Below are 71236 nucleotides of genomic sequence, written 5' to 3' on the forward strand. Positions count from 1 at the left end.
AAACTTTAAACTATTGTCATTGTAGTACGTATTTAATGTGGCGCTGCACTCTGATGTTGTAGGAGAAAACATTTATCAAAAAGTCAATTTAATGAAGTAGAACGTGTTGTCTATATTTATTTAAAGTTGCGCATTTTGATGTGACGTCACATTTCTCAACCCCCCCCCCCCTCTCGTCACACATCGTCACAAATGTCTGACCCCCCCCCCCCCCCCCAGGTGCGTGACGTCATTTATGGACGGCCCCTTAGAGTGTGTGGCTGCGATACATTTACACGCGAAAAGCCACTTGGTTGAGCTTTCGTTTGTGTTCATATTCTTAGGTTGTTTTTTTTCCGGTAAAGTCACGTAGGTAAAACAAAATTAATAAAAGTAAAATAAAATAAAAATTTTAATCACGACGTTTCGAAGGCAACACAAGACTCCGTCTTCAGGTGGAACCGTCACAGCACGATAGCTGTATCAAGTGACGGTTCCACCTGAAGACGGAGGCTTGTGTTGCCTCCGAAACGTCGTGATTTCTATTTATTTAATTATTATTTTTATGTTACTTTTTTTTTACCTACGTGACTTTACCGAAAAAAACCCCTAAGAATATGAATCCTTGAAGTCACAAACGCTTCAAATCTAGACTTTCGTTTGTGGCCAGGTCGCTTCTGACAACAGAGCATTGTAGCTCAGTGAACCTGACCTGGTAAAATAAAATAGTTCATAGTTTAGTTTAAATTACGCCAACGACACATAACTACACTCTAACCACGATTAACCACGCGGCCTTCTTGCACCACAACCACCCAACCACAACTGCACCTCCACCTTGCACCACCTCCCACCAACTTCCATCATCAACTGGCATCGACAGGAGTGGTGAAGTATGGTCAAAACACCCCCACTCTCTTCTCCCCCTCCTCCATACCGCGACGGCAATGTTGGGGAGGGCTTCGCTGCCAGATCTGCCCATGTACGTCCACGTGCAGTGGTCATCGCCTTCCGGTTGGCGAACACAAACCATATGAGGTCACTCTCGTCACACGCGCCGTGCGCTTGCCGCAGATGAACCCACCAGAGCTCGCCGATCTCGTACAAGGAGCTCAAAGCATCACCACCGCCATCATCACCATAATCACCATGATCATCACCATCATCACCACCACCATCATCACCATAATCACCATGATCATCAAAATCATCACCACCGCCATCATCACCATAATCACCATGATCATCATCACCACCATCATCATCACCACCATCATCACCACCACCATCATCACCACCACCATCACCATCATCACCACCACCATCATCACCATAATCACCATGATCATCACCATCATCACCACCACCATCATCACCATCACCACCACCATCACCATCATCACCATCATCACCACCACCATCATCATCACCATTATCACCACCATCATCACCATCATCGCCACCACCATCACCACCACCGCCATCATCACCACCATCATCACCACCACCATCACCACCACCATCATCACCATCATCATCACCATCATCATCATCACCACCACCATCATCATCACTATCATCACCACCATCATCATCACCACCACCATCATCACCACCACCATCATCAACACCATCATCACCACCACTGCCATCATCACCACCATCATCACCACCACCATCACCACCACCATCATCACCATCATTATCACCATCATCATCATCACCACCACCATCATCATCATCACCACCATCATCACCATCATCACCACCATCATCACCATCATCACCACTATCATCCTCACCACCACCACCACCACCATCACGCGAACTGCGGTGGTCATCCTCGTAGCAGCAGCGGCGGCTTCTGGCTGCTCGACATCGAACAAAGGCGGCGGTCACCGCATCGCGCGGCGCTTTCAGATGCGCTCCTGCGGCCGTCTGGAACGCTCTTCCCACCGATATTAGAAAGCCGCTGGGAGCTATTTCACTTGAACATCATCATCTAGATTGACAAACTGATTTCTTCAGAACTGTTTGTTTGTGGTTTGGTGTATTGTCCTTCCCCGAATAGCGCAGTGGGCTACGTACGGTGCGAAAGAAGTGCAATGTACATACAGCGGTGGATTGACAGAAGAGTCTGTGAGATAATGAAGAGTATTTTTTTAAAGACCGGGCATGCAATTAATCTTCCGTGGAGCCATGCCCCGTAGTGAACGCAGTTTGAATAGCATCCGCACCCTCTAATCGAACCGCCTTTGTCTTCCTGGCCTCGCGAGACGGAGCCGCGGAGAGCCACTCGCCTGACATTGAGATTCCACACCTCATTAGCGAGGAGGAGGAGGAGATGGGGGAGGGGGGAGGGGGGCAGTGATGGAGGACGCGGAATAGACGAGGCCAGGGAGGATTGGGCGGGCATCGAAGTGGGATGAGGGTCGAGGGGGAGGAGGGGTGGAGGAGTGGGAGGTTGGATCGGGAAATAGGAGATGTATAAGAGTTTGGAGGATGAGGGTAGAGATGAGGAGGAGGAGGGGTGGGTGAGTGGGAGGAGGATGGGAAGAAGAGGAGATGCGGTATAGAGGAGGAGGATAGAGGAGGATGGAGCCCGAGTCGCGTGCCCGCGTCTGTAAGCGAAGAGCGGGTTAGGAATATTGTTGTTGTTATTATACTTGTGTGTGTGTGTAGGTCGACTCGGCCGTAAATGAGTAAGTTCCTAGTGCGATGTGTAAGTACAAGCACTCGGGAGACGGGCGGCCGAGCGTGATATTGGCCACCCACCCCCTCGTGTGTTGTTCCGGCCTTTGTAGGTGCCACTTTATAGGTGCCACTTTATAGGTGCTACTCTGTAGGTGCTACTCCATAGGTGTTACTTTAATAGGTGCTACTCGCTAACAGCACTTGCCCCAGCAGTAGGTGAAAGGTTATACGGGAGGGGGGGGGTCTATGGCTTTGTATTCGTCGCCTGATGAAGCTAGTTGTAATTACTGGCGAAACGTCGTACTCAGATTGTAAATGTTGTGGCTTGGCTCTCCAACACACCGGTGTGCTGTACCAGTATACTACACTACACTATACACTACACTATACACTACACACTAATGCTGTACTACTGACGAATTGGCCACGTTCTGTTTACGTGACAACCCTTACTAGTTGGCTGTGTCGGGTGGTGGCGGGTTTAACGACACATTTCTATTTTCGCGATCTAAATCCAAAAAAAACCTATATTATGGATGTGTATTCGTGTTTAAGTGCTTATGTGTGGATAGTGTGAGGAGCTCACAGATCATTGAAAGATATGGACATAATTCTCATCGGTGAGCGCCTCCGGCAGGCGAAGCTGCGTTGGCTGGGTCATGTAGCCCGCATGCCCAGCCACCGCATGCCCAGACAGCTTCTGTTTTGCCGGATCGAGGGGGCTAAACGGGCGCGGCACGGGCTAGAGAAGAGATGGAGTGATGTGGTACAGGAGGATGTGGAGCTGAGTGGACTTGCCGATGACTGGTACCAGCGGTGACAAGATCGGCCTCTGTGCAGGAGGCTCGTGAAGGACGCTACTGGGCAGTTGGAGGCAGTCGCCCTCCAGCAACAACGGAGGGCGGAAGAGCGACGCTCACAACAACGAGCGGAGCGCCGGGTGATTAAATCTCAACAAGTTTGTACTATAGGGAACACGGGTGGTGCATCTACCAGTCATCTCACTCAGTCAACCCACGGCACCTGAGTCTGTCCCGTGACCTACCAGCAAGCCGTCGGCCTGTTCACGTGACCTCAAGGTGCACCGAGCGGTGGTGCAGTGGTTAGTGCATTGCGCTACTAATCCGGCGATCCGAATTCGAGTCCCGCTCACGGCCAACACCAGTGACGATTATCTATGAACCGGTCCTGGGCGTCCCCTAGGTCTACTCAGCCTCAAATGAATAGCTGGGGCTTTGTGTGAACATCGCCACTGGGGAGACAAAGGCGTCCTGGCGTGGTGCTGGCCACCCACCCCGCTGTGTGCGGTGACGTCATTCATAGGTGCTCGCTAACAGCACTTGCCCCAAAAAGTATGTGAAGGCTACACAGGGGATCTTTGTCTTTGTGAGTGTGCGGCGTGTGTGTGCGATGTGTGTGTGTGCGCCATGTGTGTGTGTGCCATGTGTGTGTGCGGTGTGTGTGTGTGCGATGTGTGTGTGCGATATGTGTGTGTGCGATGTGTGTGTGTGTGCGATGTGTGTGTGTGTGCCATGTGTGTGTGTGCGCAGCGCTGCTGTGAATGTAAATCACGGGTCTTTGTGTGGCCGCGCATCACAGAGACGACAGAGAGAGAGAGAGAGACGGGAGACAGAAGAGACGGGGGAGAGAGACGGGGCACGGGAGAGGGAGAAGGGAGAGACGAGAGGAAGACGGGGCACGGGACAGGGGAAGCGTGAGTAGGAGGGGGAGAGGAGGAGGAGGAGAGACCTCGAGAAAGGGAGTCGGAGACGGTGATCGCGAGCCGAGTCTGAGGAGGAGGAGGAGGGGGAGGAGGAGGAGACCGCAAGGACGAGGTGGGAGCGAGAGACGACGGGCCGAGGCAGCGGAACGAGAGACGGGAGCAAGGGAGAGGGAGAAGAGGAGGAGGGGGTGGAGGAGGAGGGAGGAGAGGGTGGGGACAAGGAAGACGAGGGAGAGGCGGAAGGGAGAAAGGGAATAGCTGCGAGTCGGAATCGAGAGCAGCAGAGAGAGAGAGAAGGGGGAGAGGGGGAGGAGAGCGAGCGGGAGACGCGAAATCTCCGGCATGGAGCCCACGTCCTCCCTCACATCCTCCTTCTCCTCGCGGGATGAATGAGTGACGTCCATGCACGAGCCACCACCTCGCCTGCTCCGCCTTGCTCTATCCGCTGCTGCTGCTGCTAACGACGACGCCGCCATCGCCGCCTTCCTTCTGCCAGGAGCGGCCACCAGCCTCTCGCGCCCAGCCGGTGGTGGCGCTTCGCCCCGGCACCCGGCATGGCGTGCTGTACCGGTCGCTGCGCGCTCATCTTCATCTGCTGCCTGCAGATGGTGAGACACGGAGCTATAACGACGGTTACGAGTCGGCGTGAGAGTCAGCGTGAGACTCAGAGTGAGAGTCAGAGTGAGAGTCAGCGTTAGACTCAGAGTGAGACTCAGAGTGAGAGTCAGCGTGAGACTCAGAGTGAGAGTCAGCGTCAGACTCAGCGTGAGTCCACATCACGTACCCTGCTGTATATTTGGAGTTTGCGTGTCTCTCTCTCTCTCTGCTCCCTGTGAGACGGCGTTAAGAGTAATTTAGCAGCTGCTCTACATTTCCACATGACCATGGGCCACTTGGTTGAGCGAGGTGACCATTTGCGATGCTACACAACTCAGCGGTGCCTTAACCTGGCTACTAATTGTGTTTTTTAACAGCAGCAGCAACAGAGATGCGGGTCTGGGCGTGAGTCTCGGCTTGAGACGGCATCGCGAGCGGGTAGCCGATTGTGTCTTCGAGTTGCGCTGTCCCTTTGTGTGCGCCCGTGTGTCTATGATCGTGCTCGCGTGCGTGCTGTGTGTGGGGTGGAGCGGGAGTGTCGTGTGGTGAGCGCGCTGCGCTACGACCCCGACCCCACCGCGACCCCAGTTCGATCCCCACTCACGGCCAGCAACATTGACGATTGTCTGAAGCAGTGCCCGGGCCTCCCTGAGGTCGACTCAGCCTCAAATGAGTACCTGGCGCGGTGTGTAAACGTCACCGCTGGGGAGACAAAGGCGTGGTGATGGCCACCTATCCCATCGTGGGCCGTGCCGGCCTTCATTGGTGCTACTCGCTAACAGCACTTGCCTCGACAATCTGTAACAGGGTATATAGGGGGATCTTCGTCTGTGTGTATTCTGGATTGATGGATGATCGTAAAATCATGGTGTAGCTTTTCGTGGAGCTTCGTTCACGCAAATGGAATCTCTCGCAATCGCTCAGGAACCACACAGCTGGAAGGCAGCAGCAGCCGGCGCTACCAACACAATTGCCCAAGGTCTGCTGTCCTCGACATACTAAGATGCTCTCAGCCAATTGTACGCGTGCGAGGAGACCGGGGCGGCCCGGAGAAAACCCACGCGTGCGAGGGGGCAACACTCTATCCCATACCGCAGGGACAGATGGAGATTAGTTCGCACTTTGCCGTGACGCCGACAATGGTGTGTGTGTCTGTGGCTGTGTGGCTGTGTGTGTGTGTGTCTGTCTGTGTGTGTGTCTGTCTGTGTCTGTCTGTTTGTGTCTGTCTGTGTGTGTCTGTCTGTGTGTGTGTCTGTATGTGTGTGTCTGCCTGTGTATGTGTGTCTGTGTGTGTCTGTGTGTGTGTCTGTTTTGGTGTATGTGTCCGTGTTGGTATATGTGTCTGTGTGTGTGTCTGTGTGTGTCTGTGCGCGTGTGTGTCTGTGTGGCTGTGTGTGTCTGTGTGTGTCTCTGTGTGTCTGTGTGTTATGTATGAATGTTGTATTGTGCCTGGTGGGGAGCGGTGGCGCAGTGGTTAGCACACGACGCTGACGAACCCCGTGAGGCCTGGGTTCTATTCTCTCTCACGGCCAACATCGGTGACGCAAATCCACTCCCTAAGGTCGCCTCAGCCTCAAATGAGTACCAGGTGCAGTGCACGAGCATCAGAACTGGGGGAGACAAAGGCGACCTGGCGTGATGCTGTGTCCACCCACACTCTCGTTTGCACTACTATCGGCCTTCAGATATTCTCGCGAACAGCACTTTGCCCTACGAGGGCTCTTTGTCCCGTGCGTTGTGCTTAACACGCCGCGTGGTGTCTTTGTCCTTTGCGTTGTGCGGGTGTGTGGGGAGCGGTGGCGCAGTGATTATCGACGCGGCCGATTCGATCGACCGCGTGTCGCCGTGGTCGAATTCGCTCGCGTCCCTTTAAAAATGGCGACACCCCTGTCTCTCGAAGGCGGGAAACCCCAACAAGCCGCGCCCCGTCGTGACGAGTGTGTTGATGCCAGTTACGTCACCAAGTCTCCGGGGTAGTAAGAGGACGGTGGGGGGGGGTAATTTGGATGGTGGGGGAGGTGGGGAATTGCGGTGGGGGCGGAAAGGAGTGGGGGGGGGGACGTAAGGGGGGGGGGGGGTGCGGGGATGAGAGGAGCAGAGGAGAAGCTTCGAGGTGGATGAGAGGGGGTGCGACCTTCGAAGTGGGGGGGGGGAGAAGAGTGATGAGAAGGAGGGGGGGTGAAGATTTTGGGTGGGGGGGGGGCGTGCAATAGGTGGGGGTGGGGCGAGACGCAGAGCGGGGGGGGGGGCGCAGAGGTGGGGGTTGAGAGGGGAGGGGTGTGGGTAATTTTTTGGAAAGCTCCCCGCTTTAATTGTGGGGGCTTATTCATTGATGCTGCCCGTGCCAGGTGTGGTGTTTTACAGTGGCTACTGACAGCGCCCGTGGGTTGATATTGAGAGGGAGTGGAGCTGACGCAGAAGGGCAAATGTTCTATTAGCAGGCTGGCTCACGTGTGTGTGCGATTGTGAGCCCAGCGCAGCGAGGTTGAGAGTTTCACCCATCTCTGTGTGATCCACCAACCCTTGTGAAGCTAACAGAGGGCCAGGTACCAGGAATGGAACCTTCGTCTGGATGTGTGGTTGGTAATCTGACAGTAAGGCCACCGGGCCGATCATGAACTCACGTATCACGCACCCAACACTCACACATCACTCACCCTCCACTCACCCACCACTCACCCATCACTCACCCTCCACTCACCCACCACTCAACAACCACTCACTCACCACTCACCCATCACTCACTCACTCACCACTCACCCATCACTCACCCATCACTCACTCACCCATCACTTACCCATCACTCACTCACCCACCACTCACTCACCACTCACCCATCACTCACTCACCTACCACTCACCCACCACTCACCCACCACTCACCCAAGCCACGATGCACGCGGCATTTAGCGAGGTGATGCCACCAACTATCTGAGAGTGTGGTCGAGTGTGCCTTTGTGTCTTCATGATGGTGGGAAGACAAAGGTGGCCGGGCGTGGTGTTGGTTGGCCACCCATCCCGTCGCGTGCCACGAGGGTGTTGAATGTGTGGAGTTTGTATTCTCTCCTCCTGTTCTGCATGGATTTCCTCCGGGGTTATCCCGCACACAGACAAACAATGTAACATCCAAATTACCTGAAAATTATCAATGTTGGCCGTGAGTTGGAATCGCACTCGGGTGGCTATGAGGTCTGCAACCTTCCCAGTACGCTAACCACTACACAGCGAGACAGGATGGTACAGACGAGGCAGAACACTTCAAACGAGTCAGAACAATACAAACGAGACGGAACAATTCAAACGAGACAAACAATACAAACGAGACGGAACAATACGAACGAGACGGAACAATACAAACGGGACAGAACAATACAAACGAGACAGAACACTTCAAACGAGACAGAACAATACAACCGAGACAGAACAATACAAACATGACAGAACAATACAACCGAGACAGAACAATACAAACGAGACAGAACAATACAACCGAGACAGAACAATACAAACGAGACGGAACAATACAAACGAGACAGAACAATACAAACGAGACAGAACAATACAAACGAGACAGAACAATACAAACGAGACTGAACAATACAAACGATACAGAACAATACAAACGAGACAGAACAATACAAACGAGACAGAACAATACAAACGAGACGTAACAAAACAAACGCTGTAGATAATGATTATGTAGGAGTAACGATGATGACGGTGAAGATGATAATGATTCCTTCCGAACAAGCAGTGCAGAGGAGCGAGATGTTAACTCCCTCGCCTGGTGTGCAGGAGGTCGTGGGTTCGATCCCGACCCTTGACGCCTGCTGCTGTATATTTGGAGTTTGTGTGTCTCTCTCTCATCATCATCACGGTGGCTAGGAGATGTTAACTCCCTCGCCTGGTGTGCAGGAAGTCGTGGGTGCGATCCCGACCCTGACGCCTGCTGCTGTATATTTGGAGTTTGCGTGTCTCTCTCTCTCAGCATCATCACGGTGGCTAGGAGATGTTAACTCCCTCGCCTGGTGTGCAGGAGGTCGTGGGTTCGATCCCGAACCTGACGCCTGCTGCTGTGTATTTGGAGTTTGCGTGTCTCTCTCATCATCATAACGGTGGCTAGGAGATGTTAACTCCCTCGCCTGGTGTGCAGGAAGTCGTGGGGTTCGATCCCGACCCTGACGCCTGCTGCTGTATATTTGGAGTTTGCGTGTCTCTCTCATCATCATAACGGTGGCTAGGAGATGTTAACTACCTCGCCTGGTGTGCAGGAGGTCGTGGGTGCGATCCCGACCCTGACGCCTGCTGCTGTATATTTGGAGTTTGCGTGTCTCTCTCTCTCAGCATCATCACGGTGGCTAGGAGATGTTAACTCCCTCGCCTGGTGTGCAGGAGGTCGTGGGTTCGATCCCGAACCTGACGCCTGCTGCTGTGTATTTGGAGTTTGCGTGTCTCTCTCATCATCATAACGGTGGCTAGGAGATGTTAACTCCCTCGCCTGGTGTGCAGGAAGTCGTGGGGTTCGATCCCGACCCTGACGCCTGCTGCTGTATATTTGGAGTTTGCGTGTCTCTCTCATCATCATAACGGTGGCTAGGAGATGTTAACTACCTCGCCTGGTGTGCAGGAGGTCGTGGGTGCGATCCCGACCCTGACGCCTGCTGCTGTATATTTGGAGTTTGCGTGTCTCTCTCTCTCTCAGCATCATCACGGTGGCTAGGAGATGTTAACTCCCTCGCCTGGTGTACAGGAGGTCGTGGGTTCGATCCCGACCCTGACGCCTGCTGCTGCTGTATATTCGGAGTTTGCGTCTCTCTGCCCGTGATCGCGTGGATTTTTTTTCTCTTGGGGCCCTCCGATTTGTTTTCCTCTCCATATTAAAAAAAACACCACAACACATCACGCTTGTAGAGTATCTGGCTACTGCTATGAATGACCCACGTGACGATGAGTCCACGTGCTTGAGCCCTCATCTGTGGTAGCCAGGGTCGCTCCTGATAAAAAGAAAAGAGAGCTCCATGGCTCAGTGGGGGCCTTCCTTACCTGGGTAAAATAAAAAACAAATAGTTGATAGCTTTTGTAAAAATGCTCCGAGTCTTTGGGTGGCGACTCCCCAAGCAGATGTTGGGACCCCCCCCCCCCCCCTAGGGAGGAGGAGGAGGAGGGCCGCTCTGTTTATTTTTCCTGGGCGAAAAATTCGTCTCAAAACAGCACGGGGCCGACTTTCCTCCCTCCCTCCCTCTCCACACAGCCTTCTCCTCTTACCCCCCTCTCTTTCTCTCTCGCTTCAAAGACAAAGATCCCCCGTGTAGCCTTAACACACTGTTGGGGCAAGTGCTGTTAGCGAGTAGCAGCGCCTATACGGGCCGGGACGGTACACGAGGGGGTGGGCGGCCAGCACCACGCCCGGCCGCCTTTGTCTCCCTCGTCGAGATGTCTATTTTTTTACACACCGCAGCAGGTACGCATTTGAGGCTGATTCGACCTAGGGAAGGCCCAGGACCGGTTCGGATATTCGTCACTGGTGTTGGCCGTGAGAGGGAATCGAACTCGGGTCGTCGGGTTTGGAGCATAGCGCGCTAACCGCTGCACCACCACTCTCTTCTACTTATCCACACATCTCCCTCTCTACCCTCTCCATCTCTCTCCTCACATCTCCCCATCATATCTCCCCCCCCCCCTTCTCTGCGGCTCTCTCTCTATACATCTCCCCACATATCTACTACTTCTTAAACACTCTCTCTCCTTCTCTCTCCATACCCTCTTCTCTTAAACACCAACTCTCTCAGTCTCGAAATCTCTCCGGGTGTCTGCTCACATCCCTGTCCCTATGATTCACACTCTCCCTGTTCTTCCCTTTATATCCATGATCATCTCCACGTTTCTCTCTGATCATCTCCTCCCAACGTATACTTTTTAATAGTATTTAATAAACATCTCTCTCCATCTCTCTCCATCCCACTCGACATAATTCTCTCCTTCTCAGTCCCTCTCCCTTCTCTCCCCCCTCCCCACACACCCCACCTCCCCCTCCCCCTCTTCTTCCGTAGACTAATTCCCATAATTTGTTTCAGACGCAATTCAAGTCGCACTGTGCCTCTGAGGACACAGACCATTTTTCGACTTCCGTACCCTGCTGATCAACGGAATAGCACGGTTGGCTTCTCACGGTGCGAAAGAAGTTCAACATGCTTACATACACGACAAAACTAGTTAGACCATTGGAAAATGAATGTTCTAGTTGTATACACGTGTGTCGATGTAGAGCGGCGTTCATGCGAATTGCATCTCTCACAAGGCAGCAGCACCAGCCGAGCGGCAACCAGCCGGCGCTACCAACAATTGCTCGAGCTCTGCGCTCCTCTATATAGTAAGATGTTTTCCAGTCAATACACGAGCGTCTGTACACGTGGACAACCCACACGTGCGAGGGAGCAACACTGTATCCCCATGGCAACGGGACAGATGGATATTCGTCTGCGCTTCGCTGCACCGACCTCTGCTGGCACGCCAGGGTATGGCACATCCTCGATAAAGTCACCTAGAAGGGAAGTAATAAAATAATAAAAAATAAAACATAATAAAATAATTCTCACGACGTTTCGGCCACAACGCAAGCAGCCGTCCTCAGGTGGCTGCTTGCGTTGTGGCCGAAACGTCGTGAGAATTATTTTACTATGTTTTATTTGTATTATTTTATTACTTCCCTTCTACGCGACTTTACCGAAAGAACCAAGAAGATGAATCCCTGCAGCAGTCACGAAAGCTTCAAATCGAAACATCCTCGATAGTTAAGAAACATTAGGATCAGTGTTGAGTGTTCTTACATGTATTGTACGCCTGTACGTTGAGCCTGTTTCGCACCGTACGTAATCAACCGTGCTCATCGGAGGTGCGGGAAACGTCACGTAGAAAGGGGGGGGGGGGTGTGTACATGCAACGCGCTATGAACCCGGCCACCCGAGTTCAATTCACATTCACGGCTAACATCAGTAGCGAGTGGGCATTTTGGATCCGATTCTGAGCCTGCCGCTACGTCGACTCGGCCTTAACTGAGCGCCATGCGCGGTGTGTACACAGCTGGTGCGTGTGTGTGTGTAGCCCCTGCTCCGTAGGTGCACAATGCTTGCTAACAAACGGCACTTGCCCGAACAGCATGGACGGCTATACGAGGTGGGGGGGGGGGGCTTTGTCTTTGTTTGCGGCGTCATCGCTGTCAGCCTCAATGACTGGTGGGTGATGTGAGCGCGCGCGGGCAAGGGGAGAGCGAGCGCCGTCGTCGTTAGAAGCTCAACAGCTGCGACCCACAGAGACGAAGAGAGAGAGAGGGGGGGGAGAGCGTGAGTCTCCGCAGTGGAGAGAGAGGGAGAGGAGAGTGTACGTTGACTGTTCCTCCCAAAGGGAGATGCTCTTCCGGAGTGGCTGCCTAACGCAGAGAGAGTTTCGTGATGGCCGTGGCAACGGGAGGGAGGGAGGAGGGGTGTTGTTCTTTGCAATTGTAACGGAGACGTTTTAGCCCACTGGCCTTGTTCAGGGCATGTGGGAACGGCGGTGAGGGGGGGGGGGGGGTGGACGAGTGATAGAAGAGAGATGAGAAATGTAGATGGGGAGAGAGAGGCGGGAAGATAAGAGGGGATGTGTAGGTACAGTCGACACGAGCCAATGCTGTTTAGTTTGCGAGTGCCTATTAGGCGGCATGGCCCGGGGCACGTCACGGGCAGAAGGGATTGACGGTCGATGGACGAGAGGCCAGCCAGAGGTAGCCAACGAGAAATTGGAATCGGCCAATAACTCCCACGGTGATAGCAGCATGGACCCTGCACGCTGCGAATCTTGTGCGTTGTGGGGAACGGTGGCGCAGTGGTTAGCGCCGCCGGTCCCCGCCGCCGGGCACCAATACGACAGTGGCGATGATCTCAACCGCTCCTGGGTCTCCCTTAGGTCGACTCAACCTCAAGTGAATACCCGCTGCGCGTGCGTGCGTGTGAAGGTCAGCACTGGGAGGCGAGAGACAAAGCCGATCGGGCGTGGTGCTGGCCACCCACCCCTTCCTCGTGTGCCGTGCCGGCCTTCATAGGAGCTGCTACTCGCTGACGGCACTTGCCCCAACAGTCTGTGAAGGCTATACGGGCCATCTGTGTGTGTTGTGTTGCTCGTCTCTTCTCATTGAGATGCAAATGAGGCAGCGGAGAGTTCACGACAGAATGCAAATGCGCGCGACACGAAATAAACACGCGACAATTAGCCTCCTCCACATGCCTGTCCATTCCACATGACGCATTATTTTTTGATAAAAACATTAAAAACAAAAAATCTTTCACGGAGAGGGCCCTTGCCTACGAACATCTGGCAGCTCGCTCGCATTGATCCAAGCGAGCTTGACTCTTGCCGATGAGACACGGCACGTCAATGCCGGTCCAGAAGTTTAGGTCGTCTTGAAATCAGTGCTGCTCAAAGGTTGCACCCCTTCCTGTACGTTCAGTGCGCCTGATGGGATGTGTAAGAAAGACTTTTGTTGTTGTTGTATATATCTATGTTTTACTTGAGCTTGCTAGTGCTGAACCAATGGCAGCTTGAGAGTAGTCACTGCGGCCGATGGGATGTGGTGTCTCGTGGTCGGTGCAGTTTAGTTTGCGATTGCCTATTGAGGCCCAGAAGTGACCACGGCCGACGGTCGAGACTAATTACGGAGCAACAGACGCAAGGGGGGAAAGAAAACGCTCCGGAGAATACGTCCACCAGGGAGACGGAGCGATTAAATCAGCCTCGTGTGAAAGTGCTGGGTGGTTTGTTATGCGTATTCGCTGGATCGTGAGAGGTGGTGACGGCGTGCTTGGGGCTTTCATCCAGCGGTGGATAGAGAATGGACCATGGTGGCGATGTTAATGGAGAGTCCTTTATCTAGCAGTGGATAGATAATGTACAATGATGATGATATTGTGGTGGCCTCCATCCACCAGTGGATAGAGAATGGACCATGGTGGCGATGTTAATGGAGAGTCCTTTATCTAGCAGTGGATAGAGAATGTACAATGATGATGATATTGTGGTGGCCTCCATCCACCAGTGGATAGAGAATGGACCGTGATGGTGATGATGATGGGCAGGCTTTCATTCAGCGGTGGATAGAGTGCGGACCACGATGATGACGGGCAGACCTTCGTCCAGCAGTAGATAGACACTGGATGACTGCGATGGAGCAGCAACTAAAGAGATATCTATATCTATGTATCTATGTAACTGATCGATATATATATCTATGTAACTGATCGATACAAAAAGTAGAGACATCGCATCTCCTCCACCTCTTTCACGCATCTCCTAACCCCTCCCCCTCCCCTCCCTATTGTACCCCCCCCCCACACACACACAGCGGCATATGCTGCATTGTGTAGGCCCGAACGAGTTATTCGTGCCGTGGAGGCTCTGGCAGATGTTAACCCGGGTCCCTGGTGAACGCCGTCGCTTCGCCAACCGCGGCTGAATGCGGTTCCGCGTTATATAGCCTGGGCCCGTCTGTCCGTCCAACAACTCGGGGGGTGGGAGGGAGGGGTGGGGGGGGGGCAGCTGGGCATGAGAACTCTGGTGAAGATAGATGATTCCCACACGAGCGAAAACGTTGGGGTGCCACGGTGGCTAGGAGATGTTAACTACCTCGCCTGGTACGCAGGAGGTCGTGGGTTCGATCCCGACTCTGACGCCTGCTATGAATTTGGAGTTTGCGTGTCTCTCTCTCATCATCATCACGGTGGCTAGGAGATGTTAACTACCTCGCCTGGCACGCAGGAGGTCGTCGTGGGTTCGATCCCGACCCTGACGCCTGCTATGAATTTGGAGTTTGCGTGTCTCTCTCTCATCATCACGGTGGCTAGGAGATGTTAACTACCTCGCCTGGCACGCAGGAGGTCGTCGTGGGTTCGATCCCGACCCTGACGCCTGCTGTGAGTTTGGAGTTTGCGTGTCTCTCTCTCATCATCACGGTGGCTAGGAGATGTTAACTACCTCTCCTGGTACGCAGGAGGTCGTGGGTTCGATCGCGACCCTGACGCCTGCTGTATATTTGGAGTTTGCGTGTCTCTCTCTCCCCCCCCCCCCCCCCGTGGTCGCGTGGATTTTCCTCCGGGTCCTCCAGTTTTTCCCTTCCACATTGAGAGACGTGGCGCGTTTCGAGAGTGTATAGCTGCAATAAATGTCCACGTGATAAGCCCACTTCGTTGAGCTATAATTTGTGATGGCCAGTTGGCTTCTGAAAAAGAGCTGCGTATCTCAGTGGAGCTGGTAAAGTGAAAAAGAACGAGTTTAATGGTTTGGTTGGTATCAAGTTGTGGTTGCTACAATGAATTGCACCGCAGAGGACACAGGGCAAATTATTCATCAATGGGGCTGATAATCCCTCCCTCGCTGCTGGAATGCGCCCCATTATAACGCGGAGCGTGCCTCGTTATAACGTGGAACGTGCCTCGTTATAACGCAGTTTTTGAGCGGTCGACGACAAACCGCTTGTGTTGCCTCCGAAACGCCGTGATTTATTATTTTATTTCTATTATTACTTTTATTCATTTGAATTATATTTTTTTAACCTACGTGACTTCACCGAAAAAACCTAAGACCACGACCTCCTGTATACCAGGCGAGGTAGTTAACATCTCACCACCGTGGTGTCCCTATCACTTTTGCCTGTGTGCAGATATTGTGATTTAAATCGCGGCGACTCAACGTCAGGGATTTCCGCTTGCACTCGAGACTCGTTAACCGACGTGAGCTGTTGCCAGGAGACTGAACTCGGAGGTGGCTGTGTTCATAGCGCGGTGCGCTAACCACTGCACCACCGCTCCCTCCTATCGCTCCGACAATTATTCATATGGCTATCGCATTTAATATGCGTTCACATTGTGGCGAAAGGTCTGCCTCTCTGAGATCTCACAGCCAGACGATAAAAAAACCCAGACGTGATCATTCTTCGTTGTTAATTCTCCGTGGAACAAACGTAGCATAATCTCAACTTTATATGGATATCATCTCATATAAAGGGTTTAATTTATAATAAAGGTAATATGTATAGAGATGAGTTTATGTTTAATGCACTGAATGTGGTCGCGGTTTTTCTTTTTAATTACAGAACGACCTTCAGATGGTCACCAAAGACGCGTGGGCGAGAGGTCTGAGTGTGTGTGCGCGTGATTTGGGGGGAGCGGTGGCGCAGTGGTTAGCGCACTCCCCTCCCAAACCCGAACCAACATCAGTGACGAACATCTGAACCGGTCCCCTGATCCTGGGCCTCCCCTAGATCGACTCAGCCTCAAGTTAGTACTACACCTGCTGCGCTGCGTCAAATACTCGGCACTTGGGGAGAGAGACAAAGGCGGCCGAGCGCTGTGTTCCCCATGCAGGCCACCCACTCGCGTGCCGTCCGAGGTGCTGCTACACACCGACAGAGCACTTGCCCCAACAGCCCGTTACGGCTGGACGGCGCAGTGCCGGATGATCCTAGTAGCACAAGTAGCTACAGGTGTAGTAGCTGCACGTGTAGTAGCTACTGCACGTGTAGTAGCTGCACGTGTAGCAGCTACTACACGTGTAGTAGCTGCACGTGTAGCAGCTACTACACGTGTAGTAGCTACTACACGTGTAGTAGCTGCACGTGTAGTAGCTACTGCACGTGTAGTAGCTGCACGTGTAGTAGCTACTACACGTGTAGTAGCTGCACGTGTAGTAGCTACTACACGTGTAGTAGCTGCACGTGTAGTAGCTACTACACGTGTAGTAGCTGCACGTGTAGTAGCTACTACACGTGTAGTAGCTGCACGTGTAGCAGCTACACGTGTAGCAGCTACTACACGTGTAGTAGCTACTACACGTGTAGTAGCTGCACGTGTAGCAGCTACACGTGTAGCAGCTACTACACGTGTAGTAGCTGCACGTGTAGCAGCTACTACACGTGTAGTAGCTAACTGTGTAGTAGCTAACTGTGTAGTAGCTACACGTGTAGCAGCTACTACACGTGTAGTAGCTAACTGTGTAGTAGCTACACGTGTAGCAGCTACTACACGTGTAGTAGCTAACTGTGTAGTAGCTAACTGTGTAGTAGCTACACGTGTAGTAGCTACGTGTGTAGTAGGAGGGGGGCTTTGTATTTTGTCTTCCCTCTGTTATGATTTTTCAAACGGACAAAATTCTCAGAAAGACAGACAGAGAGCAGTGGCGGTGATGCTGCTGCTGCTACCACTGCCCGCGTCTCCCCCGCCCTGCACCCCCCCCCCGCCACGGGAAGGGGTAAAACAACATTCTGAATAAAACATTTTGCTGGGAATATAACGACGACGACAACAACAATGCCACAAAGCGAGACAAAAGCACAATATTTCATCTCTCAAATCCCTCGGCCCAAGAAGTTGCGCGTCTCTGTAAGACTTCGCTCCTCCACAAGGAAACACCTCGTACGAGATCAGAACACAACGTTTTGCTGGCTGGATAGCAGGCTGGCTGACTGACTGGCTGACTGACTGACTGGCTGGCTGACTGACTGGCTGACTGGCTGACTGGTTGACTGACTGGCTGACTGGCTGACTGGCTTGCTGGCTGACTGGCTGACTGACTGACTGACTGACTGGCTGACTGGCTTGCTGGCTGGCTGGCTGGCTGACTGACTGGCTGACTGACTGACTGGCTGGCTGACTGACTGGCTGACTGGCTGACTGGCTGACTGGCTGACTGGCTGACTGGCTTGCTGCCTGACTGGCTGACTGACTGACTGACTGACTGGCTGACTGGCTTGCTGGCTGGCTGGCTGGCTGACTGACTGACTGGCTGACTGGCTGACTGACTGGCTGACTGACTGGCTGACTGGCTGACTGGCTGACTGGCTGGCTGACTGGTTGGCTGACTGACTTGCTGGCTGACTGGCTGACTGACTGGCTGACTGGCTGACTGACTGGCTGGCTGACTGACTGACTGACTGGCTGGCTGACTGACTGGCTGACTGGCTGACTGGTTGACTGACTGGCTGACTGGCTGACTGGCTTGCTGGCTGACTGGCTGACTGACTGACTGACTGACTGGCTGACTGGCTTGCTGGCTGGCTGGCTGGCTGACTGACTGGCTGACTGACTGACTGGCTGGCTGACTGACTGGCTGACTGGCTGACTGGCTGACTGGCTGACTGGCTTGCTGGCTGACTGGCTGACTGACTGACTGACTGACTGGCTGACTGGCTTGCTGGCTGGCTGGCTGGCTGGCTGGCTGACTGACTGACTGGCTGACTGGCTGACTGACTGACTGGCTGACTGGCTGACTGGCTGACTGGCTGGCTGACTGGTTGGCTGACTGACTTGCTGGCTGACTGGCTGACTGACTGGCTGACTGGCTGACTGGCTGACTGACTGGCTGGCTGACTGACTGACTGACTGACTGGCTGACTGGCTTGCTGGCTGACTGGCTGACTGACTGACTGACTGGCTGACTGGCTTGCTGGCTGGCTGGCTGGCTGGCTGACTGACTGACTGGCTGACTGGCTGACTGACTGGCTGACTGACTGGCTGACTGGCTGACTGGCTGACTGGCTGGCTGACTGGTTGGCTGACTGACTTGCTGGCTGACTGGCTGACTGACTGGCTGACTGGCTGACTGGCTGACTGGCTGACTGACTGGATGGCTGACTGACTGGCTGACTGACTGGCTGGCTGACTGGCTGGCTGACTGACTGGCTGGCTGACTGGCTGACTGGCTGACTGACTGGCTTGCTGGCTTGGCTGGCAGGTTGACTGACAGGCTGGCTTGGTTCGCTGGCTAGGTTGGCTAGCTGGCTGGGACGGACGGTCACGTTCAGAGGACTTTCGCGTTGCTGGCAGCGTGTTAATAAAAACGAAAATTAAAGTTCAACACATTCTGTTTGGAACCGGTCACCGCTTCTGGTGGAACTTGAGTCTCGGGAGGAGGTGGTTGTACCCACACTTTACCCCACCAGCACGCGACATGCCGGTCGACTCACTGTGCTGTGACTGTGGGGCGCACAGAGGCCGTGACGGTGGATGGCGTGGGGCGTGGGGGAGGCGGTGTAGGAGCTTGCACCAATGTGTCGGCTGCCGCGTCGGGAGGTCGAGTCGGCGACCTCTGGGTTGCATGTCCAGCGCGCGCTGACCAGCGCCTGGCGGCAGCGGCCAAAGGGTCACGTGTACGAACACCTGATTGTTGAAAGATATTCGAAAATGATTCCGTGGTCCACCAACCCTTCGTTCTAAATGTACACGTGTGTACGTTGAACTTCTTTCGCGCCGTACGTAGCCAACCGTGCTAATCGGGGGTTCGCGGGGGGGGAAGACAAAGGCGGCCGGGTGATGTGTTTCCCACACCACCCCTCTCGTGTGTCGGTACAGCCTTCGTAGGCGCGCCCGAACGAACACCATTTGCCCCAACAGTCTAAAGGCTCTGTGGGTGCGGTGGGGGGGGGGGGCTGATACAGCGTGTGTGTGTTGAATTTCTTTCCCACCGTACGTAAGCCAAACCGTGCTAACGCGTTTGCGTGTGTGCGATATGAACGGCCTGCATAGGTGCTCCGATAACATTTCTGAATAGGCAGGGCGTTGAAGGGAGGTGGTGGCGGCGGGGGGGGGGGACGTAGCCTTGCACGCGCACGTGTGCGAGTCGCCGTGTCCGTGCAAGGTGCAGGACGCGCGCGGTGTCACTGCGTGCTCTGCCTTGCGTGGATCAGGGTCACCGAGGTGCTGCTGTCTGTCTGTCTGTCGATATGATGATGTGCGTTGTGCTGCTGCTGCTGTGTGGGGTGGGAGGGTCGCAGGGCGGACTTTGTCGAGAGGTGTGTTCCCCTTCTGCTTTCATGTGTATGGCCGGCATTGTGCGCGTATCTGTGTGTGTGTGTGCGTATCTTTGTGTGTGTGTGCGTATCTTTGTGTGTGCGTGTGCGTATCTCTGTGTGTGTGTGCGTATCTTTGTGTGTGTGTATCTTTGTGTGTGTGTGTGTGCGTATCTTTGTGTGTGCGTGTGCGTATCTTTGTGTGTGTGTGTGTGTATCTTTGTGTGTGTGTGTGTGTGCGTATCTTTGTGTGTGCGTATCTTTGTGTGCGCGTATTGTTGTGTGTGTGCGTATCTTTGTGTGTGTGCGTATCTTTGTGTGTGTGCGCGTATCTTTGTGTGTGCGTATCTTTGTGTGTGTGTGTGTATCTTTGTGTGTGTGTGTGTGCGTATCTTTGTGTGCGCGTATCTTTGTGTGTGTGCGTATCTTTGTGTGTGTGCGTATCTTTGTGTGTGTGCGCGTATCTTTGTGTGTGTGTGCGCGTATCTTTGTGTGTGTGTGTGCGTATCTTTGTGTGTGTGTGTGTGCGTATCTTTGTGTGTGTGTGTGCGTATCTTTGTGTGTGTGTGTGCGTATATTTATGTGTGTGCGCGTATCTTTGTGTGTGCGTGTGCGTATCTTTGTGTGTGTGTGTGCGTATCTTTGTGTGTGCGCGTATCTTTGTGTGTGTGTGTGCGTATCTTTGTGTGTGTGCGTATCTTTGTGTGTGTGAGTATCTTGTGTGTGTGTGTGCGTATCTGTGTGTGTGTGTGTCCGCGTGCCACTGTGCGTGGGGAGCGGTGGCGCAGCGGTTAGCGCTACGATGCGCTACGAACCCGAGCCACCCGAGTTTGATTCCCGCTCACGGCCACCAACACCGGTGACGATTATTTGAACCGATCCTGGGCCTCCCCTACGTCGACTCAGCCTCAAATGAGTACCTGGTGCGGTGTGTAAACATCACCACTGGGGAGACAAAGGCGGCCAGGCGTGGTGCTGGCCACCCACCCCCTCGTGTTACCGTGCCGGCCTTCATAGCTGCTCGCTAACAGCACTTGCCCCAACAGTCTGTTCAGGCTACACGGGGGGATCGTTGTCTTTGTGTGTACACAGGCTTAGCCTCACATCACACACTCTCCCCACCGCCCTCCCACCGCTCCCCCCCCCGTCTCCGTGATTTGTTTCCATGACAACGGCGCAGAGCGACCCACGCAATGCGAGGGTCCGTCACTGGGGAGGGAGGGGAGGGGCCGGGGGGAGGGGCGGGGCCGGGGGGGAGTTGTAATTCTGCAGGGTGAGGATGCTGTTCACCCTCTAAATAAGAATGCCCCTCAGTCATAGGGCTATATATGAGTCCATGGGTCTCTGTGTGAGTCTATGGGTCTCTGTGTGAGTCTGTGGGTCTCTGTGTGAGTCTATGGGTCTCTGTGTGAGTCTATGGGTCTCTGTGTGAGTCTGTGGGTCTCTGTGTGAGTTTATGGGTCTCTGTGTGAGTCTATATGTCTCTGTGTGAGTCTATGGGTCTCTGTGTGAGTCTATGAGTCTCTGTGTGAGTCTGTGGGTCTCTGTGTGAGTCTATGGGTGTCTGTGTGAGTCTGTGGGTCTCAGTGTGAGTCTATGGGTTTCTGTGTGAGCCTCAGGCATAGACAGAGGAGAAGGGCCTGGACTTGAACCAGCAACGCACGGCTTGGGTAGGGAGTTCGAGGCGATGGGGTCAGCAGAGGAGAATGAGCGACCCCCCCAATGAGCGGAGGTCGACCGGGGACTTAGAGAGAGCATCCACTACTGGATCGTCCGTCTCGTTTGTGTTGTTCCGTCTTGTTCGTATTGTTCCCTCTCGTTTGTATTGTTCAGTCGTGTTTGTATTGTTCTGTCTCGTTTGTATTGTTCTGTCTCGTTTGTATTGTTCCATCCCGTTTGTATTGTTCTGTCTCGTTCGTATTGTTCTGTCTCGTTCGTATTGTTCTGTCTCGTTTGTATTGTTCCGTCTCATTGACATTGTTCTGTCCCGTTTGCATTGTTCCATCCCGTTTGTATTGGTCCGTCCCGTTTATATTGTTCCGTCTCGTTTGTATTGTTTAGTCTTGTTTGTATTGTTCTGTCTCGTTTGTATTGTTCCGTCTCATTTGTATTGTTCTGTCCCGTTTGTATTGTTCCATCCCGTTTGTATTGTTCCATCTCGTTTGTATTGTTCCGTCTCGTTTGTATTGTTCTGTCCCGTTTGTATTGTTCCGTCTCGTTTGTATTGTTCTGTCTCGTTTGCATTGTTCCATCTGGTTTGTATTGTTCCGTCTCGTATTGGCAGAGGGAGCAGAAGTTGGGTGGTAGGGGCGGAGCAACGCGTTTTGAGTGGTGCTGTTTCATAGAAGCCCTGAACAAGGACCGTCGCCCGAAACGTCGCCTCCTATGCGCTATATCGTTTGCATTTCCGAACCACGGTCGCATGATTGACGAACGTGTTGGGTTTTTTCAACAAGGGACGGCTCCGGTTGGGACCATTGATCCGTCTGCCCTAGTAAATATTTAATCCATTAAACACAGGGGTCAGAGGTGAAGAGAGCTGAGTTTGATTCATCACCCAGACAGACCGAATTGATTGGACTCTGGGCTATGTTTAAGATAACAATCAATACTTACTATAAATAATCATACTTGTGATAACACGTAGTATCATACATCGCAATAATATCATTGGATTGCCCAGTAGAGCCTCACCCGAGACTGGTTCTAAAGAACCCCCGACTCTGTTGAGATCTTTAGGTCAACTTACTCACAAGTTTCGCTCGACCAGTATCATTCATCGTCAAGTGGTTTGGGTTAGTTCGCGTAGAAGGGGAAAAAATAAAATAATGTTGTTTCCCTTCTGCGTGACTTTACCGAAAGAACCAAGAATATGAATCCCTGCAGTCACGAAAGCTTCGAATCAATATTTGGTTTGGGTTAGTCCGCGTAAACTTTACGCCGTGAAGAAACAAAACATATATTAATACCAATCTGTGTCGTGTGACCCCCACCTCCACCCGACACAGCCAACCAGTAAGGTCTGTCACGTGACCAAAACGTACCGATCGCGTCCAATGTTCCGTGACACAGCCCCCACCAGCGGCGGTTGTGCGTCAGAGAGCAACCCCACGTCACAATTGGGACACTTTGACGCGTCGCTCGCGATCACAACAACAACAACCACAACCACCACCACAACCACCACAACCACCACAACCACCACCACCACCAGCAGCAGCAGCAGCGTGGTTGTCGTCAGGGTTTAAAGTGGCAGAGGAGGCGATGCCATCACCACGCGCACGCTCCAAGCGCCTACACCCCAGGGTGGTTAATGTGTCCAGGTGCATTGTAACGCGTTATGTTAATATGACATTATGCAGTGCGTGTTACCCATTGGGTTAGGGTTAATGATAATTAATCAATATAATGGCATGAATAGGCATGCAATTAACGGTGTTTGTGTTGCGTTGCAGGAGCCGTCGTGTGCGTGCTTTGGCTGCGCTGTTGCACTCGCATTTCTATTTGAAATGTGCAATTATTGATGACGCCTTCAATGAAGGGCTGCTGCTGCTGCATTGGGAGTGAAATTGTGGATTTGCAATCCCGACGGCGTCGATTCGATGTCCATCTCCCGGTGCGGCAGCTGAAGCAGCAGCAGAGTGCACGGTCTCTTCTGTTGTTGTTTTTGTTCTTGTTGTTGTTGTTGTTGTTTAAAACCTCCCCTGCCGTTGTGTCCACCAAGCAGACGAAATGGGTTCACCACGGGAGGACGGAGGCGGATGGGGGGTGGAGGAGGAGGGAGAACGGTGGATGATGATGGTGGAGGGTTAAGGGTGGATGATGAAGGAGGAGGTGGAGGAGGAGACGGGTGGAGAATGGTGGATGATGATGGTGGAGGGTTAAGGGTGGATGATGAAGGAGGAGGTGTAGAATGGTGGATGATGATGGCGAAGGGTTAAGGGTAGATGATGGAGGAGGTGTAGAATGGTGGATGATGGAGGAAGAGGGTTAAGGGTGGATGATGAAGGAGGAGGTGGAGGAGGTGGAGGAGGGTGGAGAATGGTGGATGATGGAGGAGGAGGTGGAGAATGGTGGATGATGGAGGAGGAGGGTTAAGGGTGGAGGAGGTAGTAGAGGGTGGCGCGAGAGACGAGGCGGCGGCAGTGACATTAGTATGCAGGCTGGAGCACCCTCGGTGCTCAATTGCTTGAGCCCAGAGCTCTTCCTTTAATCTGCACAACTTTTGCTTTTCAAGGCGTGCGTGTGTGTGTAGGTGTGTGTGTGTGTGTAGGCGTGTGTGTGTGTGTAGGCGTGCGCGTGTGTGTGTAGGCGTGCGTGTGTGTGTAGGCGTGTGTGTGTGTGTAGGCGTGTGTGTGTGTGTGTAGGCGTGCGTGTGTGTGTGTGTGTGTAGGCGTGCGTGTGTGTGTGTAGGCGTGCGTGTGTGTGTAGGCGTGCGTGTGTGTGTGTAGGCGTGCGTGTGTGTGTAGGCGTGCGTGTGTGTGTGTAGGCGTGTGTGTGTGTGTAGGCGTGCGTGTGTTTGTGTGTAGGCGTGTGTGTGTGTGTGTGTAGGCGTGCGTGTGTGTGTGTAGGCGTGCGTGTGTGTGTGTAGGCGTGTGTGTGTGTGTAGGCGTGCGTGTGTTTGTGTGTAGGCGTGTGTGTGTGTGTGTAGGCGTGCGTGTGTGTGTGTAGGCGTGCGTGCGTGTGTAGGCGTGCGTGCGTGTGTGTAGGCGTGCGTGTGTGTGTATAGGCGTGCGTGTGTTTGTGTGTAGGCGTGCGTGTGTGTGTAGGCGTGTGTGTGTGTTTGTGTGTAGGCGTGCGTGTGTGTGTAGGCGTGTGTGTGTGTTTGTGTGTAGGCGTGTATGTGTCTGTAGAGGGTAGCGGTCGTGTAGCAGTTCGTGCGCTGCGCTACGCCCAAAAATCGATTCCCACTCACGTTCAACGATTATTATCTGAACTGGTCGTGGGCCTCTCCTAGGTCGAATCAGTCTCAAATGAGTCCCTGGTGCGGTGTGTAGTAAACATCGCCACCGGGGAGACAAAGGCGGCCGGGCAAAGTGCTGGCCACCCACCCCCCTCGTGTTCCGTGTTGGCCTTAACGGTACTCGCTAGCAGCACTTGTCCCAACAATCTGTTTAAGGCTATACGGGGGATCTTTGGCTTGTATGCAAATGTATTAGCACTACTAGTGACTGGGTGGTGAGTGTTAGAGCTAGGGGTTAGTACTAGTAGCTGGTGGGTGTTAGAGCTAGGGGTTAGTACTAGTGACTGGGTGGTGAGTGTTAGAGCTAGGGGTTAGTACTAGTGGTGGTGAGTGTTAGAGCTAGGGGTTAGTACTAGTGACTGGGTGGTGAGTGTTAGAGCTAGGTCTTAGTACTAGTGGTGGTGAGTGTTAGAGACAGGGGTTAGTACTAGTGGTGGTGAGTGTTAGAGCTAGGGGTTAGTACTAGTGACTGGGTGGTGAGTGTTAGAGCTAGGGGTTAGTACTAGTAGCTGGTGAGTGTTAGAGCTAGGGGTTAGTCCTAGTGGTGGTGAGTGTTAGAGCTAGGGGGTAGTTCTAGTTATTCGGGTGACTCTTGCAAATGCGACTTGTATCGTCTCTTGAATTCTCACACTGGGTTATACAGAATCAGCTCGCATCTTGGAGCTTGGATTGCAGGGACATGAGGCTCGCTGCACACGCAACTCATTTATTTGCAGCTGCTTGCGGTGTTTAGTTTGCTGTCCTTCCTAAGCACCTTCGATTAGCGCGGTCGTCTACGTACGGTGCGAAAGAAGTTCTACATAAGAGGGGTTTTTTGTTAGATCGTGTGAATATAAATGTGTCGTTAAACCCGCCACCACCCGACACAGTCAACTAGTAAGGTTTGCCACGTCAACAGAACGTGGCCAATTCGTTACATTTTCAGCACACCGCTGTGTCGGAGAGTAAACCCGCAACATTTGCAATCCGAGTCCGACGTTTCGCCAGTAATTACAACGAGCATCATCAGGCGGACGGCCAGATTTGTGGCGACATCCTCCTGCCTCGGTGTTAAATGGAGGGATCAATGTGATGTCCTTGTTAGCCAATCAGGTGCTAAGGCCGGGGGGTGAATATTTGAATATAAATTATAATAGATACCCATTACCATAATGTACGTTGATTACCCTGTGAATAACCTCTATTACGCATAACATCGGTCGCGAAAGGCTAACAAGGGAATGGCAGCCGGAGTAGAGAAAACCCGCTCGGAGCGACAGCCAATGCGGAGATGGAGCGAAGGAATCGGCTGGTCCGAGGCCGGAGCGAGATGGACTGTTGCTTGTGTTACGATCGTCCCAGTCACTCCCGTCTCGGTGAAATCATAAACGTCGTTCTCTCCAACTCGGAGACATTCACCGAGGAACTCTCAGCGGCGTTCATCACACCTCGAGAGACGCCGCGCCATCTATTGCCATCGCTATTCCATTTACAGCCTCCCCCACCCCACCCCAAATGGAAATCCATTCACATTTATATTCATGTTCATTCATATTTATATTTAGACGCGAACCGAAGTTTCCATGGCGGCGATAACAGAATGTCAATTTAGTCCGAATCCTGGCAGAAATGAAATTAATTGAATTACCGTGCCCTGCCTTGCGGGCACAAACTGCTGCTCGGCTGTTATGGTGTTAAACCACGTGGGGCGCGGGAGTCTCTAGCCAGTCGGCGTGGGTAAAACGTCGCTGTTGCGATTGAAACGTCGCGGGGTTTTTTTGCTTCTAATTTTAAAACTCCTCGTGAGGCTGAGTCCAACTACGGGAGGCCAAGGCAACGGTTCGGTTATAAAACGTCGAACAATGTTGGCTGTGAGCGGGATTGGAACTCGGTTGGGCCTGGCTGGCAGCAAAGTACCAGGCCCTCCCCCCCGTCGGAATAGAGGTTTCTAACCTCAAAGGTTTGTTTTCTTTTACTTTTTTTAACCCGCTTAAATGAAGGTGAAGCAATCTTAAACCACCGCGCCACCGCTCCCAACAGGATGCCCCACGCGTCTCTAGATTGGGCACGGACGCCCGCTTAAAGTTCAAACAAGTTGAGCGTTTTCGGGATAATGACACCGGCCCCCCTGTGATAAATAACCCGGCTAAATCGATACAAAGCGAGAGGGAATCAAACTCACAAATGATACAATTACTCAAATTAACCCACGAACGACGTCGCCCATGCATCACACTCACCGCGCTCATGTACACAACAGAGACAAAGGCGCCCCGTGTAGCCTCTAGCGGACTGTTGGGGCAAGGTGCTGTTAGCAGACGCACCTACGAAGGCCGACACGGCACACAAGGTGGAGGAGTCGACCTAGAGGAGGCCCATGAGCGGTTAAAAATATTCGCCACTGTTTTTGTGTGTATGTATGTTGAACTTCTTTCGCACCGTACGTAGCCAATCGTGCTAATTATTGATCGTGAGTGGGAGTCAAACTCGGGTCGCTGGGTTTTGTCATGCAGCGCATGGACGGATACAGTCTACAGGTTGACACCACAGCACCCACGGGAATATTTAAACAAGCGGGGATATTCAATACAGCAGGGGAAATGCACTTGGAAGTGAAGTGATCAGAACTCAAATTGTGATTTCTGTGGGTGGGTGGGAGCGTAACAAATTAAGGACAATGTTTGTTTTGTAGGCGACCTGGGGTGGCTAGGAGATGTTAACTTACCTCGCCTGGTATTCAGGAAGTCGTGGGTTCGATCCCGACCCTGACGCCTGCTGCTGTATATTTGGAGTTTGCGTGTCTCTATCATCATCACGGTGGCTAGGAGATGTTAACTCCCTCGCCTGGTATTCAGGAAGTCGTGGGTTCGATCCCGACCCTGACGCCTGCTGCTGTATATTTGGAGTTTGCGTGTCTCTATCATCATCACGGTGGCTAGGAGATGTTAACTCCCTCGCCTGGTGTGCAGGTGGTCGTGGGTTCGATCCCGACCCTGACGCCTGCTGCTGTATATTTGGAGTTTGCGTGTCTCTCTCATCATCACGCTGGCTAGGAGATGTTAACTCCCTCGCCTGGTGTGCAGGAGGTCGTGGGTTCAATCACGACCCTGGCGATGCCTTCTGTATAATTGGAGTTTGCGTGTCTCTCTCTCATCATCATCACGGTGGCTAGGAGATGTTAACTCCCTCGCCTGGTATGCAGGAGGTCGTGGGTTCGATCCCGACCCTGACGATGCCTGCTGCTGTATATTTGGAGTTTGCGTGTCTCTCCCTCCTCGTGGTCGCGTAGATTTTTTCTGCGAGTCCTTTCGACTTTTCCCTCCACATTTAGAATCAACATCACGCGTTTAGACAGTGTCTGGCTGCAATACATTTCCACGCGATAAGCCCATTTCGTTGAGCTATCATTTGTGGTGGCCAGGTCGCTTCTGAAAAAGAGCTACATAGCTCAGTGGGCCTTACCTGGTGAAATATAAAAAAAAAACATGTTTCATAGATTAGTTGGTATCAGTTGTTTTGTTTCATCATCTCCGTGACCACGTTCGTGGCCTCGCCAATCCTCTCCCCGCAGGTGGCCGTGCTGGAGCGCCAGGTGTTCGACTTCCTGGGCTACCAGTGGGCGCCCATCCTCGTCAACTTCCTCCACGTGCTCCTCCTCATCCTAGGCCTCTTCGGTACCGTGCAGTGCCGGCCCCGCTACATCGTGCTGGTGAGCGACTCACTCGCGCGTTCACTCACTCACTTGATAACTCGTTCACTCATTCTCTCACCTGATCACTCGTTCACTCACTCACTTGATAACTCGTTCACTCACTCACGTGCCCACTCTCGTTCACTCACTCCCTCACCTGATCACTCGCTCGCTCACTCACTCACTCACGTGCCCACTCTCGTTCACTCACTCACTTCATAACTCGTTCACCCACTCTCTCGCGTGATCACTTGCTTGCTCACTCACGTACGCACTCGTTCACTAAGTAAATCGCCCATTCGTTCACTCAGACTTGTATGCACTCACTCACATGATCACTCGCTTGCACACTTACTCGCTCACTCACGGGCCCAGTGCATGGCGAATATTTAAACCAGTCCTGGCCCTCCCCTCGTTCGACTCAGCCTCACACGAGTACCTGGTGCGGTTTGTAAACACCGTCACTGGGGAGACAAAGGCGGTTGAGCGTGGTTCTGGCCACACCGCCCCCTCATGCGCCACCATTCCGACCTTCACGGGCGCTCGCTAACAGCTCTTGCCCCGACACTCTTTGTGAGCTCCACGGGGGGGGGGTACCTTTGTCTTTGTGCGTGCGCAGTACGCGGCGTGGAGCGTGCTGTGGGTGGCCTGGAACGTCTTCATCATCTGCCTCTACCTGGAGGTGGGAGGCCTCACCAAGGTGAGCGGCCCGCCGCGACTTCACTCCGCACGCGACCCGCGATTTAATTCCACACGACCCATTTTTTCCTTCCAAAGCGTTCGACGTTCCGTATCTCGGCCTGATATTTGAAATTATCCTGAAAATCTGGAGCACATCCCTGTTACGTGTGCGCGTGTCACAGCGTGAGACGGTGTGACACACGCACACACGCACACGCTTGTGGGGAGCGGTGGCGCAGTGGTTATCGCACTGCACTACGAACCGCATTCAATGCCCCACGCACGAACCAGTAACAGTGCGTGGCGAAGATTTTGAATCGCTCCTCAGCCTCCCCTGGGTCGACTCAGCCTCAAATGAGTACAGTACCTGGTGCGGTGTGCGGGTGCGTAACCATCAGCACTGGTGGCCGGGCGTGGTTTTGGCCACCCACCCCCTACTCGCTAACAGCACTTGCCCCAACAGTCCGTTGAGGCTATCAGTGGAGGGGGGGGGTATTTTGTCTTTGGTTGTGTGCGTGCGTCTCGATGCATCTCGGCGAGGAATCTCCTCGCGGCGTCTGCCGAGCCTCTGAGCCCCCCCCCCCCACCGCGTGTTTAATGCAGCACCACACGCGCCCCCTAATCCACACCCCCCCAACCCCCCCCACGTCGGGGACATCCCGACAGCAGCGAACATCTCACGCCTAGATCCCTCCCATCGCGAGCACGCCACCAGCAGCTGCCCCACATCCACCATCCTCCTCCTCCTCCACCTTCCACCATCCTCCTCCTCCACCTTTTCCCATCATCCTCCTTCTCGCAGTTCATACGCCATATGATGTGGTCATAAATCCGAGGCCCCTTGAGCTACTTGGATCCCCTTAAGCTCTGGTTATTTTTTCTTTGCTTTGTTGATATTGCTCATCGCCACTAATGGCCGGACCGCCATCCCCACTCCTAACCTCTCTCCTCCACCCCCCTCCTCCACCCCCCTCCTCCACCCCACTCCTCCACCCGCTCCTCCACCCCCCTCCTCCACCCCCCTCCTCCACCCCCCTCCTCCACCCCACTCCTCCACCCGCTCCTCCACCCCCTCCTCCACCCTCCACCCCACTCCTCCACCGACTCCTCCACCCCCCTCCTCCACCCTCCTCCTCCACCCCCCTCCTCCACCCCCCTCCTCCACCCCACTCCTCCACCCCACTCCTCCACCCGCTCCTCCACCCCCTCCTCCACCCGCTCCTCCACCCCCTCCTCCACCCTCCACCCCACTCCTCCACTCCTCGACTCCTCCACCGACTCCTCCACCCCCCTCCCCAATATCTGTTCGTATTCCCCCCCCACGCCCGCCCCGCCCCCCAAGAAATATGAAACCCGCAGACGCATCACGCGCAGCGGGGGCCGCGCTAATCAAGCCCCGCACCGCTCGTCACGTGACGACTGCCGCTCGTCACGTGACTGCCGCTCGGGCACGTGACGACTGCCGCTCGTTAGCTCCCAGAGCCCCCCCCCCCGCCGTCGAGACAGAGGTGCGCGCGCGCGCGTGGAGCAAAGACAAAGATCCCCCTTGTAACCTCAACAGACTGTTCGGGCAAGTGCTGTTAGCGTCTATGAAGGCCGGAACGGTACACACGTGGGTTGCCCCACACCACGCCCGGCCAACCCAGCGGCGATGTTTGCACACCGCGCCAGGTACTCATTTGAGGCTGAGTCGACCTAGGGGAGGCCCAGGACCGGTTCAGTTAATCGTCACCGGTGTTGGTGGCCGTGAGCGGGAACCGAACTCGAGACGCCGGGATCGTAGCGCAGCGCGTTGACCGCTACACTTCCGCCCCAACAACAACAACCGCCATTCGCCACGAAGTGGCGGTGACGTCACCACGGCGATTGTGCCAGGCTAGGTGCACATTGAGGTCACGTGAAGTGTCGAGCGCCTGCTGGCAGGAGATCACGGGACAGACCCAGGTGCCATGGGACGACTGACTGAGACGACTGGCCGATGCACCACCTGTGCCTCCTATTGTGCCAACTTGCTGTGCTTTAATCACCCGGCGCTCCGCTCGTTCTTGTGAGCGTCGCTCCTCCGCCCTCCGTTGTTGTTGGAGGGCGACTGCCTCCAACTGCCCAGTAGCGTCCTTCACGAGCCTCCTCCACAGAGGCCGATCTTGACACAGCTGGTACCTGTCATCAGCATGTCCACTCAGCTCCACATCCTCCTGTACCACATCACTACATCTCTTCTCCAGCCCGTGCCGCGCCCGTTTAGTCCCCTCTATCTAGCCGAACAAAAGCTGTTTAGGCATGTGGTGGCTGGGCATGCGGGCTACATGAGCCAGCTAACGCAGCCTTGTCTGCCGGAGGAGCTCACCGATGGGACTTTGTCCAGATCTTTCAAGCATTTGTGAGCTCCTCACACAATCCAGCCTGGTTAAACCCAGGATGGATTGTAGGCAGGCCAGCCTAAATGTGTCTAACCGGCGAAGATGTTCCATTAGGGGGGTCCACGTTTCGTAAACGTAGAGAAGGGAGGGCATGACTGTCGCCGAGAAGACTTGAAGCTTCGTGCGGAGCGACAGACCAGGTAGCTTCCACACAGCATTACGCAACTGATCAACTGATTCGGAGTGAGACCTCTGCTGTCAAACCGGAGCCGGTCATGAGCACACTGCCCAGGTATGGGAAACTCTCCACTCTCTCCACAACTGCCCCATCACCAATTGGGAGTTGTGGGGGTGGAGTGTCCAGGCAGGTGCTTAGCTTTGGTGCGGCTGATTAGTGTCACGCTCCAGGTTCAGCAGCAGCGCCTCCAACTCCTCCACAACCGCTCCACACACACACAGACATACACTTATACACACACTCACACTCTGCAGAACAAGGAGAGAGCGTACACACTCCACACAGAGCAATGCGCCCGAGTCGGGGATCAAACCGATGCCCTTCTCGCTGTGAGGCACGAGCCGTTGTCACAGCGCGAGATCGGAGCAGGCTGACTCCAACCCCTCCGTAACCACCACTCCCTCTCACCATAACTAACACCACCCCTTTGCATAGCCACCACTATCATTCCATGTACAAAATGGTTAACCAAAGTCTGTCTTCGCCAGGCAAAAGTTAAATAATTATTTTGTGTTTAAAGTTGTATTTGTTGTTATCGACAAATTTCAGTAAATAAAAATTTGTCAAATCTCACAAATCTGCCAGTCTGCCTGATGAAGCTAGTTGTAATTACTGGTGAAACGTCGTACTCAGATTGTAAATGTTGTGGATATACTCTCCAACACACCGGCGTGCTGTACTAGTGACGAATTGGCCACGTTCTGTTTACGTGACAACCCTTACTAGTTGGCTGTGTCGGGTGGTGGCAGGTTTAACGACACATTTATATTTATGCGATCTAAACAAAAAAAAACTATATTATGGATGATATTGGTCGCAAAAGCCTTCTACGTGTTAAACTAAGAAAGATTTGTGTAAAAGTTACATTCCACTAAGTAAATCTGACACTGAGTACTGTATAAATGCCATTGCATACATATGCCATGTAGTGAGAGCTGTATTAAACTTTAAATATGTTTTAAAAATAGAAATTCTCCATTTGTCTACGATCAGACACGAACAACTACTCCAAACATTTGTATGTTTCCCCAAGAAACACGTAAATTGTTAACGACTTGATTCAACTTCTTACATTTAAAAACGTACCCATAGGAAACCGACCAATTTAAATATTACGTTATTTTTTTATTAGAAAGAACAACAATGCTTGAATTTAATATACTATGAGGGGAAGCTCTCCCATCTTTTATAGTTTTCGAATTATTCAGATTTGGAGATCATAAAATGCATATTTTGTCGTTAAAACCGCTTGAATCCGATATATCTGAAAAACAATAAAAGATAGAATGATTATCGCTTTAATTGTATTTGCTGTGTGACGCGCTGTCAAACGACAACACGGCAATTTCATATTTTTAACGGTTTCTGAATAACACCACGCACACACTCGTTTATTTATTGCGCTGAAAATCGAGATTTGGGGGTCTTAAAATAAAAAAAAAATCGTGGATTATTCAGTTTTTTTGTTGTTGTTTGTGTCCTCAAAGGCACCGATGTGCCACATTTCAGCTTTCTACCTTGTCGGAAAGTGCCCCTAGAGGTTTTTTTTAGATATACAGATTAAGGTCTTTATATAGATTATACTGTTGTAAAGCGCCTTGCATTACGACGATACACGTATGTAACTCGAGATGAGACGAGATAGCATTATTATTATTGTAACATATCTGATAGAGTCGTCTGGCCACATCCTGTCGGCATAGGCGCGAGCAAGCATTTGCAGGGGCTGCGCCTGTGACTTGTAATCTAACCCCCGCCTCCCCCACTGCAATACAATGGCAGGCGGAGGTTGTGTAAACAGAAAACAAAGAAGAATGAAATCTATTTGAATTATAGTACAGCGCTCGGATCATCTTCAATCGGAAATGATCAAAGAGATCGTGAGCTGGGGGGAGGGGCGAGTGGGGGCGTGGGGGGGAGGGGAGGGGAGCGTGGGGGGTGGGGAGCGTGGAGGGAGGGGGACGTGGGGGGGAGGGGGTTTTTTCTTTTGTAAAGGGCCACCTGGGATTTGGAATTTCATTGATGATGATTTTGATGTCGATGTTGATGATGAAGATGGGGAAGCTGCTGCTGCCTTCCCGCTCATCAGTAATTCCTCCTCCTGGCCCCTCTGAGTCGTCCCCTTTCTCTCCGAGTCGTCCTCTCTCTCTCTCTCTCTCTAAGTCGTCCTCTCTCTCTGAGTCGTCCTCTCTCTCTGAGTCGTCCTCTCTCTTAGTTGCCCTCTCTCTCTGAGTCGTCCTCTCTATCTGAGTCGTCCTCTCTCTGAGTCGTCCTCTCTCTCTGAGTCGTCCTCTCTCTCTGAGTCGTCCTCTCTCTCTGAGTCGTCCTCTCTCTCTGAGTCGTCCTCTCTCTCTGAGTCGTCCTCTCTCTCTGTGAGTCGCCCCCTCTCTCTCTGAGTCGTCCTCTCTCTCTGAGTCGTCCTCTCTCTCTGAGTCGTCCTCTCTCTCTCTGAGTCGCCCCCTCTCTCTCTGAGTCGTCCTCTCTCTCTGAGTCGTCCTCTCTCCGAGTCGTCCTCTCTCTCTGAGTCGTCCTCTCTCTCTGTGAGTCGCCCCCCCTCTCTCTCTCTGAGTCGTCCCCTCTCTCTCGCGCTCTGTCCATCTTCGCGAGTGAAGAGCGACGAAATTCCACCACCAACAACAACAATAATAATCGTGGTCATGATCATCATCATCATCATAATTTCAAGATGAACACGACCTAAACGTTTATTTTTTGTCGAACTACCCCCCAACCCACCCTGGCTGGGCGACCCACGCAGGGTGGCGACTATTTGACGTTCACCGCGTCGCGTCACCGCTCCTGGTTCCTGGAGCACGGCCCGGGCTGCACGGCCGAGGCGGTCGACTCGGGGCCCGCGCTCGCCGTGGGAGGAGGAGGGGGAGGGGGTGGGGGCGTGTTGGGGGGTCCCTCGGTGGGGGGCGGGGAGGGGGGGGCCCCCGACGGGGGGGCCCCGGACGGCCACGTGCTGCTGCGCGTGTCGGGCTGCCTGCTCGAGTACCCCCACCTCGAGGTGCTGCACAGCGGCGTCCACATCCTGCTGGCGGTCAGCTCCACCACCAGCTCCACCACCAGCACCACCACCAGCTCCACCACCAGCACCACTACCAGCTCCATCAGCACCACCACCAACATCACCACCAGCACCACCACCACCAGCAGCACCACCAGCTCCACCACCAGCACCACCACCAGCTCCACCACCAGTTCCACCAGCACCACCACCAGCTCCACCACCACCAGCTCCACCACCAGCACCACCACCACCAGCTCCACCACCAGCACCAGCACCACCAGCACCACCACCACCACCACCAGCTCCACCACCACCAGCTCCACCACCACCAGCTCCACAACCAGCTCCACCACCAGCTCCACCACCAGCACAACCACCAGCTCCACCACCAGCTCCACCACCAGCAGCACAACCAGCAGCAGCACCAGCAGCACCACTAGCAGCTCCACCACCAGCACCACCACCAACTCCACCACCAGCTCCACCAGCAGCACCACCACCAGCACCACCACCACCACCAGCACCACCACTACCACCACCACCACCACCAGCACCAGCACCACCACTACCACCAGCACCACCACTACCACCAGCACCACTACCACTACCACCACCACTACCACCAGCACCACCTCCACCACCACCACCTCCACCACCACCAGCACCACCACTACTACCAGCACCACCACTACTACCAGCACCACCACCACCAGCACCATCACCACCACCGCTCGACTCGCCGCGTGTCTCGTCCGCTTCGTTGCCGTCGTCTCTCTCGTTCACGTCCGTCTCGTGGTGTGTGTCCATCTGCCCCGTGTCGCTGTCCCGCAGCTCTTCGGATTCGTCTACTCGTGCTACGTCGTGAGCGTCATCACGGAAGAAGAAGACAGCTGTAAGTGATGCGTCACTCCACCCCCCGCGTCACTCCTCCCCGCGTCACTCCTCCCCGCGTCACTCCTCCCCGCGTCACTCCTCCCCGCGTCACTCCTCCCCGCGTCACTCCTCCCCGCGTCACTCCTCCCCGCGTCACTCCTCCCTGCATCACCCCCCCTCCACGTCACTCTACCCTGCGTCACTCCACCCCCCGCGTCACTCCACCCCCCGCGTCACTCCACCCCGCGTCACTCCTCCCCGCGTCACTCCCCTCCCCGCGTCACTCCCCCCCCCCCCGCGTCACTCCCCCCACCCCCCGCGTCACTCCTCCCCGCGTCACTCCTCCCACCCCCCGCGTCACTCCCCCCACCCCCCGCGTCACTCCTCCCCGCGTCACTCCTCCCACCCCCCGCATCACTCCCCCACCCCCCGCGTCACTCCCCCCACCCCCCGCGTCACTCCTCCCCGCGTCACTCCTCCCACCCCCCGCGTCACTCCTCCCACCCCCCGCGTCACTCCCCCCACCCCCCGCGTCACTCCTCCCCGCGTCACTCCTCCCACCCCCCGCATCACTCCCCCCCCCCCCCCGCGTCACTCCCCCCACCCCCCGCAGTGAAACGCAGCTGCCCGTCACTCCGGCTGCCACCTGTCCTGGTCTTCCCTGGATCGTCCTCTTCCCAGTAAATATGCCAACGTCGGCCCAACGTCACGGGGTTGTTGGGGGGGGGGGGGGGCAGCTGCTGCACTGGGAACATCTCTCAGTCTTCACTGGACACTAAAAGTCCCGGGCTTTTTGTCGGTTGCGCAATAACCAAAACATTGCCCGGCTCGCGATCTCCCCTCGTGCCGCGATGTCCCCCAGAGATGACAACCCGAGCCATCACGTGGTCGCCATGGCAACTGCTTTCTCACAACAACAACAATAACCGCGGTTCACCACGAAGTGGCGCTGACGTCACCACGGCGCTTGTGCCAGGCTAGGTGCACTTCGAGGCGATCACGTGAAGTGTCGAAGGCACGGCAGACCCAGGTGCAATAGGTTGACTGATTGAGTTGACTGGTAAATACAAAGACACATATCCCCCGTATAGCCTTAACAGACTGTTGGGGCAAGTGCTGGGTGGCCAACACCACGCCCGGCCGGTTTTGTCCCCCCAATGGCGATGTTTACACACCGCTCCAGGTACTCATTTGAGGCTGAGTTGACCTAGGGGAGGCCCAGTAACGGTTCAGATAATCGTCACCGGTGTTCGTGGCCGTGAGCGGGAATCGAACTTGGGCGCTGGGTTCGTAGGGCAGCGCGCTAACCACTGCACCACCGCTCTCCCACCACCACACACGTACACACACGTACACACACGTACACGCACGTACACACACGTACACACACGTACACACACGTACACCAACGTACACGCGCGCAAACTACAATTCCTGCGTGCTTTTTCTACTCGTGCACCAGTTTGCTTTATTCATTTAAGTCACGCAAAAAAATGAACATTAAAGTAATCGCGCACAAAAATTATAATTTGCAAACCCGAATTAGTCCGCCAGCCCAGACATGGGGCAATAGGCGTGCTGCTGAATGAGTCACAGTGCATGGCTCTGCAACCGAAATAACAACCAGAGGCATTTAATTTTGTAATTCAGTAAAAAAATATATATGTTTCAAGAGCGGCGATGCACTTTGTTGAACAGGAGACGGTGGTTCCTGAGTAAATTACACGAGGAGGTTTTCGCGAGTTCAAACCCCGGTTGGGGTGATTGACTCGGCACATCATCATCACAATCACCACCACCATCATCACCACCATCATCATCATCATCACCATCATCATCACCATCATCATCATCACCATCATCATCATCACCATTATCACCATCATCATCACCATCATCATCATCACCATCATCATCACCATCATCATCACCATCATCATCACCACCATCATCACCACCATCACCACCATCATCATCACCATCATCACCATCATCATCACCATCACCACCATCATCACCACCATCATCATCACCATCATCATCACCATCATCATCACCATCATCATCACCATCATCATCACCATCATCATCACCATCATCATCACCATCATCACCACCATCATCACCATCACCACCATCATCACCACCATCATCACCATCATCACCACCATCACCTTCATCACCATCATCACCATCATCATCACCATCGTTGTCGTCGGTCCAAAATGAGCAGCGCATTGCGCCAAAGTCAACAGCCTGTTGTCCAATGATGATATTATACTCGCCCCTGCCGTGGTAATGCGGAATTTCCACCGCTCTCTGCGGTGCTCGATGTTCAATCGAGCAGGAAGTCGCCGTGACTTGAATGAGCGTGGCATCGCAAAACCAACGGAAAATAAACAAATTGTATTTAGCGAGGCACGCGCAAACTCGCATTACTCCGTGGTTGCCATCTTGCACAGAGTGTGGCAAAGAATTCTGGACTCGTAGAGACATCCCCCCCTACTCTGAATGGTCGGGGTCGTGTGTTGTGACTGTCATCCGATCTGTCTCTCTCTTGCAATGACTCCCTTTCTCCCCTTTCGATGTCTCTCTGTTTTTCTCGTTATTTGGTCTGCAGGGATTCCACATCTCTAAGTCTCTCCCTCCATTTCTCCCTTTTTTATCTCTCCCTTTTATCCCTCCCTCCCTCTCCCCATGGTCTCTCACCCTGGTCTCTCCCCACCTCTCCCGCTCTCTGCCATCTCTCCTCCCACGATATTCTGCTCCTAGGGATGTAACGATTAATCTATTTGTCGATTGAACTCAGTTTTGCATGATCACGGTTCATGCTTTTGATTTAAACAAAAACTACAATTTGATATTAATAAGTAAATAACAGTTTATATATTTTTTTACCGTAAATGATTTATAAAAGATGTTTGTCAATCCACTGCTGATTGAAGGCCCTCCCCCATTCTAGAAGCCTCATGGAGGAGGTCTTCATCCAGCAGTGGAGCGATCAAGAAGCTGTGTGTTATCACATCCCTCTAGATTGACACCACTATCGAGATAGAATCATAACCAGTGCAGTATATAGATGCCACGAACTCGATAACAACAATCATCACAAATAAGTATCCTGTCGTATTGTCAAAATCCATTGGATCACGGAGTGACAGAAATCGTTACATCCCTACAAACCTATTTTCACTCTTACCATTTTTATTTTTACGCTAAAATACTTCTCCGATTTTCTTTTATTTGTTTAGTTATTTATTTCCTTCTTTCTTCCTCTCTCTCTCTCTGACCCAGTTGACTTCATAGGTGGATTCCATTCATACACAGCCTACCACTCCCCACAGAAAGTCTCACACTTACAGTTAAAGCCTGTCTATGTGTAAGTACCCTCTCGACTTGTTCCTCCTCGGTCCCTGCACAGGGGCGCAGCCACTTGTGGGGGTCTGGGCACCCCCCCCCCACCCCCCCTCCCCCCCGATCAGAATGCTTCTCCAGATACGGCTAATCCATTTTTTCCACCGCAAAACCGAACTATGCCAGGGCCGGGAGATGCAAGTATTTATTTTATATTGTAACCAGGTAAATGCCCCACTGAGCTATATTCAAATCAATTTTCAGAAACGACCTGGCTATCGAAGTGGCTTATCATCACGTGGAAATGTCTAGCAGCCAAATACTCTGAACGCGCGATGCTGATTCTAAATGTGGAGCGGGGGATAATCCGGAGGACCAGGAGAAAAATCCACGCGACCACAGGCAGAGAGAGAGAAAGACACGCAAACTCGATATATATACAGCAGGCGTCAGGGTCGGGATGGAAGCCACGACCTCCTGTACGCCACGCGAGGTAGTTAGCATCTCACAAGCAAGAGCGTCCCAGATGGCCCCAATTTCCCCGTGTGGCTGAGCCCCTGGTCATCACCACTGCCCATTCTCTGCTTCTGCCGCTGTTCCTGCTTCTGCTGCTGTTCCAGCTTCTGCCGCTGTTCCAGCTTCTGCCGCTGTTCCTGCTTCTGCTGCTGTTCCAGCTTCTGCCGCTGTTCCTGCTTCTGCCGCTGCTCCTGCTTCTGCCGCTGTTCCTGCTTCTGCCGCTGTTCCTGCTTCTGCCGCTGTTCCTGCTTCTGCCGCTGTTCCTGCTTCTGCCGCTGTTCCTGCTTCTGCCGCTGTTCCTGCTTCTGCCGCTGTTCCTGCTTCTGCCGCTGTTCCTGCTTCTGCCGCTGTTCCTGCTTCTGCCGCTGTTCCTGCTTCTGCCGCTGTTCCTGCTTCTGCCGCTGTTCCTGCTTCTGCCGCTGTTCCTGCTTCTGCCGCTGTTCCTGCTTCTGCCGCTGTTCCTGCTTCTGCCGCTGTTCCTGCTTCTGCCGCTGTTCCTGCTTCTGCCGCTGTTCCTGCTTCTGCCGCTGTTCCTGCTTCTGCCGCTGTTCCTGCTTCTGCCGCTGCTCCAGCTTCTGCCGCTGCTCCTGCTTCTGCCGCTGTTCCTGCTTCTGCCGCTGTTCCTGCTTCTGCCGCTGTTCCTGCTTCTGCCGCTGCTCCAGCTTCTGCCGCTGTTCTTGCTTCTGCCGCTGTTCCTGCTTCTGCCGCTGTTCCTGCTTCTGCCGCTGCTCCAGCTTCTGCCGCTGCTCCAGCTTCTGCCGCTGTTCTTGCTTCTGCCGCTGTTCCTGCTTCTGCCGCTGCTCCAGCTTCTGCCGCTGTTCCTGCTTCTGCCGCTGCTCCAGCTTCTGCCGCTGTTCCTGCTTCTGCCGCTGTTCCTGCTTCTGCCGCTGTTCCTGCTTCTGCCGCTGCTCCAGCTTCTGCCGCTGTTCCTGCTTCTGCCGCTGTTCCAGCTTCTGCCGCTGCTCCAGCTTCTGCCGCTGTTCTTGCTTCTGCCGCTGTTCTTGCTTCTGCCGCTGTTCCTGCTTCTGCCGCTGTTCCTGCTTCTGCCGCTGTTCCTGCTTCTGCCGCTGCTCCAGCTTCTGCCGCTGTTCTTGCTTCTGCCGCTGCTCCAGCTTCTGCCGCTGTTCCTGCTTCTGCCGCTGTTCCAGCTTCTGCCGCTGTTCCTGCTTCTGCCGCTGTTCCTGCTTCTGCCGCTGTTCCTGCTTCTGCCGCTGCTCCAGCTTCTGCCGCTGTTCCTGCTTCTGCCGCTGCTCCAGCTTCTGCCGCTGCTCCAGCTTCTGCCGCTGTTCCTGCTTCTGCCGCTGTTCTTGCTTCTGCCGCTGTTCCTGCTTCTGCCGCTGTTCCTGCTTCTGCCGCTGCTCCAGCTTCTGCCGCTGTTCCTGCTTCTGCCGCTGTTCCAGCTTCTGCCGCTGTTCCTGCTTCTGCCGCTGCTCCAGCTTCTGCCGCTGCTCCTGCTTCTGCCGCTGTTCCAGCTTCTGCCGCTGCTCCAGCTTCTGCCGCTGTTCCTGCTTCTGCCGCTGTTCCAGCTTCTGCCGCTGTTTCCAGCTTCTGCCGCTGTTCCAGCTTCTGCCGCTGTTCCTGCTTCTGCCGCTGTTCCAGCTTCTGCCGCTGTTCCTGCTTCTGCTGCTGTTCCAGCTTCTGCCGCTGTTCCTGCTTCTGCTGCTGTTCCAGCTTCTGCCGCTGTTCCAGCTTCTGCTGCTGTTCCTGCTTCTGCCGCTGTTCCAGCTTCTGCCGCTGTTCCTGCTTCTGCTGCTGTTCCAGCTTCTGCCGCTGTTCCAGCTTCTGCCGCTGTTCCTGCTTCTGCTGCTGTTCCTGCTTCTGCCGCTGTTCCTGCTTCTGCCGCTGTTCCAGCTTCTGCCGCTGTTCCTGCTTCTGCTGCTGTTCCAGCTTCTGCCGCTGTTCCTGCTTCTGCTGTTGTTGTGGCGACGATTCCACCCCACTATCTTTCGTGTCTCTCCCCCCCCCCCCCCACAGCATAGTCACTGTTAAGCAACCCGTAAACTCAGTGCCGGATTATCAGAGTAGCACAAGTCGCTACGTATGTCGTAGCTACTACATATATGTAGCTGCTACATATGTAGTAGCTACACATGTAGTAGCTACATGTGTAGTAGCTACGGGCCCCGCACTTTCAAGGGCCCCGCGCTAAATGCTTTCAAGCTATCAATTCCGGTTCAGTGATTCTGCACTTGCTCTATTACTACAGTACTATACCGCCTTCAACTTTTATGAACGACTGGGTGTTTAAGGTTATGGATTTGTCATATTATCTGGCTGTATATCAAATGAAAAAATACCATGACTTTACCATGCAAGTTATTTAATGTGTATTAATGTTTTATTTTTATTTAGGGCCCCTTTATAACATATGCTACAGGCCCCGCCACTTGCTTAATCCGGCACTGCTTAAACTCACGTGAGAGGCGAAACGGAACGAGTGATGATGCGGCCTCGATTGCAGTCATTTCCAAGAGAGTTTGAGCGTTCACCAGGGCATGGCTCAGTCCTCCGCTGCCCCCCCCCTCCCCCCTCCGATGCTACGGCGTTGGGTCAGAGCGCTGAACCAGCATTGCTGAAATCATTGAGTTCGATTCCAGATTTCAAGTCGCCTGCGATTAAGCCGGGTTCTGAAGTTTCATGGTCTCAGCACGGTCAAGTTAACCAGGTCGATGTGGCCGCATAACCAGCTCAGATAATTCTCAAAACCGGTTTGACCGTCGTGCGGCGAACATTACTCCCACGTGGGAGAAAGAAGGAACGTCAGAGGTAGCTCTGCGAGATTCACTTCCGCGGGCCGGTCTACGGCAACACAGATGGTTGGCACTGCTCTGCGAGATTTCCGAATGGAGTCTTCACCCCATGACGTGACCCCTATCGCGGAGCGATCGGGATACATTTGGGAGAAATTTGACAAGTTGTTGACGTATTATACCAAATATATACAATATGCTCGACAAGTAATATTTGTTGACTGCTGATTATTCATGAACTGTTTAAAAAAAAAAGATGGTAATTTGTTGTTGTTGTTGATGATGTTGTTGTTGTTGTTGTGTCTCTTAAACAGCCCGAACTAAATAACGGATGGCGAGGAGGGCCCATTTGTGCGACGTCTCGCGGTGAAGATGAGATCGTTACAAAGCACTTCACAATTCCACACACGAGGCCTGCCGCCAGCGAATAACCAGCGGACAGTGTGCAGCCGCACCCGAAGAAACACGGACACGTGGAGACGGAACGCACCGCACGCGTGTGCGCGCGTGTGTGCGCGGTGTCTCCAAACTGTAATACTAAAGACAAAGGTCCCCGCCATATAGCGCTCAGCAGACTCTGGGGCAAGTACTGTTAGCGGAGCACCTATGAAGGCCGGCAAACGGCACACGAGGGGGGTGGGTGGCCAAAAGCAACGGGAAGAGCCGCCAATTCGCCACCAAAGCGGCGGCGACGTCACCACGGCGCTGGGGCGAGGCTCGGTGAGCTTTGAGGACATCGCGTGAAGTGTCCAAGACTCGCTGGCGGGGGGGGTCATGGTACAGACCCCAAGGGGCCATGGGATGCCTGGCTGAGATGACTGGCAGATGCACCACTTCTGCTCCCGATTGTGTCAACGCCACGCCCGGCAACAATTGTAATGCCACAATGACATCACAATTACATTATTTGAAACGACGCCCCTGCAGTTGTGGGCTTACTCCCTTCACACGCGGGGGAATTAACGTGTCGACCTAACTGTGCCAATGTGCCGACGTTGTTATCCTTTCGGTCATCGCACAACCGACCATCGCCCCTATTGTGAGCGTGGCAAAGTTGAGATCTGACGATTGCGTAACCCCCCCCCCTCTCTCCCCGCCACGCCCACTATCCACACCTCCAATTGGCACGGTTGGCTACGTGCGGTGCGAAAGAAGTCCAACATACACACGTGAATCCGCTTGCACGAGAGGTACAAACGCTGCGCGCTCAGCAACTTCCGATGCCAACAATATGCACGCAAGTCTAAAGGGTTTACCGGTCGGTCTGCATATGTCGTACGGAATTATAGAGCACGTCACGTTATTGTTTGAAACCGATAGTCGTTTTAAGCAATATTGAGAGCGATAATTACTAATAAAAATGGCGTCTATCGTTCCCGTCAAGTGACGCGAAGAGAAGCCGTCGAATGACGAAGCCACGTGCTCTTGTTGAGATCGAGCCCCGGTCCTCTGCTGCCCTCTCGCGGGCCAACTTATAACTGAACATACACAAAATACTCAACATTCGTCAATAACACTCTGGCCTATTAAATTAATAAATAAACCTAAATACCGTAATAGGCGGCGTTTCAGGCAAAGGCCCTCTGCTTCACCTGCCTATGTGCTGTGAAGAAGGACGACTGCCCGAAACGTCGCCTTTCATACTGATGCTGGCCGTGTTGAGTGGTTATTGATGTCTGTGCTTGTGCATCGCTGCCAACGCAGCTACATCAGCAAAACATTGTTTTTACCGAATTCTCAATCTTCCAAGCAGCCCACGAAATCGGCTGATTAAACAACCAAGCCACCATATCATTGAAACATTAACCATTGAACCAGATGATCAACCAGATGATCAACCATCCAAACGAATGATCAACCAACGGACCATATCATTGATCAACCAACTAACCAGCTGATCAACCAATCAACTGGCTAACCAATAAAACCACCCCACTGATCAACTGACCTGATGTTCAACTAAGCTGATCAACCAACCAGCTGATCAACCAGCCAACTGATCGACCAATCAAGCATCGATCAATCCGTGAACGAACTAATCAATGAAGGAGTGAGTCGTTTGGACGGGAACGGTGACGGGACGTCCCAAGTCCCATCGCGCCCCACGTCTTCGCCAAAGACCCCGACATGGAACAAACCTTTGAACACGCGTGGTTTTTATTTTATTTATTTTTTTACACGAAACGGGGAATAATCACGGGACGCCCGTAACAACATTGCTCCCTGGACAGAAGCTTCCTCCTCCTTCGCTCCACGGTCCGGATATGGAACTTCCCTCCCCGATCAACAAAATTGTCGGCGAGGTCACCGATCCCCCCGGTCTTCAAATGCCGCGCACGTGGACATCTGCTAACCTCACCACGCACCTCGTAGGGACGGAGTTTTTGAGCTGCAGTGAACCAATAATTATGCCGATTGGACGTACTCATGCCTCACATGGCTGTTGTTCACAACTGCACCCAACAACAACAACAACAAAACAGCAGCTAAAGCAGCAGAAGCCAGAGATGTCGAAACTGCATCTCGATCACACAGATGGAGGCGGCTTGGTGAGATTGTCTTCCAACAATGGGTTGACCAAACGCTCCTCCTCCTCTTCCTCCTCCTGCCGCTGATGATGATGATGGCGGTAATGACTCATTCGATAGACGAAGCTGCTGCTGCTGCTGCTGGTGAAGGTTGCGGTGGTGGCGGCGGCGTGGGTGGAATGGTATTGTAATTAATATCTTCGGATGCCGAATTAATGCCGAATTCCTTCCCTCGTGCTATGAAGGGGCCGAACCACCCACGCCCCCCCACCCCCCCGCGGACGATTCGAGAGAGGCGCACAGAAAGCGGGGGGCGGGGCGGGGGGGAGTGATCGTGGTGACTGCACAGGCGCAGCCCTGCAAGTGCTGTCTAAAACGCCGCTGCTGGAGCGAGGGGATCCACGATTAGAAACTCGAGGGATCTTCTCTCTCTTAAGAGGGGGGGGGGGGGCTGCAGGGGGAAGGGGGGGGCTGCAAGGGGGGGGGGGGCTGCAGGGGGAGGGGGGCTGCAGGGGGAGGGGGGCTGCAGGGGGAGGGGGGGGGGCTTTATTTTCCTTTGGCCTACTTCCTGTTCACGCTGGCGAGACGTCTCGTGGAGGAGCTGGGGGTCCCCCCCCCCCACACTCGGCCCCATCACACGCGACCTGCGAGTGCCACCACTGCGGCTGGGCGGGCAGAAGACTGCGGTGGAGGGTCTAAGAAACATCCCTCCCCCTCACCCATTGGTTTAAACTGCCGCGCCAGGAGATCGAATCGGTGACTTGAGGCTTACAAGTCGATTGTGCTGACCATTGCAACACAGTGAGCATTCCTGCTTAGGACTACTTATTAATAATAATTGTAAATGCCATGGCTTAACCCTGCCACCCCCCCCCCTTCAACCTGTACATACAATGGTACATGCCGTGATTCTATGGCGTTTCAGACGTGGCTGTGGGATGTGCCATGTGTAATGGGGGTGTTCGTGACACGAACTGCCCATGTGTCTGACATACAAGAGACCCCTTCTCACCGTATAGCCATACAGGATATTTGAGAAAGTGCTGTTAGCGAGCCCCTGTTAAGGCTACGACGTGGTGGTGCAGCAAGAAACCACGCCCGGCCGCCTTTGTCTTTCTATACCCAGCGCCGATGTTAAGCAATTGTTTACACCCGCACCAGGTGACTCAATTGAGGTCAAGTGGACGAAGGAGTGGGGGAGGGGGGGCCCAGGGCAGGTTTTTGACTTCACTCGCCACTGATGTTCACCGTGACCGGGAATCGAACCCAGACAAACTCTGGGTCTAATAGCACAGTGCATCTCACGCACATGAAAACACACACACACACGCGCACGCGTGCGTATTTAAACTACATACATTTAAAGTTGAACACGACTTCGCCACATGACGAACCGATCACTACTATTAGCCCGACATGCAAATTGTCACGCATATTTCCGACTGCGGTTTGAAATGTTGACGGATACAAAAGTGATGCCTTGGCAATTCCCTGCTGGGAGCGTGCGGCTTGGGACGGGGACGCGGCCGCGAAGGGCTTTGGGGTCGATCCGCTACGTCCATGGCTGACGGAGGACGGACGGAGTCGAGGGAGCAGTCGTTGGTCGTGCCCAGAGGTTGTCCCCTTGCGTGCAGAGGAAAATCGCGGCGACCGCCCCGGGCCCCGCGCTTTGGGGGGGGGGGGGGCGTGGGGAATTGTGAGCGCGCTACGACGTCACGGTCGTGTCAGATGTAACACGTCGGGGTGAGTTTCGATGTAAAGCTTCTTTCGTGACTGCAGGGATTCATCTTCTTGGTTCTTTCGGTAAAGTCACGTAGAATGGCAGACCTGTTCTTCTCCTGAGGACGGCTGCTTGCGTTGTGGCCGAAACGTCGTGAGAATTATTTTATTATGTTTTATTTTTATTATTTTATTATTTCCATCTTACGTGACTTTACCGAAAGAACCAAGAAGACGTCGGGGTGAGTCTGAAGGCGCCCGGGGGGAACCCGCACGGACGGTGCCCGGGTGTGCCCATGGGGTGCAGTGGCGCAGGCCCCGTGGCCACGGCGAGTGGAGAGCGGGCGGCGAGCGGGCGGGGGGCTGCGTGTTTGGTGACAGCAGCAGCAGCAGCAACAGCAGCAGCAGGCACGTGCAGTGGGGCGCGGAGACGCAGCCGGTGAAGAAGATGCTCGTCCCCATGCCTACCCCTGACCCTGACCCGTCACGCAGACACTGACCCTGACCCCGACTCGTCACCCAGACACCAGCCCTAACTCTGCCATTACTATCCAAACGCAATCCGTAACCCTAACCACACTATTCAAACACACACACACTCACTCTAGGCCTGGCCACTCTCGCCACCGAGACAATGAACTCGCCACCAAACCCCATCAGCTCCTCCTCTTTCCACTTTGCTGATCGCCCTTCAACTTTTCGGTTCATGAGGCGGTTGGAGACCCAGGCAGGGCGAGAGGCGCGGGGGCGGAGGAGAGGCAGGGGGGAGAGAGAGGGGCAGGGGGAGAGAGAGGGGCAGGGGAGAGAGAGAGGCAGGGGAGAGAGAGGGGCAGGGGAGAGAGAGGGGCAGGGGAGAGAGAGGGGCAGGGGGAGAGAGAGGGGCAGGGGAGAGAGAGGGGCAGGGGAGAGAGAGGGGCAGGGGGAGAGAGAGGGGCAGGGGAGAGAGAGGGGCAGGGGGAAGAGAGAGGGGCAGGGGGGGGGAGAGAGAGGGGCAGGGGGGGAGAGAGAGGGCAGGGGGAGAGAGAGGGCAGGGGGAGAGAGAGGGGCAGGGGAGAGAGAGAGGGGCAGGGGAGGGAGAGAGAGAGAGAGAGAGGGGCAGGGGAGAGAGAGAGGGGCAGGGGAGAGGGGCAATGGGAGAGTGAACGCGGAGGGCAGAAGATGAGAGAGAGAGAGGAGGCGGTGGCACGGGGCAGAGAGCGGCGTCAATACACCGATCGAGCGCGGTGGTTTTTGTGTTGAAGCAGGAGACCAGAAGCCGTCGGATCGGCATGGGGAGTCTCGCGGCAAGAGGCGTCGCCTCGATCGCCAACTCTTTCAGAAGCGCGACAAAGTGCAGACACTGACAGTGAAGATAAATCGGCGCAGGGTAAAAATTTTTTTTTGAAAACTCCACCCACCGGTGTTGTCACCGTTAGACATCGACAATGTTGACACCCGACGTGAAACGCGACATTATTTAACCCCCCCCACCCTCTGCCCCCCACAACCTCTGCCCCCCACAACCTCTGCCCCCCACAACTCCTTCCTCCCCCTCCCGCCAGGGCTGAGTGCCTGTGAATGGATGTGGGGGGGGGGGATTGTCGCTGTTGTCAATAAAAGTGACGGTTGCCGAATTCCGAAACGCATCGAGTGGCACGGCGCACGAGGCGGCTGGGGCCGCTCGGTCCGGAGTCAATCCCCTCCTTATCCCCCCCACCCCCACCACACCACCGCTCCCCATAGACACACACACGTCTGATGAATGTCCCCGTGTTGGCCTACTCGAACTGACCAGCGTGGTGAAGTATGGTCAACCCCCCCCCCTACCCACCCACCCACCACCCACCACCACCCGCCCCCACGTTCGACACGGCGCAGGGGACACCTTCATCCAGCAGTGGATTGACAAATCAGGGGCTGTTACATCCTCATTATGTTTATCATCATCAGGTCATACTTGTAATTTTAGAACTTTCGTGACTGCAGGAATTATTATTTGTTGATAAAATAATAAATTAAATTAAATAATAGAATCTATTATTTAATTTAATTTATTATTTTATCTTTAGACGTGACTTAACCGAAAGAAACAAATAATAATAGGTCATACTTTAATTACATCGGTGCATTAAAAACACAATCCGCGACACAACGTACACGCGAGGCGGCCCGAGCGCTCCACGGCAAAGCGCAGCACCTGCAGAGTTAGCACCTCCGTCGGGGAGATGGAGCGGTCAAAATTGGCCGCGGCGAGATGGGATTGTCGCGTCGCGGAATCGCAAGGCGCGGACAGCTTCGCCGATGCCTTCACCCAGCAGTGGATAGGTCATGGCTGGTCCGATAAGAACGATGGTTAAAAGCGTGACGTTTGTACCCCCCTCCCCGCCCCCCAATATTCCCACGTTGCGCTGCAAGGTCAGAGGAAAGTCGCTCGCTAGTTGGACTGACGCGCCAGCTATTGCCCGGCGGCAGTTTGGTCCAGAGTACAAGGTCGCATCGAAATCGCGTCGACCGCGAGCCACGCGGTAGCTTAAGAATCGATTATATAGTTGATTGGTTGACTGGTGCAGGCACGTGGCACCAGCGGTAGCGCGTTCGCCGAGAGGTGGTTTTTGGTTCGAATCCAGCGGCCGCCCCGATTAATAATGCCACGTGGTATTATGCATATTCATTATTTTATTTTTAACAGGTAAGGCCCACGGAGCTACGTAGCTCTTTTTGATAAGCGACCTGACCGTCACAAATTAAAGCTCAAATAAGTCGCTCATGTGGAAATTTACCGCAGATAAATACACTAAAGTCTAACCGCGTGAAGTTGATTCTAAATGTGGAGGGAAACCCAAGAGGACCCGGAGAAACATCCACACGACCACGTGGAGAGAGACGCAAACTCCAAATATACAGCAGCAGCAGGCGTCAGGGTCGTGATCGAACCCACGACCTCCTGCGTACCAGGCGAGGGAGTTAACATCTCCGAGCCACCAACACACGATCACGCAGACACGTACACGGAACAGTCATCGTCCCCTACTGACAGACTGATGCACAAGGACAGCTGCCACTAGGGGTGCCCCTAGGCGAGACCACACGACAGCAGTCATTGCCCGCTACTAGCAGCAGGCTAATGCCCCGTGTCACTCGCGCACATGAGATTCCTCTCCTCCGAGTTCATAGCTCGTCATAACAAAATCAACTTGAGTCAATCCACTGCTGCGATATATGAATCCACCTAGCCAGCGGCAGATTTTTGTAATGCTTTTATCGCTCCATCTCCCCTGTAGACGTCCTGTTGGACGCGCTCCTTTCCAACGATAGATGCCCCACTAAAATAACTGGGAGGAATTAATCAAGTTTAAACAAAATAACATCTTATTTCCCAACCATCTCCATCCTCACGTTCAATCGTTTAACGAGCTCTGCTCGGTAAGCTGTAGGAGCCATCACTTTTCAACATTCTAAATCGGCAGTTGAGAATAGTGTGAGAGGCAATAGAAACCAATGAGGTATCTATACATGGATCGACCTATGCTAGGTCTATTTATTTACGATACCGCTCCATTTAATTGCTTAAAAAATATATTAAATTCCACATAAATTGAAAACATGACGCACTGTTATTCGTAATATTCATCCATAATAATTCGCTGACATGTAAAAGCCGGTTGGCCATTCTTCTGTACAGATCGTGGTAGGATCGAGTAACACAACAAGTTGGGAACAGAACTGTGCGAGAAAGTTCCATAGGCGTTGTGATCAGGAGGAGGAGGTGGGATCTCAGAAACTAAGGGGATGAGCACAATTGAGACGTTGGTGGTGGTGGCGGCGGCGATGATGATGAGACTTTGAGGTCGTTAAAATTGAGCACCCATATCAAGCAGCCGGAAGGAAGCGACAGCACGTGCCACGTGGTCCCTAGCAGCGTCCACGGTCACCCGACCCCCCCCCCTCGACCCCTCGTGGAGGTCTCAGTCGTTGAGCAGCAGCAGCTTGCAGGGGCACAGGGAGTCATGGTGGAGCGACGTCACACGGCGGAGCTCCATTTCGGAGCCCAGCAGCACCCGCGTCCACTCGGCGCACACCTCCTCCACGCTGGGGCCCTCTCCGCCGAGCTCGGCGGGCATCACGGAGGGCCCAACCTCCTCCACGAGGCTCCGCGGAGCGTCGCCGCTGTGCACGTTGATCTGCGGAGGGTCGCAGAGTCTCGTGACCATTTCTCAGGAGGGTCCTGCCACGCGTGGGTGGGTGGGTGTGAGGTGCGTGGGTTTTTGTGGGGTGGGTGGGTGTGGGGGAGTGGTGGTGTAGTGGTTAGTGTGCTAACGCTATAAAAACCCGGCGACTCGGGGTTTGATTCCCGCTCACAGCGGACACCGATTGTTTGAACCGGTCCTGGGCCTCCCCCTAGGTCGACTCGGCCTCAAACGAGTACCTGGTGCGGTGTGCAAACATCGCCACTGGGGAGACAAAGACGGCCGGGCGTGGTGCTGGCCACCCACCCCCTCGCTTGCCGTGGCGGCCTTCATAGGTGCTCGCTAACAGCACTTGCCCCACCAGCCAGTTCAAGCTATACGGGGGGGGGGGGGGGCGGGGGTGGACATTCATTCGTTCATTTGCGGTGCAATATTTTCAAATTTGGTGAATTTGGAACGTGACGCCGGCACCGCGCCGAGTCCGAGGCGACCTGCAGCGTCCGCTGCGAGCCAAGCGGAGCGCTTATCGTGGTGGGCGACACCGGCAGGCGGGCGCTCACCAGGGCGGCGCTCACGAGGGCCACGTCACCGCCCACGGCCATAGTGACAATGGTGAAGATGTTTGTGACGATGACTCTGACAATGAGAGTGACGGTGGTGGTGGTGGTGATGATGATTATTATGGTGATGATGATGAATATTATACTCTTTGGTTCTTTCGGTAAAGTCACGTGGGTATAAAATAAAATAAATCACGACGTTTCGGGCGCAACACAAGCGTCCGTCATCAGGTTGGTTCTTTAGCGAAAGAACCAAAGAGTATTGATTCTGCAGTCACGAAAGCTTCAAATCAATATTAATGAATATTATGGTGATGATCTTGATGATTATAATTATTATCATGATAAAGATGATGATGATTAGGATGGTGATGATGGTGATGATGGTGAAGATGCTGATGGTCGTGCCCTGACATTGCACAAGGGTGAGAGTCTGGTGTGTGTGTCGTCACCCGCGAGTACATCTTCTCCGACAGGAAGGGCCGGATGATGGCGAAGACCGACTTGAAGATGAGCGGCGTGTTGAGCAGGTGTATGGAGCGCACCTTGATGGGGAAGGAGTCCTGTCCACACCACGACACACGCGCTCCCTGGGTTAGACCCAGGCCACGGCGCATCGCGGGAGGCATACCGACGCGATGACGATTACAGAGAAATCTCCAGAAAGTCAGGAACCGGTCATCGTTTCACGTGGAACTTTCGTCGGAGCGAGGTGGGAGTGCCCACACTTTACCCCACCAGCACGCGGCACTCCGCCGATGGATTAACGATGGTGCGCGGCGCAGGGGATGGAGATGTTGCAACTGCCGCTCCGGGAAATTGCATCGAACCAACCCCCTCCAAATTGCAATTCCAGGGATATTGCTGACCATCATCATCACTCCACCGTGGCAGATGCTGCCCTCGTTTGTCCAGGGTCACGAGAAGGTCAAACCAGCCACGCCGCGTGTACTGGTAGACATGTGCTTGCTTCACGCATGCCACAAAGCCGGCAAAACCTGGAAACAGCATTGTCGAGCTCACCGCGTTCATCCGGCCTGGTGCAAATACATTTTCTGACCGTCCCGATTTTCACGCGGTTACCGGTTAACGCAACGGAGAAATGAACGTGAGCGAGTAAAGAAAATAAAACCAGACACCACGCACACACACGGGACACGCACGCGCGTACCGTGAGGACGCTGGCGATTCGGCGCGCCATGGTGGGGCCCACGCGGGCCACGTGTCCGAAGCGGAGGCCCCGCAGGTCGAAGATGACGGTGACGCCGCGTAGCTGCGTGCGCGCGTCCCGCGCCAGCAGCTCCGAGGTGAGGAGGCTCACGCGGAACACCTCCGTGGCAGAGTGCACCTTGGGGTCCCAGCGGTCTGCTCCACACGACAACACCGCGAGCCCACGCCACACCCGTGGCGTTAGGGCGGGGAGCGGCCACGCATCGTGAACATCGGGCAGCACGACTCTGCTGCTGATGATACATTGAAAGGCGAAACCAGTCCTAGTCTTCTTGGTTCTTTCGGTAAAGTCACGTAGAGGGGAAGTAATAAAATAATTCTCACGACGTTTCGGCCACAACGCAAGCAGCCGTCCTCAGGTGAAGACCAGGTCTGTCGGGGAAACAGCTTCCTGGTATTCACCTGAGGACGGCTGCTTGCGTTGTGGCCGAAACGTCGTGAGAATTTTTATTTTATTTCATTTATTATTTTATTACTTCCCTTCTACGTGACTTTACCGAAAGAACCAAGAAGATTAATCCCTGTAGTCACGAAAGCTTTAAATCGAAAAATACAGTCCTAGTCTATGAACATCAGGCAGGTGACCAGCGTTGATTCAAGCCAAGCCCGACTCTGCTGCAGATGAGAAACTGAATGTTGAAGCCAGTCCTTGCCTATAAACACCACGAAGATGTTTAACCGTACAATCATTGACTGGCGCGTAATGAATGCATCAGTTTAGCTCGAAGGTCAGCAGATTAAGAATCGATTTGTTCTTATCTATATATAACTTTATATACCACTGCTGATACTGATCAGACAGGTGATGATGCTGACGCTGCTAATACTAGTGCTGCTGCTGCTACTGCTGCTGATATTGATGTTACTTATGATGATGATGATGATACTGCTGCTACTAGTAGTACTACTGCTGATTCTGCTACTTCTGATGATGACGCTGTTGCTACTGCTGATGCTGATACTACTGCTGCTGTGGATTATGCTGCTGCTGCTACTTCTGATCCTGCTACTGCTACTTCTGATACTGGTGCTGGTGCTGTTACCGCTGTTACCGCTGCTACTGAAGACGATGTTGCTTCTTTGATGGTGCTACTGCTGCTGGTGCTACGACTGCTGCTGTTCCTGCTGCTGCTACTGCTGACGCCAATGCTGCTGCTGATGATGCTGCTGCTACTACTACTGCTTCTGTTCCTGCTGCTGCTACTCCTGCTGTTGCTGATGACGCTGCTGGTGCTGCTGCTGGTGCTGCTGCTGGTGCTGCTGCTGCTGGTGCTACTTCTGCTGCTGCTGCTACTGCTGCTGCTGCTGCTGCTGGTGCTACTTCTGCTGCTGCTGCTACTGCTGCTGCTGGTGCTGGTGCTACTGCTGCTACTGCTGACGCTAATGCTCCTGCTGCTGCTGCTGCTGCTGCTGCTGCTGCTGCTGCTGGTGCTGCTGCTGCTGGTGCTACTTCTGCTGCTGCTGCTACTGCTGCTGCTGGTGCTGGTGCTACTGCTGCTACTGCTGACGCTAATGCTCCTGCTACTGCTGCTACTGCTGACGCTAATGCTCCTGCTGCTGGTGCTGCTGCTGGTGCTGCTACTGCTGCTGGTGCTACTGCTGCTACTGCTGACGCTAATGCTCCTGCTGCTGCTGCTGCTGCTGCTGCTGGTGCTGCTGCTGCTGCTGCTGCTGGCCGTGAGCCGCACCGACGCGGTAGAGCAGCACCGTGCGGCCGTGCGTGTCGGGCCGCGCCAGCGCCCCGTGGTAGCCCCGCGCCAGCAGCGGCAGCAGCGGACCCGGGCGCAGGTCCCCAACGAGCTCCGAGCACTCATCCCTCCAGCGGTGGTAATTCCTCAGCAGCTGCAATCAACATCACCATCATCATTATCATTACCACCATCATTATCATTACCACCATTATCAGAAGCAACAGCAGCTGCATCATCAGCATCATCATCACCACCACCGTCATCATCACAAACAGCATCATCATCACCACCATCATCATATCATTAACACCATCATTACCATCATTATCATCACCACCACCACCACCATCATCACCACCACCACCATCATCATCATCAGAAGCAGCATCATCATCACCACCGTCATCATCATCAGAAGCAGCAGAATCAACATGAATGTTGAAAATCTTCCGCACCGTACGTAGTCAACGGTGCTAATGGGAAGTGCGGGGAAGCACAGCAAACCAAACACAAGAAGCAGTTCTAAAGACATTAGTGTTCACCCTGGATTTTAAAAGTGCACAGCTCTAGTGGCTTCCTAATATCGGAACGAAGATCGTTCCAGACGGCCGCAGAAGCGCATCTGGAAGCGCGCGATCCTGTGACCGTCTTTATTCGATGGCTAGACAACAGCAGCAGCATCATCATCATCATGAACCTCGTCATCATCATCATCATCAGCCGCAGAATCAACACGAGCAGCGTGATCAGCAGCAGCAGCAGCACAATAATGAGTATCAACAGCACACACGACATCGAAATCAGCATCATCATCAGCATCATCATCAGCAGGCAGCAGACGAAGCACAATCAGCAGAAAGCTCCACGCGGGTTTAACGAGTGAGGCTCGTGAGAGCAGCAAGTCGCGGGGGTAGAAGGAGAAGAGAGACACGGAGGCGACTGTGGTGACCTGCTGCAGACTTGAAACTCCTCGCTCCACCGGTGGGAATGCCTCAGCGTCTACATCATCAGCAGCAGCAGTATCAGCATCAGCAGCATCATGAGTAGCATCAGCATTAACATCATCATCAGCAGCAGTACCATCAACACCACCATCATCAGCAGTAACATCAACACTACAATCATCATCAGCAGTAACATCAACACCATCATCACTCGCCTCATAAGCAGCAGATTTGTCAACATCAAAATCACCATCACCGCCACAGTGATGAGGATGATGATGATCTCGAACTCCGTTCCACACTTCTGGGTACACTTTGCAGATCGCCCGCGTGCCCACTGCCAGTGTCAATGGGTGCAGCTTGTAACCGTGCCTCGTCTCGGTCACGTGCAGTGTCAATATCACCAGGGGGGGGGTGCTCAGAGCCGTCAGCTCGCCAACGCCACCAACCACCAACACCACAGACAAAGATCCCCCGTATCGTCTTTACAGACTGTAGGGTCAAGTGCCGTTAGCGAGCAGCACCTATGAAGGCCGGAACGGCACACGAGGGGGTGGGTGGCCAGCACCACGCCCGGCCGCCTTTGTCTCCCCAGTGGCGATGTTTACACACCGCACCGGGTACTCACGTGAGATCGAGTCGACCTAGGGGAGGCCCAGGACCGGTTCAAATCATCGTCACCGGTGTTGGCCGTGCAGTGATCCTTAATCGAACCCAGGCCGCCGGGTTCGTAGCGCAGCGCGCTAACCGCTACACTACCGCTCCCCACACACTCACAACACCTGGCACGCACCTGGCACGCACCTGGCACGCACCTGGCACGCACCTGGCACGCACCTGGCACGGACCTGGCACGCACCTGGCACGCACCTGGCACGAACCTGGCACGCACCTGGCACGCACCTGGCACGGACCTGGCACGCCCCTGGCACGCCCCTGGCACGCACCTGGCACGAACCTGGCACGCACCTGGCACGCACCTGGCACGCACCTGGCACGCACCTGGCACGAACCTGGCACGCACCTGGCACGGACCTGGCACGCACCTGGCACGCACCTGGCACGCACCTGGCACGAACCTGGCACGGACCTGGCACGCACCTGGCACGCACCTGGCACGCACCTGGCACGCACCTGGCACGAACCTGGCACGCACCTGGCACGCACCTGGCACGGACCTGGCACGCCCCTGGCACGCCCCTGGCACGCACCTGGCACGAACCTGGCACGCACCTGGCACGCACCTGGCACGGACCTGGCACGCACCTGGCACGCACCTGGCACGCACCTGGCACGGACCTGGCACGCACCTGGCACGCACCTGGCACGCACCTGGCACGAACCTGGCACGCACCTGGCACGGACCTGGCACGCACCTGGCACGAACCTGGCACGAACCTGGCACGCCCCTGGCACGCACCTGGCACGGACCTGGCACGCACCTGCCACGCACCTGGCACGCACCTGCCACGCACCTGGCACGCACCTGGCACGGACCTGGCACGGACGGAGTATAGAGCAACTGACCTGGAAGGCTTGCGCGCAGTCGAGGTCACGGGCACGCACGAACGCCATGAGGAAGTCGTCGGCGAGGCAGATGGGGGCACTGGGGAGGTCTCGCAGGGCGAGGCTGCGTAGCTCCCGCACGCGGGCCCTCACCACGGGGTGCTCGTTGGGCAGGTCGCGGGGCTCTGCGGGGCCACTCGCCTCCGTCATTTCCCAGCCAGGGAGGATCGCCATCGACGGCTGCGGCGTCACAAGAGCGGTCGTGTCAACCACGTGGGTTCGATCACCGAGCGTGACGACGCCTCGCTGTGTGTGCAGGGTGCATGCTTTAAACAAACAAACCAAAATAAACTTGTTAACGCTTACGTGGGGCTGTCGTTTTTAATGGGGGGGAAATAGCAACGGATAATACACCGTAGGTATGATAACAAATGTAATATTATTTGGTTCTTTCGGTAAAGTCACGTAGGTATAAAATAAAATAAATCACGACGTTTCGGGCGCAACGAAAGCTTCAAATCTAGAACAAATGTAATGTTAATAGCTTCAAAAAGTTGAAGAGCCTCCATTTGTTCGCCATCGTTGTCAACACGTGCCTGGAATCTTCTCCAGGTGGTCTCCAAAGCCCGGATGCACATTTCTCGTGGCATTGTTGCAAATTCTCAGAAGTGTTCAACATTTGCTTGAACTCCCCCTGTATTTGGAGTTTGCGCGTCTCTCTCTCTAACCGTGGGTTTTTCTCCGGGTCTTCCAGTTGTTTCCCCTCCACATTTAGAATGAGCGCCGCGCGTTGAGAAAGAGAGAGAGAGACCATGTGGCTGCTGCTGTACATCTGCACGTGATGCCATCCGGGTCGCTTCTGAAAAAGAGCTGTATTGCTCAGTGGGGCCTTACCGCGTAAAATTAAAATATAGTATTTGGGTCTTTCGGTAAAGTCACGTAAATACGTTCAAATGAATAAAAATAAAATAAACAAAAACTAACACGTTTCGACTACGATCGTAGTCGATTTTTTGTTTACTTTATTTTTTATTAATTTGAACCTATCCACGTGACTTTACCTAAAGACCCAAAGGATATGAATTCCTGCAGGCACGAAGATACAATTAAAATAGTTTAGTTTAATTTCTCACTCGGGACACTTTGTGGAACGCTGCTACTATAGATTGGCTGCGAGTTAATTATCGGCTTAAGGCACTACCACTAGAGTGTAAGGTACGCCCGATGTGGCTGAATGATGATTAAGCCACTTCGTTGAGATATCATGTGTGATAGGCGAAGTCGCTCTGAAAAAAGGAGCTAAATATCTCATTGGGCCTTACCTTGTAAAACACATTTATATAGTTTCAGTGTTTTAGTTGACTACTGGTACATTAGGAGCAGCGTTAACATTACAAATACGACGACGACGACTCTGCCAAGGGCACGGGCGTATGGCGGTCAAGGCGCAGCCCCGCAAGTGCCTCCTGGTGGCGCAATCGCCTCCACCAGGGGCAGCTCGAGCCCCCCTGGTGGAGCATCTCTCGTGTGCGTGCCCAGCACACCCTCACCCGGCACACGTGACCCAGCACACGTGACCCAGCACACCCTGACCCAGCACACGTGACCCAGCGGACCCTGACCCAGCACACCCTGACCCAGCACACGTGACCCAACACACCCTGACCCAGCACGCCCTGACCCAGCACACGTGACCCGGCGGACCCTGACCCAGCACACGTGACCCAGCACACGTGACCCGGCGGACCCTGACCCCACGGCCTACGAGAATTTCCCCTTCGCCTGTGGCGAGCCGGTTATCATTTATACTGCTGGGTGGACAGAGGGAGGAGGGGTGGATTTAAACTGCCGCGCCAGGAGATCGAATCGAACCGAGCACTACAGCGTCACCAGTCGAGTGTGAACACACCGCTACACGACAGTGTCACAAGTCGAGTGTGAGCACACCGCTACACGACAGTGTCACAAGTCGAGTGTGAACACACCGCTACACTACAGCGTCACAAGTCGAGTGTGAACACACCGCTACACTACAGTGTCACAAGTCGAGTGTGAACACACCGCTACACTACAGCGTCACCAGTCGAGTGTGAACACACCGCTACACTACAGTGTCACAAGTCGAGTGTGAACACACCGCTACACTACAGCGTCACAAGTCGAGTGTGAACACACCGCTACACTACAGTGTCACAAGTCGAGTGTGAACACACCGCTACACTACAGCGTCACAAGTCGAGTGTGAACACACCGCTACACTACAGTGTCACAAGTCGAGTGTGAACACACCGCTACACTACAGCGTCACAAGTCGAGTGTGAACACACCGCTACACTACAGTGTCACAAGTCGAGTGTGAACACACCGCTACACTACAGCGTCACAAGTCGAGTGTGAACACACCGCTACACTACAGTGTCACAAGTCGAGTGTGAACACACCGCTACACTACAGCGTCACAAGTCGAGTGTGAACACACCGCTACACTACAGTGTCACAAGTCGAGTGTGAACACACCGCTACACTACAGCGTCACAAGTCGAGTGTGAACACACCGCTACACGACAGTGTCACAAGTCGAGTGTGAACACACCGCTACACTACAGCGTCACAAGTCGAGTGTGAGCACACCGCTACACGACAGCGTCACAAGTCGAGTGTGAACACACCGCTACACTACAGCGTCACAAGTCGAGTGTGAGCACACCGCTACACGACAGCGCCACAAGTCGAGTGTGAACACACCGCTACACGACAGCGTCACAAGTCGAGTGTGAACACACCGCTACACGACAGTGTCACAAGTCGAGTGTGAACACACCGCTACACTACAGCGTCACAAGTCGAGTGTGAACACACCGCTACACTACAGTGTCACAAGTCGAGTGTGAACACACCGCTACACTACAGCGTCACAAGTCGAGTGTGAACACACCGCTACACTACAGTGTCACAAGTCGAGTGTGAACACACCGCTACACTACAGCGTCACAAGTCGAGTGTGAACACACCGCTACACTACAGTGTCACAAGTCGAGTGTGAACACACCGCTACACTACAGCGTCACAAGTCGAGTGTGAACACACCGCTACACGACAGTGTCACAAGTCGAGTGTGAACACACCGCTACACGACAGCGTCACAAGTCGAGTGTGAGCACACCGCTACACGACAGCGTCACAAGTCGAGTGTGAACACACCGCTACACTACAGCGTCACAAGTCGAGTGTGAGCACACCGCTACACGACAGCGCCACAAGTCGAGTGTGAACACACCGCTACACGACAGCGTCACAAGTCGAGTGTGAACACACCGCTACACGACAGTGTCACAAGTCGAGTGTGAACACACCGCTACACTACAGCGTCACAAGTCGAGTGTGAACACACCGCTACACGACAGCGTCACAAGTCGAGTGTGAACACACCGCTACACGACAGTGTCACAAGTCGAGTGTGAACACACCGCTACACTACAGCGTCACAAGTCGAGTGTGAACACACCGCTACACGACAGTGTCACAAGTCGAGTGTGAACACACCGCTACACTACAGCGTCACAAGTCGAGTGTGAACACACCGCTACACGACAGTGTCACAAGTCGAGTGTGAACACACCGCTACACTACAGCGTCACCAGTCGAGTGTGAACACACCGCTACACGACAGTGTCACAAGTCGAGTGTGAGCACACCGCTACACTACAGCGTCACCAGTCGAGTGTGAACACACCGCTACACTACAGCGTCACAAGTCGAGTGTGAGCACACCGCTACACGACAGCGTCACAAGTCGAGTGTGAGCACCCGCTACACGACAGTGTCACAAGTCGAGTGTGAGCACACCGCTACACGACAGTGTCACAAGTCGAGTGTGAGCACACCGCTACACTACAGCGTCACAAGTCGAGTGTGAACACACCGCTACACGACAGCGTCACAAGTCGAGTGTGAACACACCGCTACACGACAGTGTCACAAGTCGAGTGTGAACACACCGCTACACGACAGCGTCACAAGTCGAGTGTGAACACACCGCTACACGACAGTGTCACAAGTCGAGTGTGAGCACACCGCTACACTACAGCGTCACAAGTCGAGTGTGAACACACCGCTACACTACAGTGTCACAAGTCGAGTGTGAACACACCGCTACACGACAGCGTCACAAGTCGAGTGTGAACACCCGCTACACTACAGCACCACAAGTCGAGTGTGAGCACACCGCTACACTACAGTGTCACAAGTCGAGTGTGAACACACCGCTACACGACAGCGTCACAAGTCGAGTGTGAACACCCGCTACACTACAGCGTCACAAGTCGAGTGTGAGCACACCGCTACACTACAGTGTCACAAGTCGAGTGTGAACACACCGCTACACGACAGCGTCACAAGTCGAGTGTGAACACACCGCTACACTACAGCGTCACAAGTCGAGTGTGAACACACCGCTACACTACAGTGTCACAAGTCGAGTGTGAACACCCGCTACACTACAGCGTCACAAGTCGAGTGTGAGCACACCGCTACACGACAGCACCACAAGTCGAGTGTGAACACACTGCTACACGACAGCGTCACAAGTCGAGTGTGAGCACACCGCTACACGACAGCGTCACAAGTCGAGTGTGAGCACACCGCTACACGACAGCGTCACAAGTCGAGTGTGAGCACACCGCTACACGACAGCGTCACAAGTCGAGTGTGAGCACACCGCTACACGACAGCGTCACAAGTCGAGTGTGAACACACCGCTACACGACAGTGTCACAAGTCGAGTGTGAACACACCGCTACACGACAGCGTCACAAGTCGAGTGTGAGCACACCGCTACACTACAGCGTCACAAGTCGAGTGTGAGCACACCGCTACACTACAGCGTCACAAGTCGAGTGTGAGCACACTGCTACACGACAGCGTCACAAGTCGAGTGTGAGCACACCGCTACACGACAGCACCACAAGTCGAGTGTGAACACACCGCTACACTACAGCGTCACAAGTCGAGTGTGAACACACCGCTACACTACAGCGTCACAAGTCGAGTGTGAACACACCGCTACACTACAGTGTCACAAGTCGAGTGTGAGCACACCGCTACACGACAGCGTCACAAGTCGAGTGTGAGCACACCGCTACACGACAGCGTCACAAGTCGAGTGTGAGCACACCGCTACACTACAGTGTCACAAGTCGAGTGTGAACACACCGCTACACTACAGCGTCACAAGTCGAGTGTGAACACACCGCTACACTACAGTGTCACAAGTCGAGTGTGAGCACACCGCTACACGACAGCGTCACAAGTCGAGTGTGAGCACACCGCTACACGACAGCGTCACAAGTCGAGTGTGAGCACACCGCTACACTACAGTGTCACAAGTCGAGTGTGAACACACCGCTACACTACAGCGTCACAAGTCGAGTGTGAACACACCGCTACACTACAGCGTCACAAGTCGAGTGTGAACACACCGCTACACTACAGCGTCACAAGTCGAGTGTGAACACACCGCTACACTACAGCGTCACAAGTCGAGTGTGAGCACACCGCTACACGACAGTGTCACAAGTCGAGTGTGAGCACACCGCTACACTACAGCGTCACAAGTCGAGTGTGAACACACCGCTACACGACAGCGTCACAAGTCGAGTGTGAACACACCGCTACACTACAGTGTCACAAGTCGAGTGTGAACACACCGCTACACTACAGCGTCACAAGTCGAGTGTGAACACACCGCTACACTACAGCGTCACAAGTCGAGTGTGAACACACCGCTACACTACAGTGTCACAAGTCGAGTGTGAACACACCGCTACACGACAGCGTCACAAGTCGAGTGTGAGCACACCGCTACACTACAGTGTCACAAGTCGAGTGTGAACACACCGCTACACGACAGCGTCACAAGTCGAGTGTGAACACACCGCTACACGACAGCACCACAAGTCGAGTGTGAGCACACCGCTACACGACAGCTGATTACGTTAATCCATCGTCGAGCTACAGCTCACCTTTGTTCACAGCATAATTTAACTGGACATCTGTGAACAAAAAGAGCTTCATAGCTCATCGGATTCCTCCAGTATAGTTAAATATTCCGACTATGACTCTGCGTGTAGTCTGTGTAAGTGTGTGCTTATAACGGATGCTGACGACGATTCTGCTGCTGATGATGATTCTGCTGCTGACGATGATGATTCTGCTGATGATGATTCTGCTGACGATGATTGTGCTGCTGACAATGATTGTGCTGCTGACAATGATTCTGCTGCTGATGATGATTCTGCTGCTGCTGTTTATTCTGCTGACAATGATTATGCTGCTGACGATGATTGTGAGAACCCGCGCATGCACCTCACCTCCTCAGTATGTGTTGTGTGGTCACTGCGCTCCGCACTCCGTCACCCCGCGCGTAAAATCGATATCCTGCTCTGGAGTCCCGGATTAACTCCAATCCCCAAAGTCTCAGAGTCCCCGCGTCTCTTACGAGTATCTCGGTCCACGTGTCTCTCGAGTCTCAACGGTCCCTCAGGCCGAGGATCCCGATTCCCTGGGTACCGGATTCCTCGAGTCTTGAGTCGGATCCCGAGTTCCAAGTGAGAGCCTCTGAAGCTCCGAGTCTCGAAACCGCCGAGTCCTTAAATCCCCGAGTCCGTGAATCCTTGACTCTGGGGGGAGGTGCCTTGAATCACCACCTCGCTCGTTGTGCGATCAGCCTACGAACCCTCGAGTTCGATTCCTCGATTCTGACTCTCTGAGTTCCTTGTATCTTCGAGTTCCCATGCGAGTCCCCGTCGGGAGTTCTCTCAAATGCCACGGAGCGATTCCTCGAGCGGCTGAGTCCTCTAGTACCTGCGGACGAGTCGCCGTCCGTGTGGAGTCCACGTGGGCAGCACGCGCGGCGAGTCGCGGTCGAAGAGGAGCGAGTCCGAGAACGAGCGGGCGATGAACGCGCCGGCGTTTGTTTATTTACTCGCGCGAGTTATTTATTGTGTTTACTTTTGCCGAGGGAATTAATGAATGACAGCCAACCCCGAAGGCGGAGAGAGGAACGAACGGTGGCGGTGGCAAGCGGCTGAGCACGAATACGCCCCCCTGCCCTGCCACGGGGCCCCGTTTATTGGAAGAGAATTGTGCAAGAGTCCGACAGATTATTGCGGTGGTGGTGGTGGTGGTGGGAGCGGTGGCGCAGTGGTTAACGCGCTGCGCTGTGAAACCCAGCGACCCGAAGCGAGATTGATCGTCAGTCGCGGCGAACATGAGTGGCGAGTTATTTCTGAAGTGAAATCGGATCACCACCGCCGCCGCCGCTCCCACCGCTCCCACCAGCCTGAATGGTGAAGTAGGGTCAAGCAACGCTCCGCCACCGATTTGTCCGTGGGGGAGGGAGGGGTGGTGGAGGTCTTAATCCAGCAGTGAAGCGAATTGGCAAGAGGCCCGCGTGAATATTTATTGGCGGGTCAGCCCAGCCGAAGTTCGATTCCCGCCCACGGCAAACATTAGTGGCTCAGTGAGATATGAACATTATCACTGGGCATCCGCATGGTTAAAGCGAGTACCTGCCGTGGTGTATGATGCAACATCAGCACTGGGAGTACAAAGGTGGCAGGGCATCGTTGCGAATGATAAAACACATTTAGTTGGAAACACAAATTCTATCAACCAATGCTTATGCTTAGTCACAGCGGAGGGGCTCCATGTACATACACGCACAGAACTATTGGCAATCTGCTACTAGATGTTGACCATACTTCACCACGCTCGTCAGTACGCGGGTGTGTGAAGGCGGTGGGGGGCATAGACGTGGGGGCATGGTACCGTACAACAATGGGTTGTATTGCCTACCAGCGGCGCCTGGTATGGCGGAGACGTGGGTTCGATCCCGACCCTGACGACGCCTGCTGCTGCTGTATATTTGGAGTTTTGTGTGTCTCTCTCCCCGTGGTCGCGTAGATTTTTCTCCGGGTCCTCCGGGTTTTCCGTTCCGCGTTTAGAATCACCGTGCGTCTCGAGTATGTGGCTGCTGCTATGCATTTCCACACGATGATAAGCCTCTTCGTCGAGCTATCATTTGTGATAGCCTGGTCAATTCTGAACAAGGGCCGTATAGCTGAGTGGGCCTTACTTGGTAAAACGTTTTTTTTCTAGTTGATGTAACTCCCACGCCCATTCCCTGCGTAAATGCTTCTGGACAAACACGTTTGTGCAGTTCATGATTAAGTGTTTTGTTTCTTGTGGGTTGTTTTAGAGATCGCGTCCGTGTGAATGTGCCGGAACCATCTCCACCCGACACAGCTGATCAGCAAGGAGCGTCACGTGAACAGAACGTGACGATGCATTTACTCTTCTCGCATCGTCACCGGCAGTTGGATGTCAACCACCAAAATAAACAGACAGCAGCATCAGCAGCAGCAGCAGGATCTTAATTGGCCGTGTCGATTGGAGGTGGGTCTACGGCACATTTCAGCGACATAGCCCAATGAAGAAACTTTACAAAATTATCTGTTAAAATATTGGGTCGGGAAAGCAGTACGTGTTAAATGTACTCGTCTGGCACGACCGTCATATTTCGGTTCGACCCTGCGGGTGATTTCGATATGCGACAAGACGTGGCGCCTTCCGGATGGTCCATCCATTGCCCTCCCCCGCCACCCCCCCCCCCCCCCCCCCCAAAAAAGAGAGAAATCCATCACGAAAAATTTTATATTTCCACGTTTGACTGCGTGACATGTCGCTGTGGCGATAAATATATCCACGTGTAGTCACAGTGATGCGGCGGCTATGGACTCGCCTGAAAGTTCGTGAGAAAATATTCGAACCAACGTGTCGCATCTCTTTTTCTTTTCAAAGGGCATGGGCAGTTCATGCGGGGATAAAAAAAAATGACGTTTCTACCGCGGCCACTATCATCGCCCTCTGCATCAGTGGCCAATCAGTGAGGCCACGTAACATCAACTTCACCTCCCTTGGTCGGCTGTGCGGAACGCAAACACGCGAACAGCTGAGCATGCAAGTCGCAGCAAGCGTCAACACACGCGTGTAGCAAACGATACCACCACGTTCGTCAATAACAGCGCGGTTCAAAAAAGAAAAGTTAAAATGTATAACAGACGAAGTTTCGGGCAATGGATCTTTGTCATAGCATATGAAACAGAGAGGCCAGAAGAGAGACGGGTGATTAAGAGTTGGTGACTGCACTTGATTATGCGATGGAGCCTTGATGAGAATAAAATTATTGTTCTGATGTCCCTCGTTTTATATTTTTAAATCGGCAGTCACTTACCTATCCAAAGTGTTGATTCAGGACCAACGCTCGCAAAATATTATGGCTTTCCGCAACACTCAAGTGCGTTGTACTGAGCAGGAACCGGCTTCTCCTGGTATTCACTCATTCTCTGCTCTTGTCCCCTCCCCCCAAACACCTGAAATCCCACCGGGCGGTACACAAATCGGCTCACCGCAGTTAATCGATCGGTATCGATGGCGCGTGGTGGGGTAAAGTGTGAGTACTCCAGCGCGGAGGAGGGTAGCGCTTCTAAGGAGGCTCTCCTCTGGTGGAGGCCACTTCCGTCAGCAGTTGGCGCGAGCAGGAACGTGCAGGGGCTGCGCCTTCACCCTTTTGAATCGCCGAGGAGTTGATCGGAGCGAGGAGTTGATCGATTCCCGAGTCCCGGTCGCCCACGCGCTCCCCCACGTTGACCTCTCGCACGGATTCCGCTGCGAGCGAACTTAATCGTAAACACATCATGCAATTCAATAAAATTAAATATTATTGCATTCTGTCTCCGCACATGCATATTCATTTCGTCTCACCAGTCAGCCCAGGAGCAATATTCATCATCATCATCATCACCGTCGTCAAGCCATGATCTCTCCACTGCTGGATGAAGGCGTTCTCCTTCCTCCCCGCGGTCCGGCGATGTAAACAAGAGAGGCACTCGGCTCCGGACACACGAGCCGACATCACCGCTGCCATCTCTCCCGGCGCGTTCCCTCCGTTGGCTGCAACTCCGACACTCGTCTCGACCGCACGCCGCCCGTCACGGCCTTGAGACAACCATCACTTAGCCACCCAAACCAAAAGTCGCAGGTTTTTTTTTGTTTTTCTTCCATTTCTCTTTGCGCGTCGTTGTTTTTTTTGTGTGACAGGGGTCACTTAGACATGGGGCTCATTCCTGCGTCTCTAGAGTTCTCCCATTTGGTGAAATTAAAATCTACTTGGAAGGCCCCCCGATCCCACCCAGTGGGGGGGGGGTTCAGACATGTCAATGAATAGGGGGGCAGCTACCCCGCTTCACTCCCTCTGGATCTGCGACTGCGTAGACGCACGAATGTGCCCTTTGCACGTAAACAGAGGGGGGGGCAGCCCCGCCCCTCCCCGGTGTCTGCACAATTGCACACGAACAGGAATGCGAAATGCTCACCGCTGCGTGCCAGCTCGCTCGGATGATCGGACCGTAGAATTTGGCGTCTCGTGTGTCCGGCGACGGGTCGCACCGAAAGTCCAACCCAGTCCCGTTACACAACCTCCAGCAGCAGCAACAACAAAAAAACCCAAAACCACTGCGGCCCCATCGCTGGGCCACGAGACGGAGGTCGGTGATCGATGGGGCCGGTGGTTGGTGCGGAACGGATACCGTGCAGGAAAGTGGATCGGAGTGCGGAACGTCCGCACCACGTTGCGTTGACGGAACCGCGAATTACCCGGCGCGAAAACAGATCAATTACCAGCAGCATCGCATTGTGCTCGAGTTAAAGAGTGGACGTGCGGTGTGTGTGGGTGTTGTGTGTGTACGTGTGAGTGCATTGTGCGCTTGTGGGGAGCGGAGGTGGAGCGGTTAGCGCGCTGCGCTACGAACCCGGCGGTTCGATTCCCGCTCACGGCCAACATCGGTGACGATTGCACTGTGTAACAGTTTACAAGCTCCTGGGTAACAAGTGTTATTTCCTAATTGCTTATGCCTCAAAAGTACAGAAAATGGATGTTATTCTCCACAAACTTTGCTTTTGTGACCATGACAGTGATTTTTCGATTTTAAGCTTTCGTGACTGCAGGGATTCATCTTCTTGGTTCTTTCGGTAAAGTCACGTAGAAGGGAAATAATAAAATAATAAAAATAAAACATAATAAAATAATTCTCACGACGTTTCGGCCACAACGCAAGCAGCCGTCCTCAGGTGAAGAACAGGTCTGTCGGAAAGACAGCGTCATTCAGACGCTTGCGTTGTGGCCGAAACGTCGTGAGAATGGTATTTTATTTGTATTATTTTATTATTTCCCTTCTACGTGACTTTCCTGAAAGAACCAAGAAGATGAATCCCGGCAGTCACGAAAGCTTTAAATCGAAATTTAACCGCTACTAGAGATGTTTTATTTAATTTTTGTTCCATTTGTGCATCGTCAGGTATCACCGCATCTGCTGCCAGGGTGTTTTGTGCAGTGGATGCAGTTGAGGGTGGACTCTGAGCAGCTTCGTGGAAGATTAAACCCAGAGGGATTATTCAGCGGTGGAACTGTCATGAAGCCACGTGGCCTATAGGAGGCGGTCGACTCAAATTCCGCGTTTCAGACCACACGAGAGGAAGCCACAATCCGCCGGCCCGCCAACCATTCACTCGCCGACCAACAACCATCCTCGTCCATTCAATTCGTTCCAGATATCATTCAGCCTGGCACGGTACGGGAACGTTGATTAGCTGTGTGTTTTTTCCCCCACGTGTTCACACGTGGCGAGGTAAGGTTCGTTGTAGGATTCATAAGTGGCCCTGCCGAAGCCGCGTGTGTGAGCGGCTCCTTAGCTCAGGGGTTAGAGCACTGGTCTTGTAAACCAGGGGTCGCGAGTTCAAATCTCGCAGGGGCCTACCCATTTTTTTCCATAAATTATTTTAACGTTATTCAATTTATTGCTTCCTTCAACAGTTTCTCACTCGTTCCGATGGGGGCCCTTGTCAAACTTATAATGTGCAAACGCATAATTATTGTTGTAATGATCCTGGCCGTCGCATTTAACGTTGTTACATTTAGTAACGAGTGGACAGGGGCTTTGAAATGAGTTTTCGTGTGGAGGCGCCGGATTGATTGTCGCACCGCAAGATCTTGAGGTGTCGGTAGCGGCTTGGGCAGGCCTGCTTCATTCAGCAGTGGAACGACCATGGCTCATGTTGACGACAGTGCTGCGTTGGCCCTGCTGCAGACTCAATGTTGACTGCGTTGCCCTCTCGTGGTGGCTCGGCATCATGTTCAATTTATTTTAACACGTTCGAACTGACTCACATTCGTGCAGCCATGAATTATTATCTTTTGAAATTAATCTATTACTTTTTTAAAGATTACAGGTATACAGGTGTGATCTTAAAACATTCATCAATTGTTCTGTGAAATTTTCGTTCAACTTTTAAATGTCATCTGATAATGAAGAAGAAAAAGTCGATATTTAATCTTGATTTGAAAAAAAAGTTTATCTTAAAGAATAAACAATTACAAGATTTAATGCCAGTGTTAAAATAATTAAATAACCCTTTGTGTCCTGATTTTTCGCAACTCTGTACAAGGGCCGTCCATAAATGACGTCATTGGAGTGCGTAGTTAATGTGACGCTGCACTCTGATGTTGTAGGAGAAGACATTTATTAAAAAGTCTATTTAATTAAGTAGAACGTGTTGTCTATATTTATTTAAAGTTGCGCATTTTGATGTGACGTCACATTTCTCAACCCCCCCACCCTCGTCACACATCGTCACAAATGTCTGACCCCCCCCCCCACCTAGGCGCGTGACGTCATTTATGGACGTCCCCTTAATACACCGGTGGGTATTTAGTTTAACAAACGTGGCAAACTACGAATAAAAATAATAATATAATCTGTGTAACACCCCACACGTCGCAGCCCGCGTCATCCAGTGACCCAACAATCGCCATCTTAGCAAGGGACCCAACCCGCCAAAGCAATCGAGGGGCTTGAGGGAGGGGGGGCAACTGAGTGACCTCACAGGCAGCGGTGGGTGGGGTTGTTAGTGGTGGCTTCCCCTACCAAGATGGCGACCGACGCCGCTTCGTTGCTTGCGCGCGTCACCGCCTGGCGCGAGCGACTCAACGTCTGCTGACGTTGCCACGACCCGCAGTCAGCACGGCGCCTCTCGCTCTGTTCCTCACGGCGCCTCTGACTTGCGGCTGCTGCTGCTGCTGCTGTTGTTGTTGTTGTTAGGTGGTCGGCGCGTCTTTGTTTTCTCCTCTGTTACGATGGCGAGCGTAGGCGGTGGTGGAGGAGTAGGCAAGTGGGAGGTGGTGAAGGGAAAGAAGTCGAACGGGGTGAGAGGCAAGCCCTCTCGCCCGGCCATCGTGACGCTGGGGCCGATGATGGGTGAGTGAGGCAGTCCCCTCGTTACGGTATTTGTCGAAGCTTTATGTGTTAATGTTGTTGGTGTTGTTGTTGTTGTGCGTACGTCAAACTTCCTTCGCACCGTACGTAGCCAACCGCGCTAAATCTCAAGTTCGGGAGGGTGGGGGTGGATAACAAACACTACACACACCAACAAGCGCTTGCCGATCAACACCATCGTCAACAGCAATAACGTCAGCGGCGATGGATATATCCACTGCTGGATGAAGGCCTCCGCAAGCCGTGCCATTGACTTCCGCTCCGCTTCTGGTCTCGACCGTCAGGGCCCATCGCGACTTCTTCTCGCTCAACCACATTTATTTACACTGCCTGAGGAATCCGATGAGCTACGAAGCTCTTTTTGTTTAGTTGTGTTTCCTCGTAGAACGGGGGCGATGTCGCTCAACCCGTGAGCGGTCTCTCCAATCCGTGTCCCTCCTCCTCTCTCTGCCTCTCAACGTCGCCACCACCGACGATGCTCGCACGGCTCCGTGATTCTTTGAGCACTTTTCAGTTTGTGTTGATTCTGTTTTACTTGTTCAGTAGTGCTCAGCTGCTGCTTGTTCACGCGTTAGGTGAGTGTGTGTGTGGGGAGGGGGTGAACTTGGTGTCAAGAGCTCTTCCGTATGCCAGCCGCCTCGTCGTGTTGTTTGGTATTTGTTCATTCTTTACCCGCTGTTGGTGTTGTTTTTGTTGTTTACCTGTTTATTGTTTGCAGTCTTGAGAGTGATTGTCTCGAGGGGTCGTTGCCTCGGTGTGGACGATCGGAGAAAGCCCCACATCACGCACACATCACCCACACATCACACACACATCACCCACACATCACACACACATCACCCACACATCACCCACACATCACCCGCACATCACGCACACATCACCCACACATCACGCACACATCACCCACACATCACACACACATCACCCACACATCACCTACACATCACCCACACATCACCTACACATCACCCACACATCACCCACACATCACGCACACATCACGCACACATCACCCACACATCACACACACATCACCCACACATCACCCGCACATCACCCGCACATCACCCACACATCACGCACACATCACCCGCACATCACCCACACATCACCCGCACATCACCCACACATCACGCACACATCACCCACACATCACCCACATATCACCCGCACATCACCCACACATCACGCACACTTCACCCACACATCACCCACACATCACGCACACATCACGCACACATCACCCACACATCACGCACACATCACCCACACATCACGCACA

At 53.6% G+C, this 71236-nt stretch overlaps 3 protein-coding genes and 1 non-coding gene across 5 annotated transcripts in view; 3 read left to right on the top strand and 1 right to left on the bottom strand.

The window, feature by feature from the left end:
* The first annotated feature begins 4614 nt into the window (after window positions 1-4614).
* On the top strand, window positions 4615-45189 carry LOC144935897 (sodium/potassium-transporting ATPase subunit beta-1-interacting protein 3-like). Its single transcript, XM_078862754.1, has 7 exons — window positions 4615-5004; window positions 28315-28452; window positions 29054-29134; window positions 34472-34756; window positions 35558-35618; window positions 38894-38978; window positions 42534-45189. The coding sequence occupies exons 1-7, from the start codon at window positions 4951-4953 to the stop codon at window positions 42541-42543; spliced, it is 714 nt and encodes a 237-aa protein (XP_078718880.1). The 5' UTR covers window positions 4615-4950; the 3' UTR covers window positions 42544-45189.
* A 4923-nt stretch (window positions 45190-50112) lies between these two features.
* Window positions 50113-63523, bottom strand: TTPA (alpha tocopherol transfer protein). 2 transcript variants are annotated; one of them, XM_078862753.1, is made up of 6 exons: window positions 63425-63523; window positions 56585-56803; window positions 54111-54264; window positions 52364-52557; window positions 51645-51755; window positions 50113-50626 (listed from the first exon to the last, which is right to left on the bottom strand). In XM_078862753.1, exons 2-6 carry the CDS (start codon window positions 56795-56797, stop codon window positions 50411-50413), a joined length of 888 nt encoding a protein of 295 aa, XP_078718879.1. In that variant the 5' UTR covers window positions 56798-56803; window positions 63425-63523; the 3' UTR covers window positions 50113-50410. The 2 variants fall into 2 exon arrangements, with proteins under 2 accessions (XP_078718879.1, XP_078718878.1); XM_078862752.1 differs by lacking the exon at window positions 63425-63523 and adding an exon at window positions 62932-63050.
* Window positions 63524-68361: 4838 nt separating this feature from the next.
* TRNAT-UGU (transfer RNA threonine (anticodon UGU)) lies at window positions 68362-68434 on the top strand. The gene has a single exon. It is a non-coding gene; the product is annotated as a tRNA-Thr (tRNA).
* A 1249-nt stretch (window positions 68435-69683) lies between these two features.
* Window positions 69684-71236, top strand: part of LOC144935898 (transmembrane protein 214-B-like) — an 18671-nt gene continuing 17118 nt past the window's right edge. The window contains exon 1 of the mRNA XM_078862756.1: window positions 69684-69933. Coding sequence (XP_078718882.1) covers window positions 69813-69933 — 121 coding nt within the window. The 5' untranslated portion in view covers window positions 69684-69812. The remainder of the gene's footprint in view (window positions 69934-71236) is intronic.

The sequence above is a fragment of the Lampetra fluviatilis genome, chromosome 14 (genome assembly GCF_964198595.1).
Source record: "Lampetra fluviatilis chromosome 14, kcLamFluv1.1, whole genome shotgun sequence".
Taxonomy (NCBI): domain Eukaryota; kingdom Metazoa; phylum Chordata; class Hyperoartia; order Petromyzontiformes; family Petromyzontidae; genus Lampetra; species Lampetra fluviatilis.

Excerpts from the sequence above, each read along its gene's own strand:
- LOC144935897 (XM_078862754.1), top strand. The coding sequence starts at position 4,951 with ATGGCGTGCTGTACCGGTCGCTGCGCGCTCATCTTCATCTGCTGCCTG. Across the intron at positions 29,135-34,471 it reads AGGTGGGAGGCCTCACCAAG|GGTGGCGACTATTTGACGTT; the intron begins GTGAGCGGCCCG and ends CGACCCACGCAG. Across the intron at positions 34,757-35,557 it reads GCGTCCACATCCTGCTGGCG|CTCTTCGGATTCGTCTACTC; the intron begins GTCAGCTCCACC and ends GCTGTCCCGCAG.
- TTPA (XM_078862753.1), bottom strand. The coding sequence starts at position 56,797 with ATGGCGATCCTCCCTGGCTGGGAAATGACGGAGGCGAGTGGCCCCGCA. Across the intron at positions 52,558-54,110 it reads GGTGCTGCTCTACCGCGTCG|ACCGCTGGGACCCCAAGGTG; the intron begins GTGCGGCTCACG and ends CGTGTGGAGCAG. Across the intron at positions 51,756-52,363 it reads GAATCGCCAGCGTCCTCACG|GACTCCTTCCCCATCAAGGT; the intron begins GTACGCGCGTGC and ends TGGTGTGGACAG.